The sequence below is a fragment of the Oncorhynchus tshawytscha genome, unplaced genomic scaffold (genome assembly GCF_018296145.1).
Source record: "Oncorhynchus tshawytscha isolate Ot180627B unplaced genomic scaffold, Otsh_v2.0 Un_contig_7862_pilon_pilon, whole genome shotgun sequence".
Lineage (NCBI taxonomy): Eukaryota > Metazoa > Chordata > Actinopteri > Salmoniformes > Salmonidae > Oncorhynchus > Oncorhynchus tshawytscha.
The window spans coordinates 40,675-108,451 of NW_024609104.1; the positions used below are offsets into that span (position 1 = coordinate 40,675).

The 67,777-nt window shown below is 42.4% G+C and overlaps 1 protein-coding gene across 1 annotated transcript; it reads left to right on the plus strand.

The window, feature by feature from the left end:
• Positions 1-6,784: 6,784 nt before the first annotated feature.
• LOC121844283 (testican-2-like) lies at positions 6,785-57,974 on the plus strand (the record flags this gene model as incomplete). Its single annotated transcript, XM_042314207.1, is given in 3 exon segments — positions 6,785-7,256; positions 56,020-56,028; positions 57,929-57,974. Coding segments are annotated over 3 exon segments (244 nt in total), but the record flags the coding sequence as incomplete, so codon positions are not given.
• Between the last annotated feature and the right edge of the window lie 9,803 nt (positions 57,975-67,777).

A 67,777-nucleotide genomic window follows, 5' to 3' on the forward strand; every position in this document is an offset into this window, starting at 1 on the left:
AGGTTCTCCCACTCAGGACATATGGGATTCACAACATCCACATGGGGGTAATAAGAACAATTATTTATTCCAAAGAGAGCTGCGGCTACTTCATAAACTCAGCAACAAAAAAGAAACGTCCTCTCATTGTCAACTGTGTTAATTTTCAGCAAACTGAACATGTGTAAATATTTGTATGAACATAAGATTCAACAACTGAGACATAAACTGAACAAGAGCCACAGACATGTGACTAACAGAAATGGAATAATGTGTTCCTGAACAAGGAGGGGGTCAAAATCAAAAGTAACAGTCAGTATCTGGTGTGGCAACCAGCTGCATTAAGTACTGCAGTGCATCTCCTCCTCATGGACTGCACCAGATTTGCCAGTTCTTGCTGTGAGATATTACCCCACTCTTCCACCAAGGCACTTGCAAGTTCCCTGACATTTCTGGGGAGAATGGCCCTAGCCCTCACCCTCCGATCCAACAGGTCCCAGACCTGCTCAATGGGATCTTCGCTGGCCATGGCAGAACACTGACATTCCTGCCTTGCAGGAAATCACACACAGAACGAGCAGTATGGCTGGTGGCATTGTCATGCTGGAGGGTCATGTCAGGATGAGCCTGCAGGAAGGGTACCACATTGAGATTGTCTGCAATGACAACAAGCTCAATCCGATGATGCTGTGACACACCGCCCCAGACCATGACGGACCCTCCACCTCCTAATCGATCCTACTCCAGAGTACAGGCCTCGGTGTAACGCTCATTCCTTCTACGATAAACGCGAATCCGACCATCACTCCTGGTGAGACAAAACCGCGACTCGTCAGTGAAGAACACTTTTTACCAGTCCTGTCTGGTCCAGCGACGGTGGGTTTGTGCCCATAGGCAACGTTGTTCCCGGTGATGTCTGGTGAGGACCTGCCTTACAACAGGCCTACAAGCCCTCAGTCCAGCCTCTCAGCTTATTGCGGAGAGTCTGAGCACTGATGGAGGGATTGTGCATTCCTGGTGTATCTCGGGCAGTTGTCGTTGCCATCCTGTACCTGTCCCGCAGGTGTGATGTTCGGATGTACCCATCCTGTGTAGGTGTTGTTACACGTGGTCTGCCACTGCGAGGAAGATCAGCTGTCCATCCTGTCTCCCTGTTGCGCTGTCTTAGGTGTCTCACAGTACGGACATTGCAATTTATTGCCCTGGCTACATCTGCAGTACGCATGCCTCCTTGCAGCATGCCTAAGGCACGTTCACACAGATGAGCAGGGATAGTGTCTTAACGACCGTTCCACAGGTGCATGTTCATGAATTGTTTATGTTTAACCTTTCTAGCGCAGGGGTTCCGCTAGAGGAACACCTTGACAACATTCCGCTGAAAAGGCAGCGCGAAATTCATTTTTTTTTTTTTTTTAGAAATATAAGTTGAAAAAAACACAGCCATTTTTCCAGCCAACGATAGGAGTCACAAAAAGCAGAAATATAGATCAAATGAATCACTAACCTTTGATGATCTTCATCAGATAACACTCATAGGACATGATGTTACACAATACATGTATGTTTTGTTCGATAATGTGCATATTTATATCCAAAAATCTTAGTTTACATTGGCGCCTTACGTGCAGTAATGTTTTGATTGCAAAACATCCGGTGATTTTGCAGAAATACTCATAATAAACATTGATAAAAGATGCAAGTGTTATTCACAGGATTAAAGATAGACTTCTCCTTAATGCAACCGCTGTGTCAGATTTCACTTTACATTAAAAAGCATAATCTGAGAACGGTGCTCAGAGCCCAAAACAGCCAGAGGAATATCCGCCATTTTGGAATCAACAAAGTTAGAATCAACACCATAAATATTCACTTACCTTTGATGATCTTCATCAGAAGGCACTCCCAGGAATCCCAGTTCGACAATTAATGACTGATTTGTTCCATAAAGTTCCATCATTTATGTCCAAATAGCCACTTGTTGTTCGCAATAATGTTCCAACCGGAGAATTCCTTTGTCTTCAGAGAAGCTCTGGAACGAGAGCTAACTCTGTCGGGAGCGCGCGTCATGAGACCAAGGCTCTCTGCCAGACCACTGACTCAAACAGGTCTCATGAGCCCCTCCTTTATAGTAGAATCCTCATTCAACTTTCAAAAGACAGTTGACATCTAGTGGAAGCCCTAGGAAGTGCAATCTCCTCCATATCTCAATGTGTATTCGGTAGGCCAAGCTTTGAAAAACTACAAACCTCAGATGTCCCACTTCCTGGTTGGATTTTTCTCAGGTTTTCGCCTTCCATATGAGTTCTGTTATACTCACAGACATCATTCAAGCAGTTTTAGAAACCTCAGAGTGGTTTCTATCCAATACTACTAATAATATGCATATATTAGCATCTGGGACAGAGTAGGAGGCAGTTCACTCTGGGCACGCTATTCATCCAAAAGTGAAAATGCTGCCCCCTATCCCAAAAAAAGGTTTTAAACCTTTTACAATGAAGATCTGTGAAGTTATTTGGATTTTACGAATTATCTTTGAAAGACAGAGTCCTGAAAAAGGACGTTTCTTTTTTGACTAATTTATGTTACTGCTGTCACTAGTCCACATCACTCTAATCTCTACTTCACATGTTACTGCTGTCACTAGTCCACATCACTGTAATCTCTACTTCACATGTTACTGCTGTCACTAGTCCACATCACTGTAATCTCTACTTCACATGTTACTGCTGTCACTAGTCCACATCACTGTAATCTCTACTTCACATGTTACAGCTGTCACTAGTCCACATCACTATAATCTCCTGGATGCCCACGGACATGTATCTATTCCACAAGAGATAGGCCTTCTCAGATTCCCCTTCTCCGGCAGCAGTAATAGGATACATCCCAAACACTGTAATCTCCTGGATGCCCACTGGCATGTATCTATTCCACAAGAGATAGGCCTTCTCAGATTCCCCTGCTCCGGCAGCAGTAATAGGTTACGTCCCAAACGTGCACCCTTTTCCCTTTATAGTGCTCTACTGCTACCTTTAAATAGGGTTCATATGGCTCTGGTCAAAAGTAGTGCACTATATAGAGAATAGGGCGCCATTTTGGGAGTCAGCCCCTCATAGTATGTCTGCCTAGTCCACCGTGTGACCACTACTATGGCTGTTGATGGATTAGAACAGACGACCTGTAGGCTCATACAAGACCTCTTCATTTAGAGAGAAATCTGAAATAGTCTCTCCCTTCTCCCTCTCCTCTCTCTGTATTTTATGTCTCTCTATCTCTCCCTTCTCTGTCACTCTTTCTTCTGTCTCTCCCTTCCTTCCTCTTTCTCTCCTCTGTGGATGAAGAGCATCAGATTGGAGCCTGGTCTCAACCAGACCTGTCATCCATGTCCTGGTCTGAGTCGCCCCTCTAACATGGTGAACCAGCTTTAACCCTCATCAGTACTATGTTGTCCTGGTCTGAGTCTCCCCTCTAACATGGTGAACCAGCTTTAACCCTCATCAGCACTATGTTGTCCTGGTCTGAGTCTCCCCTCTAACATGGTGAACCAGCTTTAACCCTCATCAGTACTATGTTGTCCTGGTCTGAGTCTCCCCTCTAACATGGTGAACCAGCCTCATCAGCACTATGTTGTCCTGGTCTGAGTCTCCCCTCTAACATGGTGAACCAGCTTTAACCCTCATCAGTACTATGTTGTCCTGGTCTGAGTCTCCTCTAACATGGTGAACCAGATTTAACCCTCATCAGTACTATGTTGTCCTGGTCTGAGTCTCCCCTCTAACATGGTGAACCAGCTTTAACCCTCATCAGTACTATGTTGTCCTGGTCTGAGTCTCCCCTCTAACATGGTGAACCAGCTTTAACCCTCATCAGTACTATGTTGTCCTGGTCTGAGTCTCCCCTCTAACATGGTGAACCAGATTTAACCCTCATCAGTACTATGTTGTCCTGGTCTGAGTCTCCCCTCTAACATGGTGAACCAGATTTAACCCTCATCAGTACTATGTTGTCCTGGTCTGAGTCTCCCTCTAACATGGTGAACCAGCTTTAACCCTCATCAGTACTATGTTGTCCTGGTCTGAGTCTCCCCTCTAACATGGTGAACCAGCTTTAACCCTCATCAGTACTATGTTGTCCTGGTCTGAGTCTCCCCTCTAACATGGTGAACCAGATTTAACCCTCATCAGTACTATGTTGTCCTGGTCTGAGTCTCCCCTCTAACATGGTGAACCAGCTTTAACCCTCATCAGTACTATGTTGTCCTATTTCTGAGTCTCCCCTCTAACATGGTGCTGATTTCCTCATCAGTACTATGTTGTCCTGGTCTGAGTCTCCCCTCTAACATGGTGAACCAGCTTTAACCTCATCAGTACTATGTTGTCCTGGTCTGAGTCTCCCCTCTAACATGGTGAACCAGCTTTAACCCTCATCAGTACTATGTTGTCCTGGTCTGAGTCTCCCCTCTAACATGGTGAACCAGCTTTAACCCTCATCAGTACTATGTTGTCCTGGTCTGAGTCTCCCCTCTAACATGGTGAACCAGCTTTAACCCTCATCAGTACTATGTTGTCCTGGTCTGAGTCTCCCCTCTAACATGGTGAACCAGCTTTAACCCTCATCAGTACTATGTTGTCCTGGTCTGAGTCACACACCTCTAACATGGTGAACCAGATTTAACCCTCATCAGTACTATGTTGTCCTGGTCTGAGTCTCCTCTAACATGGTGAATGTTTAACCCTCATCAGTACTATGTTTCCTAGTTACTGTTGTTTGTTCAGCATGATTATGACAGATTGCTGTGAAAATGCAATGCGCACATGCGCACGCACGCACGCACGCACGCACGGCACGCACGCAGCACGCACGCACGCCTGCACGCACGCACGCACGCACGCACGCACGCACGCTCACGCACACAACACACACACACACACACACACACACACACACACACACACACACACACACACATCACACACACACACACACACATTCACACTAGTTATCATTATGTCCAGTGTGTCACATGACTGGTGCAGTGAACACAAACACATCGATCATAAGGGTACAGGACTGCTTCTGTGACTGTGTGCACATTCAATAATTCATACATTTATATCAGTTCTGTGACTGTGTGCTGGTACTAGCTCAGCACTACATTTATATGTTCTGTGACCAAAAGGATCTCTCAATCTTCCTATCAGTTCTGTTTGACATGATTATGACATGATTGATGATCAAAATTCTACATTTATATCACGTCTTGGCAAGGGCCACATGATGTTGAGGTTCACAGCTGGCCGTCCTGGAACGGGCTGAACTTCTCAATAAGCAAAGTAAAAACGCATCTAGTTGATTCAACTAGTTATCATTATGTCCAGTGTGTCACATGACTGGTGCAGTGAAGAGCTCAATAATTCAATACATTTATATCAGTTCTGTGACTGTGTGCTGGTACGGCTCAATAATTCATACATTTATATCAGTTCTGTGACTGAGTGCTGGTCTGTGGCTCAATAATTCATACATTTATATCAGTTCTGTGACTGAGTGCTGGTACGGCTCAATAATTCATACATTTATATCAGTTCTGTGACTGAGTGCTGGTACGGCTCAATAATTCATACATTTATATCAGTTCTGTGACTGAGTGCTGGTACGGCTCAATAATTCATACATTTATATCAGTTCTGTGACTGTGTGCTGGTACGGCTCAATAATTCATACATTTATATCAGTTCTGTGACTGTGTGCTGGTACGGCTCAATAATTCATACATTTATATCAGTTCTGTGACTGTGTGCTGGTACATTCAATAATTCATACATTTATATCAGTTCTGTGACTGTGTGCTGGTACGGCTCAATAATTCATACATTTATATCAGTTCTGTGACTGAGTGCTGGTACGGCTCAATAATTCATACATTTATATCAGTTCTGTGACTGTGTGCTGGTACATTCAATAATTCATACATTTATATCAGTTCTGTGACTGTGTGCTGGTACGACTCAATAATTCATACATTTCTATCAGTTCTGTGACTGTGTGCTGGTACGACTCAATAATTCATCCATTTCTATCAGTTCTGTGTGCTGGTACGACTCAATAATTCATACATTTCTATCAGTTCTGTGTGCTGGTACGACTCAATAATTAATACATTTCTATCAGTTCTGTGATTGTGACTGTGTGCTGGTACAACTCAATAATTAATCCATTTATATCAGTTCTGTGACTGTGTGCTGGTACAACTCAATAATTCATACATTTCTATCAGTCCTGTGACTGTGTGCTGGTACGACTCAATAATTCATACATTTCTATCAGTCCTGTGACTGTGTGCTGGTACGACTCAATAATTCATCCATTTCTATCAGTTCTGTGACTGTGTGCTGGTACAACTCAATAATTCATACATTTCTATCAGTTCTGTGATTGTGACTGTGTGCTGGTACGACTCAATAATTAATCCATTTATATCAGTTCTGTGACTGTGCTGGTACGACTCAATAATTAATACATTTCTATCAGTTCTGTGACTGTGTGCTGGTACGACTCAATAATTCATCCATTTCTATCAGTTCTGTGACTGTGTGCTGGTACGACTCAATACATTTCTATCAGTTCTGTGATACTCATAATCTCTATCAGTTCTGTGACTGTGTGCTGGTACGACTCAATAATGAATCCGTTTCTATTTGGTAGACTGAAGACAAGTAGGACAATAAGAAGAGGGATAAACACTTTAAAACCCGTTTTACTTGTTAATTAAGACCAAATAACCATCTAAAGTGCAGTATTGTATGACAGTGTTGTATAATAGACTACTAAATGGAAGAGTCAAATGCATGTTAGGCTATTGCTGGCTTCACTCATTCAATTAGAAACACGGTTTAGAATAACACCATTTCACTGGCGTCTCTCTCTCTCATATTCATGCTCGCTCTGCCCTGATCGCACTGCTGTAAACTCGTCTATGAGAAACGCGTAGTCTATTCGAGTCGGGCTGCCTGGCTACATCGCATCGTTAAAACCTTGGTTTAGAGGACAGGATAAGATATAGCGGCTACTAAAACAGCAACACAAATATGGTCGGGATGAGAGATGTGGTTTGCCTCCTGCTGCCAGCCGTCGTGCTGTTCGGCACATCGATGCAGGTGGAAGTGAAAGGTGGGAAAGAGGGAGAAAAAGCAGGGAATTTCATGGAAGATAAGCAATGGCTATCAACCATTTCTCAGTACAGCCGGAAGATCAAACACTGGAATCGCTTCAGAGACGTGAGTTGGCTATTTTAAATGAATACTATTTTGTTTGGAATGAAATTGAAAATATTACGCTGTAGGCTAATGATGTGAGGTTGAACGAATAGACTAGGCCACCGGGTGTGTTGTAACCTGATGGTAACCCTAGGCAGTAACGGAGGTGATATGTTTATAACCAAACAGGTAATGTAGCTAATTGCGCGGCACAGTTGACCCGCTCTTGAATGCGCCTCACTGATAGGCAACAATAACATGCAACGGCAACATGAATACAACGCAAATTCACCTCATGAATACAATTCTAAAGGTTATAATAATACAGTTACTATAACAACGCTTCATTATGTGGAATCTGCTGCTTTATATATATATATATATATATAGTTCGTCATAAGGTGTAGGCTATACCTAACATTGAGTTCGTCTAAACCTCTGCGCCGGTTAATTTTATTTATTTGTACCTTTATTTAACTAGGCAAGTCAGTTTAGAACAAATTCTTATTTACAATGACGGCCTAGGAACAGTGGGTTAACTGCCTTGTTCAGGGGCAGAACGAGAGATTTGTGCTTTGTCAGCTCGGGGATTCGATCTAACAACCTTTCGGTTACTGGTCCCCGCCCTCCCCAGGCTACCCCGCCCTGTGTATAAGACAAGCTTTGGTTAGGCTCTAGCAGCATGTTATGAACTTGTATGTTTTAACTTGCTGGGTTGTTATTCCAGACTTAATTGATTTCTAACATAATGTCATGTCGATATAAGCCGAGTCGGTTTTACAGTAGTATAGAGCCCCACTTCATTTTTCCTAAATAATGTCTACTCCTTCATTTCTGCGCTAGTCGAAATCAATACGCAGTTATTCAATGCACAGCCCTACACAATAACGTATTAGTTGTGTAGAAAATGCCCACGGACACATTTGGACAGATTCTCGTAATAGGCTTATTCTGAAGGACAATGATACACTAGTCTATAGTTAACACAACACCGACGTCTATTGCAACGTTGATAGATGGGAGGTTGTTGATCCCGACTCAAGTCATACAGTGGGGTTGCAATACAAAGTGCTTGATATAATGCCCAGTGTCATAGTTGATCTGCCTTGTCTTTTGTAAAGTGGAAAACGATTTACTGTGTGTGTGTGTGTGTGTGTGTGTGTGTGTGTTCCCTATATTTTGCACTACTTTTAACCAGTTGTTTGTGGGTAACTTTGATTGATATTAAATCCAGACGTGGGTAACTGATTGATAATAAAACCAGGGCATTGGGCAGAGAATGTATTTGCTGGTCTATATTTATGTATCTGGTTGCCCGCTGCATATAAAATCTGCCTCTATAGTCGGAGACTGTTGAAGAAAGACAAGAGGCAACACACAGAGAAAACAAGCCCATGACTCACCCTGTGGACTCGCTGTCCGGCCCGTGACTCACCCTGTGGACTCGCTGTCCGGCCCGTGACTCACCCTGTGGACTCGCTGTCCGGCCCGTGACTCACCCTGTGGACTCGCTGTCCGGCCCGTGACTCACCCTGTGGACTCGCTGTCCGGCCCGTGACTCACCCTGTGGACTCGCTGTCCGGCCCGTGACTCACCCTGTGGACTCGCTGTCCGGCCCGTGACTCACCCTGTGGACTCGCTGTCCGGCCCGTGACTCACCCTGTGGACTCGCTGTCCGGCCCGTGACTCACCCTGTGGACTCGCTGTCCGGCCCGTGACTCACCCTGTGGACTCGCTGTCCGGCCCGTGACTCACCCTGTGGACCGGCCCTGACTCACCCGGCCCGCCCGTGACTCACCCTGTGGACTCGCTGTCCGGCCCGTGACTCACCCTGTGGACTCGCTGTCCGGCCCGTGACTCACCCTGTGGACTCGCTGTCCGGCCCGTGACTCACCCTGTGGACTCGCTGTCCGGCCCGTGACTCACCCTGTGGACTCGCTGTCCGGCCCGTGACTCACCCTGTGGACTCGCTGTCCGGCCCGTGACTCACCCTGTGGACTCGCTGTCCGGCCCGTGACTCACCCTGTGGACTCACCCTGTGGACTCGCTGTCCGGCCCGTGACTCACCCTGTGGACTCGCTGTCCGGCCCGTGACTCACCCTGTGGACTCGCTGTCCGGCCCGTGACTCACCCTGTCGCTGTCCGGCCCGTGACTCACCCTGTGGACTCGCTGTCCGGCCCGTGACTCACCCTGTGGACTCGCTGTCCGGCCCGTGACTCACCCTGTGGACTCGCTGTCCGGCCCGTGACTCACCCTGTGGACTCGCTGTCCGGCCCGTGACTCACCCTGTGGACTCGCTGTCCGGCCCGTGACTCACCCTGTGGACTCGCTGTCCGGCCCGTGACTCACCCTGTGGACTCGCTGTCCGGCCCGTGACTCACCCTGTGGACTCGCTGTCCGGCCCGTGACTCACCCTGTGGACTCGCTGTCCGGCCCGTGACTCACCCTGTGGACTCGCTGTCCGCTGTCCCCGTGACTCACCCTGTGGACTCGCTGTCCGGCCCGTGACTCACCCTGTGGACTCGCTGTCCGGCCCGTGACTCACCCTGTGGACTGCTGTCCGCCCGCCCTGTGACTCCGGCCCACTCACCCTGTGGACTCGCTGTCCGGCCCGTGACTCACCCTGTGGACTCGCTGTCCGGCCCGTGACTCACCCTGTGGACTCGCTGTCCGGCCCGTGACTCACCCTGTGGACTCGCTGTCCGGCTGTCCCCGTGACTCACCCTGTGGACTCGCTGTCCGGCCCGTGACTCACCCTGTGGACTCGCTGTCCGGCCCGTGACTCACCCTGTGGACTCGCTGTCCGGCCCGTGACTCACCCTGTGGACTCGCTGTCCGGCCCGTGACTCACCCTGTGGACTCGCTGTCCGGCCCGTGACTCACCCTGTGGACTCGCTGTCCGGCCCGTGACTCACCCTGTGGACTCGCTGTCCGGCCCGTGACTCACCCTGTGGACTCGCTGTCCGGCCCGTGACTCACCCTGTGGACTCGCTGTCCGGCCCGTGACTCACCCTGTGGACTCGCTGTCCGGCCCGTGACTCACCCTGTGGACTCGCTGTCCGGCCCGTGACTCACCCTGTGGAGTTCTGTCCGATTGACTCACCCTGTGGTTTTGTTTATATAGCCCGTGATTCATTTATTGCTGTTTATTATTTGTTCACCCTGTGGATTCGCTGTCCGGTTGGTTATATTTGGAGGAGGAGGAGAAAGGGATTGAAAGTTTTATTTATTTATTTATTGTTTTGTTTATTTATTTGTTTATTTAGTTATTTATTGTTTTGTTTATTTATTTATTTATTTATTGTTTTGTTTATTTATTTGTTTATTTAGTTCTTTATTTATTTATTTATTGTTTTGTTTATTTAGTTATTTTTATTTTTTATTTATTATTTTATGTATGTATTTTTTAAATATTAAAAAAAAAAATTGTTTGTTTATTTGTTTATTTATTTTAGAGAGACTCGATTCATTCTCTCCTGTCACGCCCCCAAACACAGCCAATCACATGACAGGAAAAAGGGGATCCACTTGTGTGGCACAGTGGCACCAGACCAGACAGTGGGCCAAAGACTGTGTGTGTCAGTCTGTCTCTCTCTGTGTTTGTGTGTCAGTCTGTCTCTCTCGCTGTGTGTGTGTCAGTCTGTCTCTCTGTGTGTGACTTTGATTGATATTTGATTGACATGATGACTCCTTGCTGTCCCCAGTCCACCTGGCCGTGCTGCTGCTCCAGTTTCAACTGTTCTGCCTTATTATTATTCGACCATGCTGGTCATTTATGAACATTTGAACATCTTGGCCATGTTCTGTTATAATCTCCACCCAGCACAGCCAGAAGAGGACTGGCCACCCCACATAGCCTGGTTCCTCTCTAGGTTTCTTCCTAGGTTTTGGCCTTTCTAGAGAGTTTTTCCTCGCCACCGTGCTTCTACACCTGCATTGCTTGCTGTTTGGGGTTTTAGGCTGGGTTTCTGTACAGCACTTTGAGATATCAGCTGATGTATGAAGGGCTATATAAATACATTTGATTTGATTTGATTTGTGTGTGTCTGTCTCTCTCGCTGTGTGTGTGTCAGTCTGTCTCTCTGTGTGTGTGTCAGTCTGTCTCTCTCTGTGTGTGTGTGTCAGTCTGTCAGTCTGTCTCTGTGTGTGTGTGTGTGTCTGTCTCTCTCTGTGTGTGTGTGTCAGTCTGTCTCTCTCTGTGTGTGTGTCAGTCTGTCTCTCTCTGTGTGTGTGTCAGTCTGTCTGTCTCTCTGTGTGTGTGTGTGTCAGTCTGTCTCTCTGTGTGTGTGTGTGTGTCAGTCTGTCTGTGTCTCTGTGTGTGTGTGTGTGTCAGTCTGTCTCTCTCTGTGTGTGTGTCAGTCTGTCTCTCTCACTGTGTGTGTGTCAGTCTGTCTCTCTCTCTGTGTGTGTGTCAGTCTGTCTCTCTCTGTGTGTGTCAGTCTGTCTCTGTGTGTGTGTGTGTGTCAGTCTGTCTCTCTGTGTGTGTGTGTGTCTGTCAGTCTCTCTGTGTGTGTGTGTGTGTCAGTCTGTCTCTCTCTGTGTGTGTGTGTGTCAGTCTGTCTCTCTCTGTGTGTGTGTGTGTCAGTCTGTCTCTGTGTGTGTGTGTGTCAGTCTGTCTCTCTGTCTGTGTGTGTCAGTCTGTCCCTCTCACTGTGTGTGTGTGTGTCAGTCTGTCTCTCTCTGTGTGTGTGTCAGTCTGTCTCTCTGTGTGTGTGTGCGTCACTGTTTGTACGGTGGAGACTGAGCTGAGGACTCCCCCTCAGTGCCAAGGACAGGAACACAACACATGGCTTCATCTCAATGCCAGGGAAGGATACTTAGGGAGTGTCCCAGATGGAACCCTATTCCCTATATACTTCCCTATCCAGGGCCTTCAGAAATTATTCACACCCCTTGACTTATTTAACAGCCTGAATTCAAAATGAATTAAATTGTTGTTGTTTTCCCTCACCCACCTACTGTATGTACACACAATATCCCATAATGACAGTGAAAACACGTTTTTAGATAAATAAATCAAAATTAAGTACATAAATATCTTATCAATCAATCATATGTATTTATAAAGCCCTTTTACATCAGCTGATATCTCAAAGTGCTGTACAGAGACCCAGCCTAAAACCCCAAACAGCAAGCAATGCAGGTGTAGAAGCACGGTGGCTAGGAAAAACTCCCTAGAAAGGCCAGAACCTAGGAAGAAACCGAGAGAGGAACCAGGCTATCATTTACATAATTATTCACAACCTAGAATCAAAACTTTACTGAAGCACCTTTGGCAGCGATTACAGCTGTGAGTCTTTCTGGGTGAGTCTCTAAGAGCTTTCCACACCTGGATTGTGCAACATTTGCCCATTATTCTTCTAGAAATTCTTCAAGCTCTGTCAAGTTGGTTGTTGATCATTGCTAGACAACCGTTTTCAGGTCTTGCCATATATTTCCAATTATATTTAAGTAAAAACTGTAACTCGGACACTGAGGAACATTCACTGTCTTCTTGGTTAGCGACTCCAGTGTAGATTTGACATTGTGTTTAATTTGTTGTCCTGATGAAAGGTGAATTTGTCTCCCAGTGTCCAGTGGAAAGCAGATTAAACCAGGTTTTCCTCTAGGATTTTGCCAGTGCTTAGCTCCTCCATTCAGTGTATTCTTTTATCCTGAAAAACACCCCAGTCCTTAACGATTACAAGCATACCCATAACATGATGCAGGCACAATTATGCTTGAAAATATGGAGAGTGGTACTAAGTAATGTGTTTTATTGGGTTTTTCCCCAAAAACAACACTTTGTATTCAGGACAAAAAAATATTGCTTTGCCACATTTGTTGCAGTATTACTTCAGTTCCTTGTTGCAAACAGGATGCAGGTTTTGGAATATTTGTATTCTGTACAGGCATCCTTTGTTTTATTCTGTCATTTAGGTTAGCATTGTGGATTAACTACAATGTTGTTTATCCATCCTCAGTTTTCTCTTATCACAACCATTAAACTCTGTAACAGTTTTAAAGACACCATTTACCTTATGGTGAAATCCCTGAGCGGTTTCCTTCCTCTCCGGCAACTGAGTTAGGAAGGACGCCAGTATCCTTGTAGTGACTGGGTGTATTGATACACCATCCAAAGTGTAAATAATAACCATCATGCTCAAAGGGATATTAAATGTCTGCTTCTTTAAAAATGTTTAGCCATCTACCAATAGGTGGCCTTCTTTGCCTTGTGTGTAGGTCAGTGATGGAAAAATCTCAATGTAATCCATTTTAAATTCAGGCTGTGACACAACAAGATGTGGGAAAAGTCAAAGGGGTGTGAATCCTTTCTGACGGCTCTGGTAAAAAGGGAATAGGGTGCCATTGGAATAGGGTGCCATTGGAATAGGGTGCCATTTGGGATAGGGTGCCATTGGAATAGGGTGCCATTGGGATAGGGTGCCATTGGAATAGGGTGCCATTGGAATAGGGTGCCATTGGAATAGGGTGCCATTGGAATAGGGTGTCATTGGAATAGTGTTCCTTTTGGGATGCAGCCTTGGTCTCAGTGGAAGGATACTTAGAATCTGTGGTTCTACAGCAGTGTCTTTAAACACAGCTGTTTCAAATAACCAACTCGTCATCAATCTTTGAACAAAAAACGCACCCAGGAGGGGCCCCAGAACCAAGTTTGTGAACCCCTGATCTACAGCATAGCAGCATTGTGATGGCAGGGCGAGACCAATTTTATCCAAAGCCGAGTTTCCAAAGCTTTCATCCATTTACTAATGAGTGGTGCCTGCATGAATTGAACTCACTCTCCTGGTGTTGCAAGCACCAACGCCACCGTGCTCCACCAACTGAGCCACAGAGGACTGCACTGAGATGCATCATCTAACTAAGAGATAATGAGCAGATTATCTCTGAACCGAAGTGAAAACATTGACGCCAACAGATGCTTGCATGGAAGATACAGAAGAATCTGTCTGTCTGTCTGTCTGTCTGTCTGTCTGTCTGTCTGTCTGTCTGTCTGTCTGTGTCTGTGTCTGTCTGTCTGTCTGTCTGTCTGTCTGTCTGTCTGTCTGTCTGTCTGTCTGTCTGTCTGTCTGTCTGTCTGTCTGTCTGTCTGTCTGTCTGTCTGTGTCTGTCTGTGTCTGTCTGTCTGTCTGTCAATCTCTCTGTCTGTCTGTGTGTCTGTCTGTCTGTCTGTGTGTTTGTCTGTGTATCTGCATTTCTGTGTCTGTCTGTCAATCTCTCTGTCTGTCTGTGTCTGTCTCTGTCTGTGTGTCTGTCTGTGTATCTGTATTTCTGTGTCTGTCTGTCTGTCTGTCTGTCTGTCTGTCTGTCTGTCTGTCTGTCTGTCTGTCTGTCTGTCTGTCTGTCTGTCTGTCTGTCTGTCTGTCTGTGTGTCTGTCTGTCTGTCTGTCTGTCTGTCTGTCTGTGTATCTGTGTATCTGTCTGTGTATCTGTGTGTGTATCTGTGTGTGTGTCTATGTGTCTACTACACAGCAGGGTCTACTAAGGACTCATTATGAGTGCTGATGACGTTACACGTCAACTTGTCATCACACTGTGACTCCGTGGAGATTTGGAATGTCAATCTTTTCAGTCGCTACCACAGCAGCTCTCATATTGAAAAATACATCACTTAAAGTCATTCTCTGTAGTCAGAATGTGCACACAGACACCATCATCTCCTCAAGTGCTGCGGCAAGAGACCGAATGCAGTGTGTGAGGATGGATGGCAACTGGATAGAGAGTTGAGCTTCCTTTTCCTATAGCCCATCATTAATGTATATCCTAGACATTCTGGAAGCTAGTCAACATCCTCTTTTAGGATCCAGGCTGTATCACATCCGGCTGTGATTGGGAGTCCCATAGGGCGGCACACAATTGGCCCAGCGTCGTCCGGGTTTGCCTGGTGTAGGCCGTTAATTGTAACCTTTTGGGACGGCAGGTAGCCTAGTGGTTAGAGCGTTGGGGCAGTAGCCTGAAAGGTTGCTAGATCGAATCCCCGAGCTGACAAGGTTCAAATCTGTCGTTCTGCCCCTGAACAAGGCAGTTATTCCTCTGTTCCTAGGCCGTCATTATAAATAAGAATTTGTTCTTAACTGACTTGCCTAGTTCAATAAAGGTTATTGTAAATAGTTAAAACACACGAGAGCTTGAAGAATTGTGTCTTTCTGCTTCCTACATTCTTCCTGCTTCCCAGACCCACTTTAGTTGGAGGTATGAGGTGCATCGCTTTCTCGGGCTTTAGCTTAGATCCCATCTTGTGCTCAGTTAGAAGCCAACCAGGGCCTGTATTCATAAAGTGATCTTTAGACTAGATCCCATCTTGTGCTCAGTTAGAAGCCAACCAGGGCCTGTATTCATAAAGTGATCTTTAGACTAGATCCCATCTTGTGCTCAGTTAGAAGCCAACCAGGGCCTGTATTCATAAAGTGATCTTTAGACTAGATCCCATCTTGTGCTCAGTTAGAAGCCAACCAGGGCCCTTATTCATAAAGTGATCTTTAGACTAGATCCCATTTTGTGCTCAGTTGGAAGCCAACCAGGGCCCTTATTCATAAAGTGATCTTTAGACTAGATCCCATCTTGTGCTCAGTTAGAAGCCAACCAGGGCCTGTATTCATAAAGTGATCTTTAGACTAGATCCCATCTTGCGCTCAGTTAGAAGCCAACCAGGGCCTGTATTCATAAAGTAATCTTTAGACTAGATCCCATCTTGTGCTCAGTTAGAAGCCAACCAGGGCCTGTATTCATAAAGTGATCTTTAGACTAGATCCCATCTTGTGCTCAGTTAGAAGCCAACCAGGGCCTGTATTCATAAAGTAATCTTAAGACTAGATCCCATCTTGTGCTCAGTTAGAAGCCAACCAGGGCCTGTATTCATAAAGTGATCTTTAGACTAGATCCCATCTTGTGCTCAGTTAGAAGCCAACCAGGGCCTGTATTCATAAAGTGATCTTTAGACTAGATCCCATCTTGTGCTCAGTTAGAAGCCAACCAGGGCCTGTATTCATAAAGTGATCTTTAGACTAGATCCCATCTTGTGCTCAGTTAGAAGCCAACCAGGGCCCGTATTCATAAAGTGATCTTTAGACTAGATCCCATCTTGTGCTCAGTTAGATCCCAGCCAACCAGGGCCCTTATTCATAAAGTGATCTTTAGCTTAGATCCCATCTTGTGCTCAGTTAGAAGCCAACCAGGGCCCTTATTCATAAATGATCTTTAGCTTAGATCCCATCTTGTGCTCAGTTCTTATTTTGATCTTTAGACTAGATCCCATCTTGTGCTCAGTTAGAAGCCAACCAGGGCCCTTATTCATAAAGTGATCTTTAGACTAGATCCCATTTTGTGCTCAGTTGGAAGCCAACCAGGGCCCTTATTCATAAAGTTAGAAGCCAACCAGGGCCTGTATTCATAAAGTAATCTTTAGACTAGATCCCATCTTGTGCTCAGTTTAGACTAGATCCCATCTTGTGCTCAGTTAGAAGCCAACCAGGGCCTGTATTCATAAAGTGATCTTTAGACTAGATCCCATCTTGTGCTCAGTTAGAAGCCAACCAGGGCCTGTATTCATAAAGTGATCTTTAGACTAGATCCCATCTTGTGCTCAGTTAGAAGCCAACCAGGGCCCATATTCATAAAGTGATCTTTAGACTAGATCCCATCTTGTGCTCAGTTAGAAGCCAACCAGGGCCCTTATTCATAAAGTGATCTTAGTACTGATCTAGGACCAGGTCCGTCCTTTCTCCATTGAATCATATTCATTATCTTGTGCTCGATCTAAAAGGCCAAACTGATCCTAGATCAGCACTCCTACTCTAAGATGCTTTATGAATATGGGGTCCAGAACTGGTCACTGAGGACAGGACCCGGCGGATTGAGGGACAATGCTCTGCTGTTCACGACCAATAGACCCTCTCACCCCTCCTTTCTTCATTCCTTCCCTCCCTCCTCACCCCCCTCTCTTCCTCTCAGCATTGGCATAGAAGGGGCTCATTATAGAGCAAAGCAGTTATCCCCAGAGCAAGCTGCACAGCCACACACACACAGAGAGCTGCTGAAGATAGCACCTGTTATACAGAGACAGATACATTTTAATGATGAGGGGGAAATGACTACATCCTTCCCCTTTAAATGGCTCCTCTGTCTGACAGTTCTCTTTGGTTTGTATAACTAGTGCAGAACCAAATGGTGTGCAAGGAAAGGATGGGTTATGGATAGAATGGGTTATGGGTAGAATGGGTTATGGATAGAATGGGTTATGGGTAGAATGGGTTATGGGTAGAATGGGTTATGGGTTATGGGTAGAATGGGTTATGGGTAGAATGGGTTATGGGTAGAATGGGTTATGGGTAGAATGGGTTATGGGTTACTTGGCACCTGCAGTGGCATCATTTAGTTACGTAACTGGTAAATTTAGAGAAGAGAGGGGGGTATAGAGAGGGGGGAGAGAGAGGGAAAGAGAGGGGGAAAGAGAGGGAGAGTAATGAGAGGGGAGAGTAATGGAATAGAGAGAGGGGGAGGGGGAAAGAGAGGTGAGAGAGCTAGAGAGAGAGAGGGAGAGTAATGGGAAAGAGAAGAGAGGGAGAGAGAGGTGGGGAAGAGAAGGAGAGTAACGGGAGAGAGAGAGAGAGAGGGGGAGAGAAAGAGAGGTGAGAGTGGGAGGGAGAGAGAGCTGGAGATAGGGGGAGCAAGGGAGAGAGTGGGGGAAGATAGAGAGGAGAGAGAGACCACAACAAATAAATGAGCTGAGATTATGATTCACTAGCTAAGTCCCAGGGTCCGGTTATGATTCACTATCTAATGCCCAGGGTCTAGTTATGATTCACTAGCTAAGTCCCAGGGTCTGGTTATGATTCACTAGCTAAGTCCCAGGGTCCGGTTATGATTCACTAGCTAAGTCCCAGGGTCCGGTTATGATTCACTATCTAATGCCCAGGGTCTAGTTATGATTCACTAGCTAAGTCCCAGGGTCTGGTTATGATTCACTAGCTAAGTCCCAGGGTCCGGTTATGATTCACTAGCTAAGTCCCAGGGTCTGGTTAAGATTCACTAGCTAAGTCCCAGGGTCCGGTTATGATTCACTATCTAATGCCCAGGGTCTAGTTATGATTCACTAGCTAAGTCCCAGGGTCCGGTTATGATTCACTAGCTAAGTCCCAGGGTCTGGTTATGATTCACTCTGGTTAAGATTCACTAAGCTAAGTCCCAGGGTCCGGTTATGATTCACTATCTAATGCCCAGGGTCTAGTTATGATTCACTAGCTAAGTCCCAGGGTCTGGTTAAGATTCACTAGCTAAGTCCCAGGGTCTGGTTATGATTCACTAGCTAAGTCCCAGGGTCCGGTTATGATTCTCTAGCTAAGTCCCAGGGTCTGGTTATGATTCACTAGCTAAGTCCCAGGGTCTGGTTATGATTCACTAGCTAAGTCCCAGGGTCTGGTTATGATTCACTAGCTAAGTCCCAGGGTCTGGTTAAGATTCACTAGCTAAATCCCCGGTTATGATTCACTATCTAATGCCCAGGGTCTAGTTATGATTCACTAGCTAAGTCCCAGGGTCTGGTTATGATTCACTAGCTAAGTCCCAGGGTCTGGTTATGATTCTCTAGATAAGTCCCAGGGTCTGGTTATGATTCTCTAGATAAGTCCCAGGGTCGGTTATGATTCACTATCTAAGTCCCAGGGTCTGGTTATGATTCACTAGCTAAGTCCCAGGGTCTGGTTATGATTCACTAGCTAAGTCCCAGGTTGGGTTATCAAACAACCATCTGTAGCGTTCAGACAAGTCTACACTAATGAGATCTACCTGGCAAAGCTGCTGTCTGTTCTGTTGTGCCTCATGGTGTTGTTCATATCTGTATGTTCTGTTGTGCCTCATGGTGTTGTTCATATCTGTCTGTTCTGTTGTGCCTCATGGTGTTGTTCATATCTGTCTGTTCTGTTGTGCCTCATGGTGTTGTTCTGGCTGCTGTCTGTTCTGTTGTGCTGCGTGGTGTTGTTCTTATCTGTCTGTTCTGTTGTGCCTCATGGTGTTGTTCATATCTGACTGTTCTGTTGTGCTCGTGGTGTTGTTCTGGCTGCTGTCTGTTCTGTTGTGCCTCATGGTGTTCTGGCTCCTGTCTGTTCTGTTGTGCCTCATGGTGTTGTTCTGGCTGCTGTCTGTTCTGTTGTGCCTCATGGTGTTGTTCTTGCTGCTGTCTGTTCTGTTGTGCCTCATGGTGTTGTTCATATCTGACTGTTCTGTTGTGCTGCGTGGTGTTGTTCTGGCTGCTGTCTGTTCTGTTGTGCCTCATGGTGTTGTTCTGGCTGCTGTCTGTTCTGTTGTGCCTCATGGTGTTGTTCTGGCTGCTGTCTGTTCTGTTGTGCCTCATGGTGTTGTTCATATCTGTCTGTTCTGTTGTGCCTCATGGTGTTGTTCTGGCTGCTGTCTGTTCTGTTGTGCCTCATGGTGTTGTTCTGGCTGCTGTCTGTTCTGTTGTGCCTGGGTGGTGTTGTTCATATCTGTCTGTTCTGTTGTGCCTCATGGTGTTGTTCTGGCTGCTGTCTGTTCTGTTGTGCCTCATGGTGTTGTTCTGGCTGCTGTCTGTTCTGTTGTGCCTCATGGTGTTGTTCTATCTGTCTGTTCTGTTGTGCCTCATGGTGTTGTTCTGGCTGCTGTCTGTTCTGTTGTGCCTCATGGTGTTGTTCATATCTGTCTGTTCTGTTGTGCTGCGTGGTGTTGTTCTGGCTGCTGTCTGTTCTGTTGTGCCTCATGGTGTTGTTCTGGCTGCTGTCTGTTCTGTTGTGCCTCATGGTGTTGTTCTGGCTGCTGTCTGTTCTGTTGTGCTGCGTGGTGTTGTTCTTATCTGTCTGTTCTGTTGTGCCTCATGGTGTTGTTCTGGCTGCTGTCTGTTCTGTTGTGCCTCATGGTGTTGTTCTGGCTGCTGTCTGTTCTGTTGTGCCTCATGGTGTTGTTCTTATCTGTCTGTCTGTTCTGTTCTTGTGCTGTTCTGTTGTGCCTCATGGTGTTGTTCTGGCTGCTGTCTGTTCTGTTGTGCCTCATGGTGTTGTTCTTGCTGCTGTCTGTTCTGTTGTGCCTCATGGTGTTGTTCTGCTGCTGTCTGTTCTGTTGTGCCTCATGGTGTTGTTCATATCTGACTGTTCTGTTGTGTGTTGTTCTGGCTGCTGTCTGTTCTGTTGTGCCTCATGGTGTTGTTCTGGCTGCTGTCTGTTCTGTTGTGCCTCATGGTGTTGTTCTGGCTGCTGTCTGTTCTGTTGTGCCTCATGGTGTTGTTCATATCTGTCTGTTCTGTTGTGCCTCATGGTGTTGTTCTGGCTGCTGTCTGTTCTGTTGTGCCTCATGGTGTTGTTCTGGCTGCTGTCTGTTCTGTTGTGCCTCATGGTGTTGTTCTTATCTGTCTGTTCTGTTGTGCCTCGTGGTGTTGTTCTGGCTGCTGTCTGTTCTGTTGTGCCTCATGGTGTTGTTCTGGCTGCTGTCTGTTCTGTTGTGCCTCATGGTGTTGTTCTGGCTGCTGTCTGTTCTGTTGTGCCTCATGGTGTTGTTCTGGCTGCTGTCTGTTCTGTTGTGCCTCATGGTGTTGTTCTTGCTGCTGTCTGTTCTGTTGTGCCTCATGGTGTTGTTCATATCTGACTGTTCTGTTGTGCTGCGTGGTGTTGTTCTGGCTGCTGTCTGTTCTGTTGTGCCTCATGGTGTTGTTCTGGCTGCTGTCTGTTCTGTTGTGCCTCATGGTGTTGTTCTTGCTGCTGTCTGTTCTGTTGTGCCTCATGGTGTTGTTCTGGCTGCTGTCTGTTCGGTTGTGCCTCATGGTGTTGTTCTTGCTGCTGTCTGTTCGGTTGTGCCTCATGGTGTTGTTCTTGCTGCTGTCTGTTCTGTTGTGCCTCATGGTGTTGTTCTTGCTGCTTCAGAGTACAGACACCAGATAGGGAGAACTATGCATCCATGGGCTTTGTTATAAACCAGTAGAAACCCTTAGTAAAGGTAGTGGTGATGGTGATGAGTGGTGATGGTATACTTTACATAAGAGAGAGAGAGAGAGTGAGAGTGAAAGTGAGAGAGAGAGAGAGGGAGAAAGAGAGAGAGAGAGAGGGAGAGAGGCAGTTTTATGGTGCTGTTCTGCTGCTACTGTGGAAAGCAAAGCTATCCTGCTAAATTGGTATTTATGCCTGCTGAGAGAGTAGAGAGCTAGAGGGGGGGACTGAGATTTAACTCTTTAACTCTCAAAACTGGAAGGACACCTTATTATAACTGTAGACATGTTCCTCAGCCCACCTTATTATAACTATAGACATGCTCCTCAGCCCACCTTATTATAACTATAGACATGCTCCTCAGCCACCTTATTATAACTATAGACATGTTCCTCAGCCCACCTTATTATAACTATAGACATGCTCCTCAGCCCACCTTATTATAACTATAGACATGCTCCTCAGCCCACCTTATTATAACTATAGACATGCTCCTCAGCCCACCTTATTATAACTATAGACATGCTCCTCAGCCCACCTTATTATAACTATAGACATGCTCCTCAGCCCACCTTATTATAACTATAGACATGCTCCTCAGCCTACCTTATTATAACTATAGACATGCTCCTCAGCCCACCTTATTATAACTATAGACATGCTCCTCAGCCCACCTTATTATAACTATAGACATGCTCCTCAGCCTACCTTATTATAACTATAGACATGCTCCTCAGCCCACCTTATTATAACTATAGACATGCTCCTCAGCCCACCTTATTATAACTATAGACATGCTCCTCAGCCTACCTTATTATAACTATAGACATGCTCCTCAGCCCACCTTATTATAACTATAGACATGCTCCTCAGCCTACCTTATTATAACTATAGACATGCTCCTCAGCCCACCTTATTATAACTATAGACATGCTCCTCAGCCCACCTTATTATAACTATAGACATGCTCCTCAGCCCACCTTATTATAACTATAGACATGCTCCTCAGCCCACCTTATTATAACTAGACATGCTCCTCAGCCCACCTTATTATAACTATACATGCTCCTCAGCCCACCTTATTATAACTATAGACATGCTCCTCAGCCCACCTTATTATAACTATAGACATGCTCCTCAGCCTACCTTATTATAACTATAGACATGCTCCTCAGCCCAGAGGTTTATTATTTTACAAATGTTCCAACTATTTATATGTTTAGTATGTTCAATATGTTGAGTAGAGGAGGCTGTGTGAGAGGCTCCTGTATGGGGATAATGTGGACTGACTGACTGACTGACTGTGTGCCTGGCTAAGCCTGATTAAGCCTGGCTGACTGACTGACTGACTGACTGACTGCCTGACTGATTGACTGATTGCCTGCCTGCCTGCCTGCCTGCCTGCCTGCCTGACTGCCCGCCTGCCTGACTGACTGCCTGCCTGCCTGGATGAATTCAGCTTTCAGAATATATTTTTGGAGACTGGGCTATTTTCTTGCGAGTGGAGTCTTAAATGTCCAGCTGAATAATTAGTCTTTCCAAAGTCTTCATTCAGCCCCATCTCTAATGCATTATTTATCATGACATCTGCCTGGAAGTTGGCTCTTCTCTGCTGCCCTGTTGAAGCTCTCCTGTCTTTCAGGAGACATGATAATAGACCATGATGCATCTCTCCTGTCTTTCAGGAGACATGATAATAGACCATGATGCCCTATATAGTACCCTATTCCCTATATAGTACCCTATTCCCTATATATAGTACCCTATTCCCTATATAGTACCCTATTCCCTATATATAGTACCCTATTCCCTATATATAGCACCCTATTCCCTATATAGAACCCTATTCCCTATATAGTACCCTATTCCTTATATAGAACCCTATTCCCTATATAGTACCATATTCCCTATATAGTACCCTATTCCTTATATAGAACCCTATTCCCTATATAGTACCATATTCCCTATATAGTACCCTATTCCTTATATATAGCACCCTATTCCCTATATACTACCCTATTCCCTATATAGAACCCTATTCTCTATATAGCACCCTATTCCCTATATAGCACCCTATTCCCTATATAGAACCCTATTCCCTATATAGTACCCTATTCCTTATATAGAACCCTATTCCCTATATAGTACCATATTCCCTATATATAGTACCATATTCCCTATATAGTACCCTATTCCTTATATATAGCACCCTATTCCCTATATACTACCCTATTCCCTATATAGAACCCTATGCCCTATGTACTACCCTATTCCCTATATAGTACCCTATTCCTTATATAGAACCCTATTCCCTATATAGTACCCTATTCCCTATATATAGTACCATATTCCCTATATAGTACCCTATTCCTTATATATAGCACCCTATTCCCTATATACTACCCTATTCCCTATATAGAACCCTATTCCCTATATAGCACCCTATTCCCTATATAGCACCCTATTCCCTATATAGCACCCTATTCCCTATATAGTACCCTATTCCCTATATAGTACCCTATTCCTCATATATAGCACCCTATTCCCAATATAGTAGCCTATTCCCTATATAGTACCCTATTCCCTATGTACTACCCTATTCCCTATATACTACCCTATTCCTTATATAGAACCCTATTCCCTATATAGTACCCTATTTCCTATATATAGTACCCTATTCCCTATATATAGTACCATATTCCCTATTTAGTACCCTATTCCTTATATATAGCACCCTATTCCCTATATAGAACCCTATTCCCTATATAGCACCCCATTCCCTATATAGCACCCTATTCCCTATATAGCACCCTATTCCCTATATAGTACCCTATTCCCTATATAGCACCCTATTCCCTATATAGCACCCTATTCCCTATATAATACCCTATTCCTTATATATAGCACCCTATTCCCTATATAGTAGCCTATTCCCTATATAGTACCCTATTCCCTATATAGTACCCTATTCCCTATATAGTAGCCTATTCCCTATATAGCACCCTATTCCCTATATAATACCCTATTCCTTATATATAGCACCCTATTCCTTATATATAGCACCCTATTCCCTATATAGTACCCTATTCCCTATATAGTACCCTATTCCCTATATAGCACCCTATTCCTTATATATAGCACCCTATTCCCTATATAGTAGCCTATTCCCTATATAGCACCCTATTCCCTATATAGTACCCTATTCCCTATATAGTACCCCATTCCTATATAGTACCCTATTCCCTATATAGCACCCTATTCCTATAAAGTACCCTATTCCTATATAGCACCATATTCCTGATATAGCACCCTATTCCCTATATAGCACCCTATTCCCTATATAGTACCCTATTCCTTATATTGTACCCTATTCCCTATATAGTACCCAATTCCCTATATAGTACCATATTCCCTATATAGTACCATATTCCCTATATAGTACCTTATTCCCTATATATATAGCACCCTATTCCCTATATAGCACCCTATTCCCTATATAGCACCCTATTCCCTATATAGTACCCTATTCCTTATATAGTACCCTATTCCCTATATATAGTACCCTATTCCCTATATATAGTACCCTATTCCCTATATATAGTACCCTATTCCCTATATATAGTACCCTATTCCCTATATAGCACCCTATTCCCTATATAGTACCCTATTCCTTATATAGTACCCTATTCCCTATATATAGCACCCTATTCCCTATATAGTACCCTATTCCCTATATAGTACCCTATTCCCTATATAGTACCCTATTCCCTATATAGTACCCTATTCCTTATATAGTACCCTATTCCCTATATAGTACCCAATTCCCTATATAGTACCCTATTCCCTATATAGTACCCTATTCCCTATATAGCACCCTTTTCCCTATATACAGTGCCTTGCAAAAGTATTCGGCCCCCTTGAACTTTGCGACCTTTTGCCACATTTCAGGCTTCAAACATAAAGATATAAAACTGTATTTTTTTGTGAAGAATCAACAACAAGTGGGACACAATCATGAAGTGGAACGACATTTATTGGATATTTCAAACTTTTTTAACAAAACAAAAACTGGAAAATTGGGCGTGCAAAATTATTCAGCCCCTTTACTTTCAGTGCAGCAAACTCTCTCCAGAAGTTCAGTGAGGATCTCTGAATGATCCAATGTTGACCTAAATGACTAATGATGATAAATACAATCCACCTGTGTGTAATCAAGTCTCCGTATAAATGCACCTGAACTGTGATAGTCTCAGAGGTCCGTTAAAAGCGCAGAGAGCATCATGAAGAACAAGGAACACACCAGGCAGGTCCGAGATACTGTTGTGAAGAAGTTTAAAGCCGGATTTGGATACAAAAAGATTTCCCAAGCTTTAAACATCCCAAGGAGCACTGTGCAAGTGATAATATTGAAATGGAAGGAGTATCAGACCACTGCAAATCTACCAAGACCTGGCCGTCCCTCTAAACTTTCAGCTCATACAAGGAGAAGACTGATCAGAGATGCAGCCAAGAAGCCCATGATCACTCTGGATGAACTGCAGAGATCTACAGCTGAGGTGGGAGACTCTGTCCATAGGACAACAATCAGTCGTATATTGCACAAATCTGGCCTTTATGGAAGAGTGGCAAGAAGAAAGCCTTTTCTTAAAGATATCCATAAAAAGTGTTGTTTAAAGTTTGCCACAAGCCACCTGGGAGACACACCAAACATGTGGAAGAAGGTGCTCTGGTCAGATGAAACCAAAATTGAACTTTTTGGCAACAATGCTAAACGTTATGTTTGGCGTAAAAGCAACACAGCTCATCACCCTGAACACACCATCCCCACTGTCAAACATGGTGGTGGCAGCATCATGGTTTGGGCCTGCTTTTCTTCAGCAGGGACAGGGAAGATGGTTAAAATTGATGGGAAGATGGATGGAGCCAAATACAGGACCATTCTGGAAGAAAACCTGATGGAGTCTGCAAAAGACCTGAGACTGGGACGGAGATTTGTCTTCCAACAAGACAATGATCCAAAACATAAAGCAAATTCTACAATGGAATGGTTCAAAAATAAACATATCCAGGTGTTAGAATGGCCAAGTCAAAGTCCAGACCTGAATCCAATCGAGAATCTGTGGAAAGAACTGAAAACTGCTGTTCACAAATGCTCTCCATCCAACCTCACTGAGCTCGAGCTGTTTTGCAAGGAGGAATGGGAAAAAATTTCAGTCTCTCGATGTGCAAAACTGATAGAGACATACCCCAAGCGACTTACAGCTGTAATCGCAGCAAAAGGTGGCGCTACAAAGTATTAACTTAAGGGGGCTGAATAATTTTGCACGCCCAATTTTTCAGTTTTTGATTTGTTAAAAAAAAGTTTGAAATATCCAATAAATGTCGTTCCACTTCATGATTGTGTCCCACTTGTTGTTGATTCTTCACAAAAAATACAGTTTTATATCTTTATGTTTGAAGCCTGAAATGTGGCAAAAGGTCGCAAAGTTCAAGGGGCCGAATACTTTCGCAAGGCACTGTAGTACCCTATTCCCTATATAGTACCCTATTCTCTATATAGTACCCTATTCCTTATATAGTACCCTATTCCATATATAGCACCCTATTCCCTATATAGTACCCTATTCCCTATGGGCCCTGGTCAAAAGTAGTGCACCATCTAGTGAATATACTATTTGGGACATAGACTATGTGTTGAGTGGTGGGACGCCCAGGACAGGATCAATACTGCTCTTCTCTAATGAACAAAGTGACCTGGAAATGCACTGATTATGACTTTTTAATGGGAATTGATGGACTTAGTACAGGATATAGATTCACTAAAGATCTTCCTCTCTCAGAGACAAAGAGCATTACACTAGCAGGACAAGGGGAAATTAGACTGGACTGTTCTTCTCTGGAAAATAGAACAATATGTTGTTACTAGTGGAATGTACAGTGTTACTACACAGTTAGAAGATCCATTTGACTCTTATTTTATTAAACAAAGAAATGTTGACTTTGAGTCAGGTGATTATCAGGCTACATCATATGGATTGACCCTTATATCTGTCTATCTAATTATCTTCTGTCTATGTAATTATCTCTGTCTATCTAATTATCTTCTGTCTATCTAATTATCTGTGTATGTAATTATTATGTCTATGTAATTATCTGTCTATGTAATTATCTGTTTATGTAATTATCTTCTGTCTATGTAATTATCTTCTGTCTATGTCTATGTAATTATCTGTCTATGTAATTATATGTCAATGTAATTATCTGTCTATCACATTAATTATATCTGTCTATGTAATTATCTGTCTATGTAATTATCTTCTGTCTATGTAATTATCTGTCTATGTAATTATCTGTCTAATTATCTTCTGTCTGTAATTATCTGTCTATGTAATTATCTTCTGTCTATGTAATTATCTGTCTATGTAATTATCTGTCTGTAATTATCTGTCTATCTAATTAATGTAATTATCTCTAATTATCTGTCTATGTAATTATCTGTCTATGTAATTGTCTGTCTATGTCTAATTATCTTCTGTGTGTGTTCTGTCTATGTAATTATCTGTGCGTGTGTAATTATCTGTGTTTGTCTATCTAATTATCATGTATGTAATTATCTTCCTGTGTAAATCTGGGTTTGTCTGTCTATGTAATTATCTGTCTATGTAATTATCTGTCTGTAATTGTGTGTGAATGTGCTGTGTAATTATCCTGTACAGTGTGTGTTTGTGTACCTGTGTCTGTGCTCCTGTTGTGTTTCATCATCCAGCCACAGACTCAGGAGGGTTTGCTGTCAAACGCTACGTTGCGTGTCCGTGCCTTACCTGTCCTGTGTGTATGTGTGTGTGTGTGTGTGTGTGTGTGTGTGTGTGTTTGTGTACCTGTGTCTGTGTGTTTTTCTGTACCTATGTGTGTGTGTGTGTGTGTGTTTGTGTACCTGTGTCTGTGGTGTGTGTTTTTCTGTACCTATGTCTGTATGTCTGTGTGTGTGTGTGTGTGTTTGTGTACCTGTGTCTGTGTGTGTGTGTTTTTCTGTACTTATGTCTGTATGTATGTGTGTGTGTGTGTGTGTGTGTGTGTGTGTGTTTCTGTACCTATGTATGTATGTGTGTGTGTGTGTGTGTGTTTCTGTGTGTGTGTGTGTGTGTGTGTGTGTGGGTGTTTAGCTGAAACAACTGAAACAGCTAAAAGACTGAATGACATTTGACAGTGTGTGTCCTCAGGACTCCATTGTATCGTCGTAGTGAATTATTTATGGCTCAGCTGCTCTGAACACCTGGCCATGGTTAATGTAGGTCGCACCCTTCCCTTATAGACTCTGTGTCTGCATCCCAAATGGCTCCCTATTCCCTATGTAGTGTCCTACTTTTGACCAGGACCCATACAGCTTTCTGCACTACATAGGGCCAACAGAAACCCACTACTCCAGTACTCCCAACAGCATACGTTTTTGTTGTAGCTCCGAACAAAAGACCACCTAATTCAACTTGCCAATGAATAGTTGAAATGTTGAATCGGGTTTGCTTGTCCGGTCCCGCAAGAAGAAAAAAAAAGGTTTGGGACACAGGGTAGACCGTACCAGTCAAACGTTTGGACACACCTGCTCATTCAAGGGTTTATTCTTTATTCATACTATTTTCTACATTGTAGAATCATAGTGAAGACATCAACACTATTAAATAACATGTGTGTGGCTACTTCAAACAATAAAATATATTGATTTGTTTAAACACTTTTTTGGTTACTACATGATTCCATATGTGCTATTTCATAGTTTTTGATGGTCTTTAGGACACTGGGGGTTCTGCTGGCCTTTAGGACACTGGAGGGGTTTCTGCTGGCCTTTAGGACACTGGGGGGGTTTCTGCTGGCCTTTAGGACACTGGGGGTTTCTGCTGGCCTTTAGGACACTGAGGGAGGGGGGGTTCTGCTGGCCTTTAGGACACTGGGGGGTTCTGCTGGCCTTTAGGACACTGGGGGTTTCTGCTGGCCTTTAGGACACTGGGGGGTTTCTGCTGGCCTTTAGGACACTGGGGGTTCTGCTGGGGGGGGGTTCTGCTGGCCTTTAGGACACTGGGGGGTTCTGCTGGCCTTTAGGACACTGGGGGTTTCTGCTGGCCTTTAGGACACTGGGGGGTTCTGCTGGCCTTTAGGACACTGAGGGGAGGGGGTTCTGCTGGCCTTTAGGACACTGGGAGTGTTCTGCTGGCCTTTAGGACACTGGGGGTTCTGCTGGCCTTTCAGGACACTGGGGGGTTTCTGCTGGCCTTTAGGACACTGGGGGTTCTGCTGGCCTTTAGGACACTGAGGGGAGGGGGTTCTGCTGGCCTTTAGGACACTGGGGGTTCTGCTGGCCTTTAGGACACTGGGGGTTTCTGCTGGCCTTTAGGACACTGGGGGGGTTCTGTTCTGCTGGCCTTTAGGACACTGAGGGGAGGGGGTTCTGCTGGCCTTTAGGACACTGTGAGTGTCTGCTGGCCTTTAGGACACTGGGGTTCTGCTGGCCTTTAGGACACTGGGGGGTTCTGCTGGCCTTTAGGACACTGAGGGGAGGGGGGTTCTGCTGGCCTTTAGGACACTGGGGGGGCCTTTAGGACACTGGGGGTTCTGCTGGCCTTTAGGACACTGGGAGTGTCTGCTGGCCTTTAGGACACTGGGGGTTCTGCTGGCCTTTAGGACACTGTGAGGGTTCTGCTGGCCTTTAGGACACTGGGGTTCTGCTGGCCTTTAGGACACTGGGGGTTCTGCTGGCCTTTAGGACACTGGGGGTTCTGCTGGCCTTTAGGACACTGAGGGGAGGGGGGTTCTGCTGGCCTTTAGGACACTGTGGGTGTCTGCTGGCCTTTAGGACACTGGGGTTCCTGCTGGCCTTTAGGACACTGAGGGTTCTGCTGGCCTTTAGGACACTGAGGGTTCTGCTGGCCTTTAGGACACTGAGGGTTCTGCTGGCCTTTAGGACACTGAGGGTTCTGCTGGCCTTTAGGACAGACATGTATTCTCTGTGGAAACAGCAGCAGTAAAGGGACACATGGGAACTTGTAGAAGTAACTTTGTTGCCCAGAGAAATGTGAAATGGTAACACCCCCCCCTCTCCTTGTTTTGACCCTGTTCTAATGTCACTACAAGGTTTGACAATCATTCTTATCATGTACTAGTATCCAGACTACTCTTAGTACCCTCTCAATACCCTGGCATCTGGATCCCTACTGTGAGTTATGGAGGTGTGTGTGTGTGTGTGCTTGTTGGTATACGTGTGTGTGTGTTCAGGCTCTGCCTGGCCTCAGTATTTACTGTTGGTCAACAGTAGTGCACTATATAGGGAATACAGTGCCATTTGAGATGCTTAACGAGATGACAAGGACATGATGTGTTGACCCTGCGTGTCCAACAGCTGTGTTTATAGTGTGTGTGTGTGTGTGTGTGTGTGTGTTTTGTGTGTGCGTGTGTGTTCGTAGGACAAACTCGTTAATTTGCAGATTGGGCAGTGTAATGTATCTGCAGTACGCAGTCATATTGAACTGACCTTAATCAAGCAGATCGTACAGCAGCAACGGGCCAGCCAGCTAAATCACATGTAGCTTTTCCCCTCGGCTGAACGAGCAGCAGCACAGTCCCAATGAGGCCTGATGTACTTCTGCCTCATAGCGTTACACAGAGGTAGTGTCCCAAATGGAACCCTATTCCCTATGGGGACCCTGGTCAAAAGTAGTGCACTATGTAGGGAATAGGGTGCCGTTTGGGAAGGGCCCCAGAGTGTGGTCTGTTGTATTGTTTTGATATCCACCAGCTACTGTGGAAGATTTACATTATCCAGTGGTGTAAAGTACTACTTAAGTCGTTTTTTTAGGGTATCTGTACTTTACTATTCATATTTTTTACTACTTTTACTTCACTAAATTCCTAAAGGAAATTCTGTACTTTCTACTCTATACATTTTCCCCTGACACCCAAAAGTACTCGTTACATTTTGAACGCTTAACAGGACAGGAAAATGGTCCAATTCACAAACTTAAAGAGAACTGGTCGTCCCTACTGCCTCTGATCTGGAGGACTCACTAAACAGAGAACATCCCTGGTCGTCCCTACTGCCTCTGATCTGGAGGACTCACTAAACAGAGAACATCCCTGGTCGTCCCTACTGCCTCTGATCTGGAGGACTCACTAAACAGAGAACATCCTGATCTGGAGGACTCACTAAACAGAGAACATCCCTGGTCGTCCCTACTGCCTCTGATCTGGAGGACTCACTAAACAGAGAACATCCCTGGTCGTCCCTACTGCCTCTGATCTGGAGGACTCACTAAACAGAGAACATCCCTGGTCGTCCCTACTGCCTCTGATCTGGAGGACTCACTAAACAGAGAACATCCCTCGTCCCTACTGCCTCTGATCTGGAGGACTCACTAAACAGAGAACATCCCTGGCCTCTGCCTCTGATCTGGAGGACTCACTAAACAGAGAACATCCCTGGTCGTCCCTACTGCCTCTGATCTGGAGGACTCACTAAACAGAGAACATCCCTGGTCATCCCTACTGCCTCTGATCTGGAGGACTCACTAAACAGAGAACATCCCTGGTCGTCCCTACTGCCTCTGATCTGGAGGACTCACTAAACAGAGAACATCCCTACTGCCTCTGATCTGGAGGACTCACTAAACAGAGAACATCCCTGGTCATCCCTACTGCCTCTGATCTGGAGGACTCACTAAACAGAGAACATCCCTGGTCGTCCCTACTGCCTCTGATCTGGAGGACTCACTAAACAGAGAACATCCCTGGAGAACAGGACTCACTAAACAGAGAACATCCCTGGTCGTCCCTACTGCCTCTGATCTGGAGGACTCACTAAACAGAGAACATCCCTGGTCGTCCCTACTGCATCTGATCTGGAGGACTCACTAAACAGAGAACATCCCTGGTTGTCCCTACTGCCTCTGATCTGGAGGACTCACTAAACAGAGAACATCCCTGGTCATCCCTACTGCCTCTGATCTGGAGGACTCACTAAACAGAGAACATCCCTGGTCGTCCCTACTGCATCTGATCTGGAGGACTCACTAAACAGAGAACATCCCTGGTTGTCCCTACTGCATCTGATCTGGTGGACTCACTAAACAGAGAACATCCCTGGTCGTCCCTACTGCCTCTGATCTGGTGGACTCACTAAACAGAGAACATCCCTGGTCGTCCCTACTGCCTCTGATCTGGTGGACTCACTAAACAGAGAACATCCCTGGTCGTCCCTACTGCCTCTGATCTGGAGGACTCACTAAACAGAGAACATCCCTGGTCGTCCCTACTGCCTCTGATCTGGAGGACTCACTAAACAGAGAACATCCCTGGTTGTCCCTACTGCCTCTGATCTGGAGGACTCACTAAACAGAGAACATCCCTGGTCGTCCCTACTGTCTCTGATCTGGAGGACTCACTAAACAGAGAACATCCCTGGTCGTCCCTACTGCCTCTGATCTGGAGGACTCACTAAACAGAGAACATCCCTGGTTGTCCCTACTGCCTCTGATCTGGAGGACTCACTAAACAGAGAACATCCCTGGTCGTCCCTACTGCATCTGATCTGGTGGACTCACTAAACAGAGAACATCCCTAGTCATCACTACAGCCTCTGATCTGGTGGACTCACTAAACAGAGAACATCCCTGGTTGTCCCTACTGCCTCTGATCTGGAGGACTCACTAAACAGAGAACATCCCTGGTCACATCTACTGCCTCTGATCTGGAGGACTCACTAAACAGAGAACATCCCTGGTCGTCCCTACTGCCTCTGATCTGGTGGACTCACTAAACAGAGAACATCCCTGGTTGTCCCTACTGCCTCTGATCTGGAGGACTCACTAAACAGAGAACATCCCTGGTCGTCCCTACTGCCTCTGATCTGGAGGACTCACTAAACAGAGAACATCCCTGGTCACATCTACTGCCTCTGATCTGGAGGACTCACTAAACAGAGAACATCCCTGGTCATCCCTACAGCCTCTGATCTGGAGGACTCACTAAACAGAGAACATCCCTGGTTGTCCCTACTGCCTCTGATCTGGAGGACTCACTAAACAGAGAACATCCCTGGTCGTCCCTACTGCCTCTGATCTGGAGGACTCACTAAACAGAGAACATCCCTGGTCATCCCTACTGCCTCTGATCTGGAGGACTCACTAAACAGAGAACATCCCTGGTCATCCCTACTGCCTCTGATCTGGAGGACTCACTAAACAGAGAACATCCCTGGTCATCCCTACTGCCTCTGATCTGGTAGACTCACTAAACACAAATGCTTTGTTTTTAAATGATGTTTGAGTGTGCCCCTGGCTATCCGTAAATGTAAATAACAAGAATATCGTGCCGTCTGGTTTGCTTAATATAAGGAATTTGAATGGATTTATACATTTACTTTTGAAACTTAAGTATATTTAAAACTAAATATTTTTAGGCTTTTATTCAAGTAGTATTTTACTGGGTGACTTTCACTTTTACTTGAGTCATTTTCTATTAAGGTGCCTATACTTTTACTCAAGTAGGACAATTGGGGACTTTTTCCACTTATCAGAGTCCAGCACAATGTCATTGGTTCTCATTCCCCACACAGACAGACAGACAGATAATTAGCCAGGGAGTGTATTTACCTTGGCATCCCTGTGATTTAGTGTCCTGTAAGGAACCCTGTGACCACACACACACACACACACACACACACACACACACACACACACACACACACACACACACACACACACACACACACACACACACACACACACACACTCTGTGATGGTTATCATCATTGTTTGCTCTCAGCCATTCCATGATAATTTTGATTGATTTCCATTTATAAACTATCTGTCCCCATATGACCTAGCCAGTAAGCCTAATTAATATTGACCCCAAATGTTCATAAAAATGAGAAAACACCCTCAAATGTGATCAGAATGAGAAAACAGACTCCCGGGTGGTGCAGTGGTCTAAGGCACTGCATCGCATTGCCAGCTGTGCCACTAGAGATCCTAGTTTGAGTCCAGGCTCTGTCACAGCCAGTGTCGTCCGGGTTAGGGAAGGGTTTGACCGGCAGGGAGGTTCTTGTCCCATCGCGCATTAGTGACTCCTGTGGCGGGCATGGTGCTATGCACGCTGACACGTCGCCAGGTGTACAAGTGTTTCCTTCACCACATTGGTGCGGCTGGCTTCCCGGGTTACGTGGGCATTGTGTCAAGAAGCAGTGCGGCTTGGCTGGGTTGTATATCGGAAGACGCACGGCTCTCGACCTTCACCTCTCCCGAGTCCGTAGGGGAGTTGCAGCGATGGGACAAGACTGTAACTACCAATTGGAAACCGCGAAAAAGGGTAATTTAAAAGAATGAGCCAAACATTCTACAAATCAGTAGATCTGTTTCAATCCCAGCTGAATTCATTTGGGGATTTAGATGACATTATAAATCAGATGAAGAGACTATGACTATATCTGTAATGCTTTCAACAGGTCTGTAGGGCTCTGGTTCTAAAGTAGTGCACTTTATAGGGAATATGGTGTTGTTGGGATGCAGACCATGTTGTGGTCATTCATTTGAAATGTCACACAGAAGAACACAGTAGCATCACCCACCCATGTTGCATCATGATTTAGAACTGAAGAAAAACACAGAATAAGCACTTCAGAGCCATTTCTTTCACTGGTAATACACCTGTTACCATCCCTACAGTGAATCGTGCTGGTGGATGCATCATGCTGTGGGGGTGTTTTTCAGCGGCAGGTACTGAGAGACTAGTCAGGATCGAGGCAAAGATGAACAGAGCAAAGTACAGAGAGATACTCGATGAACACCTGCTCAAGAGCACTCAGGACCTCAGACTGGGGCGAGGGTTCGCCTTCCAACAGGACAATGACCCTAAGCACACAGCCAAGACAACACAGGAGTGGCTTCGGGACAAGTGTCTGAATGTCCTTGAGGGGCCGGGCCAGAGCCCAGACTTGAACCCGATCAAACATCTCTGGAGAGACCTGAAAATATCTGTGCACCGACGCTCCCCATCCAACCTGACAGAGCTTGACAGGATCTGCAGAGAAGAATGGGAGAAACTCCCTAAATTTTAGAATAAGGTTGTAACGTAACAAAATGTGGAAAAAGTGTATGTGTGTATTTCTCACCTCCATTAGCTAAACAATGCCATTGAATGGAGAGAAGAGTGGAGAGGAAGAGAGGAGGCTAGTTTTCTACTGGAATCCTTTCCTCAGAATTCTTTACTCAGAATCTTTTCCTCAGAATCCTTTCCTCAGAATCTTTTCCTCAGAATCTTTTCCTCAGAATCCTTTCCTCAGAATCCTTTCCTCAGAATCTTTTCCTCAGAATCCTTTCCTCAGAATCCTTTCCTCAGAATCTTTTCCTCAGAATCCTTTCCTCAGAATCTTTTCCTCAGAATCTTTTCCTCAGAATCCTTTCCTCAGAATCTTTTCCTCAGAATCCTTTCCTCAGAATCCTTTCCTCAGAATCTTTTCCTCAGAATCTTTTCCTCAGAATCTTTTCCTCAGAATCTTTTCCTCAGAATCCTTTCCTCAGAATTCTTCTCCAATTACAGGATGTCTCAGAGCATGCAGAGCCTCGCTCCATCCTGCTGCACCTACAGTACTGTTCTTTATGTGTGTGTGTGTGTGTGTGTGGTCTTTTGATGTGCCAACGCTGCTCCATGATTAGAGGTCCCTAGTTGGAAGACTCTGAGCATTAGAGCATGTGGGAGGAAACGCAACACGTTTTTGTGATGCAACTTCCTGAAATGAGGTCATGTTCAACCAATGGCAGAAAACCAAATGTTGTTTGTCAGGATGTCTTCTTGAGGGTTTTTGTGTGTGTGTGTGTCTGTCCTCATGGTCATGGCTGAATGAATGAAACAGGGAACGTCTCCACTGCCACATCCCAGGAATCGCATTGAGAGAGAAAAAGAAAAAAGGCTAAATATTTCAGCTGTGAAAATCTGTTTCATGTCCAGACCTGGACAGAATGATACACTTTTAGTTCCCTTCTTCATGTCCAGGTGAGAAACCGCTATGCTTCACTATTGTGCATTCTACAGGCCTGGACAGAATGATACACTTTTAGTTCCCTTCTTCATGTCTAGGTGAGAAACCGCTATGCTTCACTATTGTGCATTCTACAGGCCTGGACAGATCGATATAGTTCCCTTTTGAAACACTCTTAATGTATTTCCATGTGGATAACGGCTGTGGGCTTACAACTCACCTTTGTCTCATTTCTACTGATTCCCTGGACAGAATGATACACTCCATTTAGTTCCCTTCTTCATGTCCAGGTGAGAAACTCCATCACTGTGAAAACCACTGCTGTTTACAATGCACTGGAGAGAAGCTAACTCCATCACTGTGAAAACCACTGCTGTTTTCATGTCCAGGTGAGAAACTCCATCACTGTGAAAACCACTGCTGTTTACAATGCACTGGAGGAGAATAACTACACAGTTCCCTTCTTCATGTCCAGGTGAGAAAAACCACTGCTGTTTACAATGCACTGGACAGAGATGATATCACTTTTAAACCCTGCTCTTCATCACCAGGTGAGAAACCGCTATGCTTCACTATTGTGCATTCTACAGGCCTGGACAGAATGATATCACTTTTAAAACCCTTCTTCATGCACAGGTGAGAAACCGCTATGCTTCACATTGTGAGAGCTAACTCCATCACTGTGAAAACAATGCACTACAGGCCTGCACTCGGAGAGAGATAACTCCATCACTTTTAAAACCACTGCTCTTCAATGTCCAGGTGAGAAACCCATCACTGTGAAAACCACTGCTGTTTACAATGCACTCAGGAGGAGAGCTAACTCCATCACTTGAAAACCACTGCTGTTTCAATGTCCAGGTGAAAACCGAAAACCATGCTTACACTGCATTGAGCATTCTATCAGGAAAACCACTGCTGTTTACAATGAGGAGATAATAGTTCCCTTTTGACAACACTCGGAGAGGAGAGCTAACTCCATCATTGAAAACCACTGCTGTTTACAATGCACTGGAGAGAGAGCTAACTCCCTTGTTTCACTGTGAAAACCACTGCTGATTTACAATGCACTGAGAGGAGAGAGTGAAAACCACTGCTGTTGAGGAGAGCTAACTCCATCACTGTGAAAACCACTGCTGTTTACAATGCACTCGGAGAGGAGAGCTAACTCCATCACTGTGAAAACCACTGCTGTTTACAATGCACTCAGAGAGGAGAGCTAACTCCATCACTGTGAAAACCACTGCTGTTTACAATGCACTCAGAGAGGAGAGCTAACTCCATCACTGTGAAAACCACTGCTGTTTACAATGCACTCGGAGAGGAGAGCTAACTCCATCACTGTGAAAACCACTGCTGTTTACAATGCACTCAGAGAGGAGAGCTAACTCCATCACTGTGAAAACCACTGCTGTTTACAATGCACTCGGAGAGGAGAGCTAACTCCATCACTGTGAAAACCACTGCTGTTTACAATGCACTCAGAGAGGAGAGCTAACTCCATCACTGTGAAAACCACTGCTGTTTACAATGCACTCAGAGAGGAGAGCTAACTCCATCACTGTGAAAACCACTGCTGTTTACAATGCACTCGGAGAGGAGAGCTAACTCCATCACTGTGAAAACCACTGCTGTTTACAATGCACTCAGAGAGGAGAGCTAACTCCATCACTGTGAAAACCACTGCTGTTTACAATGCACTCGGAGAGGAGAGCTAACTCCATCACTGTGAAAACCACTGCTGTTTACAATGCACTCAGAGAGGAGAGCTAACTCCATCACTGTGAAAACCACTGCTGTTTACAATGCACTCAGAGAGGAGAGCTAACTCCATCACTGTGAAAACCACTGCTGTTTACAATGCACTCAGAGAGGAGAGCTAACTCCATCACTGTGAAAACCACTGCTGTTTACAATGCACTCAGAGAGGAGAGCTAACTCCATCACTGTGAAAACCACTGCTGTTTACAATGCACTCAGAGAGGAGAGCTAACTCCATCACTGTGAAAACCACTGCTGTTTACAATGCACTCAGAGAGGAGAGCTAACTCCATCACTGTGAAAACCACTGCTGTTTACAATGCACTCAGAGAGGAGAGCTAACTCCATCACTGTGAAAACCACTGCTGTTTACAATGCACTCAGAGAGGAGAGCTAACTCCATCACTGTGAAAACCACTGCTGTTTACAATGCACTCGGAGAGGAGAGCCAACTCCATCACTGTGAAAACCACTGCTGTTTACAATGCACTCAGAGAGGAGAGCTAACTCCATCACTGTGAAAACCACTGCTGTTTACAATGCACTCAGAGAGGAGAGCTAACTCCATCACTGTGAAAACCACTGCTGTTTACAATGCACTCAGAGAGGAGAGCCAACTCCATCACTGTGAAAACCACTGCTGTTTACAATGCACTCAGAGAGGAGAGCTAACTCCATCACTGTGAAAACCACTGCTGTTTACAATGCACTCGGAGAGGAGAGCTAACTCCATCACTGTGAAAACCACTGCTGTTTACAATGCACTCAGAGAGGAGAGCTAACTCCATCACTGCGAAAACCACTGCTGTTTACAATGCACTCAGAGAGGAGAGACATCACTGTGAAAACCACTGCTGTTTACAATACACTCAGAGAGGAGAGCTAACTCCATCACTGTGAAAACCACTGCTGTTTACAATGCACTCGGAGAGGAGAGCTAACTCCATCACTGTGAAAACCACTGCTGTTTACAATGCACTCGGAGAGGAGAGCTAACTCCATCACTGTGAAAACCACTGCTGTTTACAATGCACTCAGAGAGAGGAGAGCTAACTCCATCACTGTGAAAACCACTGCTGTTTACAATGCACTCGGAGAGGAGAGCTAACTCCATCACTGTGAAAACCACTGCTGTTTACAATGCACTCGGAGAGGAGAGCCAACTCCATCACTGTGAAAACCACTGCTGTTTACAATGCACTCAGAGAGGAGAGCCAACTCCATCACTGTGAAAACCACTGCTGTTTACAATGCACTCAGAGAGGAGAGCTAACTCCATCACTGTGAAAACCACTGCTGTTTACAATGCACTCAGAGAGGAGAGCTAACTCCATCACTGTGAAAACCACTGCTGTTTACAATGCACTCAGAGAGGAGAGCTAACTCCATCACTGTGAAAACCACTGCTGTTTACAATGCACTCAGAGAGGAGAGCTAACTCCATCACTGCGAAAACCACTGCTGTTTACAATGCACTCAGAGAGGAGAGCTAACTCCATCACTGTGAAAACCACTGCTGTTTACAATGCACTCGGAGAGGAGAGCTAACTCCATCACTGTGAAAACCACTGCTGTTTACAATGCACTCAGAGAGGAGAGCTAACTCCATCACTGTGAAAACCACTGCTGTTTACAATGCACTCAGAGAGGAGAGCTAACTCCATCACTGTGAAAACCACTGCTGTTTACAATGCACTCAGAGAGGAGAGCTAACTCCATCACTGTGAAAACCACTGCTGTTTACAATGCACTCAGAGAGGAGAGCTAACTCCATCACTGTGAAAACCACTGCTGTTTACAATGCACTCAGAGAGGAGAGCTAACTCCATCACTGTGAAAACCACTGCTGTTTACAATGCACTCAGAGAGGAGAGCTAACTCCATCACTGTGAAAACCACTGCTGTTTACAATGCACTCAGAGAGGAGAGCTAACTCCATCACTGTGAAAACCACTGCTGTTTACAATGCACTCAGAGAGGAGAGCTAACTCCATCACTGTGAAAACCACTGCTGTTTACAATGCACTCAGAGAGGAGAGCTAACTCCATCACTGTGAAAACCACTGCTGTTTACAATGCACTCAGAGAGGAGAGCTAACTCCATCACTGTGAAAACCACTGCTGTTTACAATGCACTCAGAGAGGAGAGCTAACTCCATCACTGTGAAAACCACTGCTGTTTACAATGCACTCAGAGAGGAGAGCTAACTCCATCACTGTGAAAACCACTGCTGTTTACAATGCACTCAGAGAGGAGAGCTAACTCCATCACTGTGAAAACCACTGCTGTTTACAATGCACTCAGAGAGGAGAGCTAACTCCATCACTGTGAAAACCACTGCTGTTTACAATGCACTCAGAGAGGAGAGCTAACTCCATCACTGTGAAAACCACTGCTGTTTACAATGCACTCGGAGAGGAGAGCTAACTCCATCACTGTGAAAACCACTGCTGTTTACAATGCACTCAGAGAGGAGAGACTCAGTGTTACTCCATCCCTGTCAGACCCTCCCTGTCAGAGAAAACATCACTGTTACCCTCCCTGCTGTTTACAATGCACTCAGAGAGAGACATCAGCTAACTCCATCACAGAGAAAACCACTGCTGTTTACAATGCACTCAGAGAGGAGAGCTAACCCATCACTGTCAGAGAAAACCATCACTGTTTACAATGCCCTGACAGAGAGGAGAGCTAACTCCATCACTGTGAAAACACTGCTGTTTACCTGCACTCAGAGAGGAGAGACATCACTGTTACCCTCCCTGTCAGAGAGGAGAGACATCAGTGTTACAATGCCCTGTCAGAGAGGAGAGACATCACTGTGAAAACCCTCCCTGTCAGAGAGGAGAGACATCACTGTTACCCTCCCTGTCAGAGAGGAGAGACATCACTGTTACCCTCCCTGTCAGAGAGGAGAGACATCACTGTTACCCTCCCTGTCAGAGAGGAGAGACATCACTGTTACCCTCCCTGTCAGAGAGGAGAGACATCACTGTTACCCTCCCTGTCAGAGAGGAGAGACATCACTGTTACCCTCCCTGTCAGAGAGGAGAGACATCACTGTTACCCTCCCTGTCAGAGAGGAGAGACATCACTGTTACCCTCCCTGTCAGAGAGCAGAGACATCACTGTTACCCTCCCTGTCAGAGAGCAGAGACATCAGTGTTACCCTCCCTGACAGAGAGCAGAGACATCACTGTTACCCTCCCTGACAGAGAGCAGAGACATCAGTGTTACCCTCCCTGACAGAGAGCAGAGACATCAGTGTTACCCTCCCTGACAAAGTAACATGAATTTCCCCCTGCCAAGCATTTTGGCAAGTGGTGCATTTCAGAGTGTTGCATGCTAATAAGTCTCTGACAGGGCCTGCACCAGCTAATAAGTCTCAGTGACTGGGCACTGTAACCAGGCTAATAAGTCTCAGTGAGAGGGCACTGTAACCATCTAATAAGTCTCAGTGACAGGGCACTGTAACCCTGTCTCAGTGACTGGGCACTGTAACCAGGCTAATAAGTCACAGTGACAGGGCACTGTAACCCTAAGTCTCAGTGACTGGGAGTAACATAATAAGTCTCAGTGACAGGGCACTGTAACAGGCTAATTACCTCCCTGTCAGGGCAGGAGAGGCATCACTCAGTTACAGGGCACTCCCTAATCAGAGTCTCAGTGACATCACTGTTACCAGGCTCCCTGTCTCAGTGACTGGGCAGACATCAGGCTAATAAGTCTCCTGACAAGGCCTGTAACCAGAGTCTCAGTGACATCACTGTTACCCTCCCTAATAAGTCTCAGTGACATCACTGTAACCAGGCTCCCTAAGTCTCAGTGAGGCACTGTAACCAGGCTAATAAGTCTCAGTGACTGGGCACTGTAACCAGGCTAATAAGTCATCAGTGACCCTCCCTGTCAGAGGAATAAGTCTCAGTGACTGGTCACTGTAACCAGGCTAATAAGTCTCAGTGACTCACTGTCAGCTAATAAGTCTCAGTGACATCACTGTTACCCTCCCTGTCTCAGAGAGGGCAGACATCAGGCTGTTAAGTCTCAGTGACAGGGCACTGTAACCAGGCTAATAAGTCTCAGTGACTGGGCACTGTAACCAGGCTACCCTCCCTCTCAGAGAGGGCAGACATCACTGTTAGTCTCCCTGACAGGAGCAGAACAGGCTAATAAGTCTCAGTGACAGGGCACTGTAACCAGGCTAATACCCTCCAGTGACAGGGCACTGTAACCAGGCTAATAAGACATCAGTGACCACTCCCAGTCTAGATAAGTCTCAGTGACAGGGCACTGTTACCAGGCCCTGTCAGAGAGGGCACTGACCACTAATAAGTCTCAGTGACTGGGCACTGTAACCTCCCTAATCAGAAGTCTCAGTGACATCACTGTAACCAGGCTAATAAGTCTCAGTGACAGGGCACTGTAACATCAATAAGTCTAGTGACTCCCTGTAACCAGATAAGTCTCAGTGACATCACTGTTACCCTAATAAGTCCCTGACAGGGCACTGACATCACTGTAATAAGTCTCCTGGGCACTGACCAGATAAGTCTCAGTGACATCACTGTTACCCTCCCTGACAGGGCACTGTAGACATCACTGTTACCCTCAGTGACAGGTCACTGTAACCAGGCTAATAAGTCTCAGTGACTGGGCACTGACCAGGCTAATAATTTCCCAGTGACAGGGCACTTAACCAGGCTAATAAGTCTCAGTGACTGGGCACTGTAACCAGGCTAATAAGTCTCAGTGACTGGGCACTGTAACCAGGCTAATAAATCTCAGTGACTGGGCACTGTAACCAGGCTAATAAGTCTCAGTGACTGGGCACTGTAACCAGGCTAATAAGTCTCAGTGACTGGGCACTGTAACCAGACTAATAAGTCTCAGTGACTGGGCACTGTAACCATGCTAATAAGTCTCAGTGACAGGGCACTGTAACCAGGCTAATAAGTCTCAGTGACTGGGCACTGTAACCAGGCTAATAAGTCTCAGTGACTGGGCACTGTAACCAGGCTAATAAGTCTCAGTGACTGGGCACTGTAACCAGGCTAATAAGTCTCAGTGACTGGGCACTGTAACCAGGCTAATAAGTCTCAGTGACAGGGCACTGTAACCAGGCTAATAAGTCTCAGTGACTGGGCACTGTAACCAGGCTAATAAGTCTCAGTGACTGGGCACTGTAACCAGGCTAATAAGTCTCAGTGACTGGGCACTGTAACCATGCTAATAAGTCTCAGTGACAGGGCACTGTAACCAGGCTAATAAGTCTCAGTGACTGGGCACTGTAACCAGGCTAATAAGTCTCAGTGACTGGGCACTGTAACCAGGCTAATAAATCTCAGTGACTGGGCACTGTAACCATGCTAATAAGTCTCAGTGACAGGGCACTGTAACCAGGCTAATAAGTCTCAGTAACTGGGCACTGTAACCAGGCTAATAAGTCTCAGTGACTGGGCACTGTAACCAGGCTAATAAGTCTCAGTGACTGGGCACTGTAACCAGGCTAATAAGTCTCAGTGACAGGGCACTGTAACCAGGCTAATAAGTCTCAGTGACTGGGCACTGTAACCAGGCTAATAAGTCTCAGTGACTGGGCACTGTAACCAGGCTAATAAGTCTCAGTGACTGGGCACTGTAACCAGGCTAATAAGTCTCAGTGACAGGGCACTGTAACCAGGCTAATAAGTCTCAGTGACTGGGCACTGTGACCAGGCTAATAAGTCTCAGTGACTGGGCACTGTAACCAGGCTAATAAGTCTCAGTGACTGGGCACAGGGCTAATAAGTCTCAGTGACTGGGACCAGGCTAATAAGTCTCAGTGACTGGGCACTGTGACCAGGCTAATAAGTCTCAGTGTAACCAGGCTAATAAGTCTCAGTGAGGGCTAATAAGTCTCTGACAGTAACCATGCTAATAAGTCTCAGTGACTGGGCACTGTAACCAGGCTAATAAGTCTCAGTGACTGGGGTAACCATGCTAATAAGTCTCAGTGACTGGGCTAACCAGTCTCAGTGACAGGGCACTGTGACCAGGCTAATAAGTCTCAGTGACCAGGTTAATAAGTCTCAGTGTCAGGGCACTGTGACCAGGCTAATACGTCTCAGTGACAGGGCACTGTGACCAGGCTAATAAGTCTCAGTGACAGGGCACTGTGACCAGGCTAATAAGTCTCAGTGACCAGGCTAATAAGTCTCAGTGACAGGGTTAATAAGTCTCAGTGACAGGGCTAATCAGTCTCAGTGACAGGGCACTGTGACCAGGTTAATCAGTCTCAGTGACAGGGCTAATAAGTCTCAGAGACAGGGTTAATAAGTCTCAGTGACAGGGCTAATCAGTCTCAGTGACAGGGCTAATAAGTCTCAGTGACAGGGCTAATCAGTCTCAGTGACAGGGTACTGTGACCAGGCTAATAAGTCTCAGTGACCAGGCTAATAAGTCTCAGTGACCAGGCTAATAAGTCTCAGTGACAGGGTTGATAAGTCTCAGTGACCAGGTTAATCAGTCTCAGTGACCAGGTTAATAAGTCTCAGTGTCAGGGCACTGTGACCAGGCTAATACGTCTCAGTGACAGGGTACTGTGACCAGGTTAACATGTCTCTGTGACCAGGTTAACATGTCTCTGTGACCAGGCTAATAAGTCTCAGTGACCAGGCTAATAAGTCTCAGTGACCAGGTTAACATCTCAGTGACCAGGTTAACATGTCTCAGTGACCAGGTTAACATGTCTCTGTGACCAGGCTAATAAGTCTCAGTGACCAGGCTAATAAGTCTCAGTGACCAGGTTAACATGTCTCAGTGACCAGGTTAATCAGTCTCAGTGACCAGGCTAATAAGTCTCAGTGACCAGGTTAATAAGTCTCAGTGACCAGGTTAACATGTCTCAGTGACAGGGTTAATCAGTCTCAGTGGCCAGGTTAACATGTCTCAGTGACAGGGCTGTCTGGAGGCACCCCGTCTAGAGGAGTTATGGTGGGGTGTTTGTGCTAAGTGTTGCTGGAACATACCCATTTCAGACAGAACACCCATTTCAGACAGAACACCCATTTCAGACAGAACACCCATTTCAGACAGAATACCCATTTTAGACAGAATACCCATTTCAGACAGAACACCCATTTCAGACAGAACACCAATTTCAGACAGAGCACCCATTTCAGACATAAGATGTGGTATGTTACCTGTAAAAAAATGACCAAAAAATGTTTGGCAATGTTTATATGAGCGACTTTCAAACAACCCCTTATTTAGCACTTTGTTGCAGGTGAAATGAGCCTCTGACTAGATGGCATTGTCTTTGTGTCCCAAAGTCAAACTCCATTTGGGAGAAAACCTATGTGACCTATGGAGTAAGGGGGAGGGGGTGGCAGTGGGTATTTAAATCCTAAACGTACCCCCTCACCAGGCCTGTGCTGTCAGGTGAGATAGACGTGAATTCAGAGCAGCTCAGTCAGGCAGGCTTGTGGCCAGACATTTCCAGGCTAATACCAGCAAGCTGAGTGTTCCTGGAGGAGCAGAACACAGCATCTGGCCAGTCAGAATCCATTACTGCTGTTTTACACCAGCTATATTACAGGGCTGTGGACCAACGGCAGGAGAGGTGCTATCCATGATATGAATCACATAACTCAAGGGACCTCTGCACCGTAGCGTGAATATCATACCACTGGTCACTGCTCCCCACAATCTCTCTCTCTCTCTCTCTCTCTCTCTGTCTCTCTGTCTCTCTGTCTCTCTGTCTCTCTGTCTCTCTGTCTCTCTCTCTCTATCTCTCACCCCTTGCCCAAGCCTCTCTCTCTTTCTCAGCCTCTCTCTCTCTCAATTCAAATTCAATATACTTTAGTGGCACGAAGGACAACGTCAGTGTTGCCGAAGTGAAGAGATACACATCACCCCCCCCCACTCTACAGACAGCTATATTGGTCCGTTAATACAAGACTCGTAAAAGGCCCACTACTTTAGTGAAGAAAATAAATCTGATTTTTCAGGGGGTGCAGCAGCATCCTCAGCACCTCTACTTCCCACGGCTAGGATTCTATGAAAATTCCTCTCTGAAATAGTTTGCTACTTAAATATCACAGCTGTTTTTTTAACTTAATGCAGTAGCTATGTTCCAAAGCGTCATCTTAAATGAGATGTTTAATATTTTAGCTAGCTGAAGCCTCGCTGAAATGTCCATATAATGCAGTTCCATTATTAAGCTGTTCTGCTGTGTTGCTGTGCTGCAGTGCTGCTGTGTTGCTGTGCTGCTGTGCTGCTGTGTTGCTGTGCTGCTGTGTTGCTGTGTTGCTGTGTTGCAGTGCTGCTGTGTTGCTGTGCTGCTGTGTTGCTGTGTTGCAGTGCTGCTGTGTTGCTGTTCTGCTGTGTTGCTGTGTTGCTGTGTTGCTGTGCTGCACTGCTGCTGCTGTGTTGCTGTGCTGCTGTGTTGCTGTGCTGCTGTGTTGCTGTGCTGCTGTGCTGCTGTACTGCTGTGTTGCTGTGTTGCTGTGTTGCAGTGCTGCTGTGTTGCTGTGCTGCTGTGTTGCTGTGCTGCTGTGCTGCTGTGCTGCTGTGTTGCTGTGCTGCTGTGTTGCTGTGTTGCTGTGCTGCTGTGCTGCTGTGTTGCTGTGCTGCTGTGCTGCTGTGCTGATGCTGATGTGCTGCTGTGTTGCTGTGCTGCTGTGTTGCTGTGCTGCTGTGCTGCTGTGCTGATGTGTTGCTGTGCTGCTGTGTTGATGTGTTGCTGTGCTGCTGTGCTGTGCTGATGTGTTGCTGTGCTGCTGTGCTGTGCTGCTGTGTTGCTGTGCTGCTGTGTTGCTGTGCTGCTGTGCTGCTGTGCTGATGTGTTACTGTGCTGCTGTGTTGCTGTGCTGCTGTGTTGCTGTGCTGCTGTTGAAAGGTTGCTGCTGTGTTGCTGTGTTGCTGTGCTCACTTGCTCTGCTTCTACACTGAAAACCAGGAGAATAGAGAGGCCATTTTAAGACACGATGACAGACAGGATAACAAACAGGATCACAGACAGGATCACAGACAGGACAACAGGATAACAGACATGATAACGAACAGGATAGCAGACAGGCTAACAGGATAACAGACAGGATAACAGGATTACAGACAGGATAGCAGATAGGATCACAGACAGGCTAACAGGATAACAGACATGATAACGAACAGGATAGCAGACAGGCTAACAGGATAACAGACATGATAACAAACAGGCTAACAGAATAACAGACATGATAACAAACAGGATAACAGGATAACAGACATGATAACAAACAGGCTAACAGGATAACATACACGATAACGAACAGGATAACAGGATCACAGACAGGATAGCAGACAAGATCACAGACAGGCTACCAGGATAACAGCCATGATCACAGACAAGCTAACATGATAACAGGATAACATGAGGGATGCTGGCCCATGTTGACTCCAATGCTTCCCACAGTTGTGTCAAGTTGGCTGGATGTCCTTTGGGTGGTGGACCATTTTTGATACACACAGGAAACTGCTGAGCATGAAAAACCCAGCAGTGTTGCAGTTCTTGACTCAAACCGTTGCGCCTGACTCAAACCGTTGCACCTGACTCAAACCGTTGCACCTGACTCAAACCGTTGCACCTGACTCAAACCGTTGCACCTGACTCAAACCGTTGTGCCTGACTCAAACCGTTGTGCCTGACTCAAACCGTTGCGCCTGACTCAAACCGTTGTGCCTGACTCAAACCGTTGTGCCTGACTCAAACCGTTGTGCCTGACTCAAACCGTTGTGCCTGACTCAAACCGTTGCGCCTGACTCAAACCGTTGCGCCTGACTCAAACCGTTGCACCTGGCGTCTACGACCACTTCCTGTTCAAAGGCAATTTAATATGTTTTGTCTTGCCCAGTCACACATACATAATCCATGTCTCAAGGCTTAAAGATCATTATTTTACCTATCTCCTATAATAGATATAGGACCAGGTGATATAGACTATAATAGATATGGGACCAGGTGATATAGACTATAATAGATATAGAACCAGGTGATATAGACTTTAATACCAGGTGATATAGACTATAATAGATATGGGACCAGATGATATAGACTATAATACCAGGTGATATAGACTATAATAGATATAGAACCAGGTGATATAGACTATAATAGATATAGAACCAGGTGATATAGCCTATAATACCAGGTGATATAGACTATAATAGATATAGAACCAGGTGATATAGACTATAATAGATATAGACCCAGGGGATATAGACTTTAATACCAGGTGATATAGACTATAATATATATGGGACCAGGTGATATAGACTATAATAGATATAGAACCAGGTGATATAGATTTAGAACCAGGTGATATAGACTATAATAGATATGGGACCAGGTGATATAGACTATAATACCAGGTGATATAGACTATAATAGATATAGAACCAGGTGATATAGACTATAATAGATATAGAACCAGGTGATATAGCCTATAATACCAGGTGATATAGACTATAATAGATATAGGACCAGGTGATATAGACTATAATAGATAGAGATCCAGGTGATATAGACTATAATAGATATGGGACCAGGTGATATAGACTATAATACCAGGTGATATAGACTATAATAGATATGGGATCAGGTGATATAGACTTTAATACCAGGTGATATAGACTATAATAGATATTGATCCAGGTGATATAGACTATAATAGATATGGGACCAGGTGATATAGACTATAATACCAGGTGATATAGACTATAATAGATATGGGACCAGGTGATATAGACTTTAATACCATGTGATATAGTCTATAATAGATATTGATCCAGGTGATATAGACTATAATAGATATAGGACCAGGTGATATAGACTATAATAGATATAGGACCAGGTGATATAGACTATAATAGATATAGGACCAGGTGATATAGACTTTAATACCAGGTGATATAGACTATAATAGATATGGGACTTGGTGATATAGACTATAATAGATATAGGACCAGGTGATATAGACTTTAATACCAGGTGATATAGACTATAATAGATATGGGACTTGGTGATATAGACTATAATAGATATGGGACTTGGTGATATAGACTATAATAGATATAGAACCAGGTGATATAGACTATAATAGATATGGGACCAGGTGATATAGACTATAATAGATTTAGAACCAGGTGATACAGACTATAATAGATATGGGACCAGATGATATAGACTATAATACCAGGTGATATAGACTATAATAGATATAGAACCAGGTGATATAGACTATAATATATATAGAACCAGGTGATATAGCCTATAATACCAGGTGATATAGACTATAATAGATATAGAACCAGGTGATATAGACTATAATAGATATAGACCCAGGGGATATAGACTTTAATACCAGGTGATATAGACTATAATATATATGGGACCAGGTGATATAGACTATAATAGATATAGAACCAGGTGATATAGATTTAGAACCAGGTGATATAGACTATAATAGATATGGGACCAGGTGATATAGACTATAATACCAGGTGATATAGACTATAATAGATATAGAACCAGGTGATATAGACTATAATAGATATAGAACCAGGTGATATAGCCTATAATACCAGGTGATATAGACTATAATAGATATAGGACCAGGTGATATAGACTATAATAGATAGAGATCCAGGTGATATATACTATAATAGATATGGGACCAGGTGATATAGACTATAATACCAGGTGATATAGACTATAATAGATATGGGACTTGGTGATATAAACTATAATAGATATAGGACCAGGTGATATAGACTTTAATACCAGGTGATATAGACTATAATAGATATGGGACTTGGTGATATAGACTATAATAGATATGGGACTTGGTGATATAGACTATAATAGATATAGAACCAGGTGATATAGACTATAATAGATATGGGACCAGGTGATATAGACTATAATAGATTTAGAACCAGGTGATACAGACTATAATAGATATGGGACTTGGTGATATAGACTATAATAGATATAGAACCAGGTGATATAGACTATAATAGATATGGGACCAGGTGATATATACTATAATAGATATAGAACCAGGTGATATAGACTATAATACCAGGTGATATAGACTATAATACCAGGTGATATAGACTATAATAGATATGGGACCAGGTGATATAGACTATAATAGATATGGGACCAGGTGATATAGACTATAATAGATATGGGACCAGGTGATATATACTATAATAGATATGGGACCAGGTGATATATACTATAATAGATATGGGACCAGGTGATATAGACTATAATAGATATGGGACCAGGTGATATAGACTATAATAGATATGGGACCAGGTGATATAGTCTATAATACCAGGTGATAATAGACTATAATACCAGGTGATATAGACTATAATACCAGATGATATAGACTATAATAGATATGGGACCAGGTGATATAGACTATAATACCAGGTGATATAGACTTTAATACCAGGTGATATAGACTATAATAAATATGGGACCAGGTGATATAGACTATAATACCAGGTGATATAGACTTTAATACCGGGTGATATAGACTATAATAAATATGGGACCAGGTGATATAGACTATAATACCAGGTGATATAGACTATAATAGATATGGGACCAGGTGATATAGACTATAATACCAGGTGATATAGACTTTATTACCAGGTGATATAGATTTAGAACCAGGTGATATAGACTATAATAGATATGGGACCAGGTGATATAGACTATAATACCAGGTGATATAGACTATAATAGATATGGGACCAGGTGATATAGACTATAATACCAGGTGATATAGACTATAATAGATATAGAACCAGGTGATATAGACTATAATACCAGGTGATATAGACTATAATAGATATAGAACCAGGTGATATATACTATAATAGATATAGAACCAGGTGATATAGACTATAATAGATATAGGACCAGGTGATATAGACTATAATAGATATAGAACCAGGTGATATAGACTATAATAGATATAGAACCAGGTGATATAGACTATAATACCAGGTGATATAGGCTATAATAGATATGGGACCAGGTGATATAGACTATAATAGATATAGAACCAGGTGATATAGACTTTAATACCAGGTGATATAGACTATAATAGATATGGGACCAGATGATATAGACTATAATACCAGGTGATATAGACTATAATAGATATAGAACCAGGTGATATAGACTATAATAGATATAGAACCAGGTGATATAGCCTATAATACCAGGTGATATAGACTATAATAGATATAGAACCAGGTGATATAGACTATAATAGATATAGACCCAGGGGATATAGACTTTAATACCAGGTGATATAGACTATAATATATATGGGACCAGGTGATATAGACTATAATAGATATAGAACCAGGTGATATAGATTTAGAACCAGGTGATATAGACTATAATAGATATGGGACCAGGTGATATAGACTATAATACCAGGTGATATAGACTATAATAGATATAGAACCAGGTGATATAGACTATAATAGATATAGAACCAGGTGATATAGCCTATAATACCATGTGATATAGACTATAATAGATATAGGACCAGGTGATATAGACTATAATAGATAGAGATCCAGGTGATATAGACTATAATAGATATGGGACCAGGTGATATAGACTATAATACCAGGTGATATAGACTATAATAGATATGGGACCAGGTGATATAGACTTTAATACCAGGTGATATAGACTATAATAGATATTGATCCAGGTGATATAGACTATAATAGATATGGGACCAGGTGATATAGACTATAATACCAGGTGATATAGACTATAATAGATATGGGACCAGGTGATATAGACTTTAATACCATGTGATATAGTCTATAATAGATATTGATCCAGGTGATATAGACTATAATAGATATAGGACCAGGTGATATAGACTATAATAGATATAGGACCAGGTGATATAGACTTTAATACCAGGTGATATAGACTATAATAGATATGGGACTTGGTGATATAGACTATAATAGATATAGAACCAGGTGATATAGACTTTAATACCAGGTGATATAGACTATAATAGATATGGGACTTGGTGATATAGACTATAATAGATATGGGACTTGGTGATATAGACTATAATAGATATAGAACCAGGTGATATAGACTATAATAGATATGGGACCAGGTGATATAGACTATAATAGATTTAGAACCAGGTGATACAGACTATAATACCAGGTGATATAGACTATAATAGATATGGGACCAGGTGATATAGACTTTAATACCATGTGATATAGTCTATAATAGATATTGATCCAGGTGATATAGAATATAATAGATATAGGACCAGGTGATATAGACTATAATAGATATAGGACCAGGTGATATAGACTTTAATACCAGGTGATATAGACTATAATAGATATGGGACTTGGTGATATAGACTATAATAGATATAGGACCAGGTGATATAGACTTTAATACCAGGTGATATAGACTATAATAGATATGGGACTTGGTGATATAGACTATAATAGATATGGGACTTGGTGATATAGACTATAATAGATATAGAACCAGGTGATATAGACTATAATAGATATGGGACCAGGTGATATATACTATAATAGATATAGAACCAGGTGATATAGACTATAATACCAGGTGATATAGACTATAATACCAGGTGATATAGACTATAATAGATATGGGACCAGGTAATATAGACTATAATAGATATAGGGACCAGGTGATATAGACTATAATAGATATGGGACCAGGTGATATATACTATAATAGATATGGGACCAGGTGATATATACTATAATAGATATGGGACCAGGTGATATAGACTATAATAGATATGGGACCAGGTGATATAGACTATAATAGATATGGGACCAGGTGATATAGTCTATAATACCAGGTGATAATAGACTATAATACCAGGTGATATAGACTATAATACCAGATGATATAGACTATAATAGATATGGGACCAGGTGATATAGACTATAATACCAGGTGATATAGACTTTAATACCAGGTGATATAGACTATAATAAATATGGGACCAGGTGATATAGACTATAATACCAGGTGATATAGACTATAATAGATATGGGACCAGGTGATATAGACTATAATACCAGGTGATATAGACTTTAATACCAGGTGATATAGACTATAATAAATATGGGACCAGGTGATATAGACTATAATACCAGGTGATATAGACTATAATAGATATGGGACCAGGTGATATAGACTATAATACCAGGTGATATAGACTTTAATACCAGGTGATATAGACTATAATAGATATGGGACCAGGTGATATAGACTATAATACCAGGTGATATAGACTATAATAGATATGGGACCAGGTGATATAGACTATAATAGATATGGGACTTGGTCAATTTACTGACAACACAAAACATGTTACTAACCTTAGAGAAACGGCCTGGTCTGAAATGGTGAAGTCCTACGACTCTGCTCTGCTCTGCTCTGTGATGTAACCTGATGTCAGACTTTATAGCCTTCCTCCCGTTGCCTCTCCTGTGGGGCAGCGTACCAAATGGAACCCTGTTCCCTATATGGACCAGGGCCTATATAGGGCTCTGGTTAAAAGTAGTGCACTGTGTAGGGAATAGAGCACCATTTTGGGATGCAGCCTGCCTCTCTGTCTCTCCCTGTGTGGGCTGTAAACGTCCCATAGTGATATATTGTACATAGGTTCTCAGTACTGCTAACTAGACAGAGAACGATGTTTATTTACTAGCTTGAGTTACGGGAGGAAGGCAAGGGGCTGGGCTGTATCTCTGCTGAAGACAGGGGGGCGGGTCAGTGAATGATAGAACAAATATGGTAGGGCTGTGGTGTGTGTGTGTGTGTGTGTGTGTGTGTGTGTGTGTGTATTGTTGTGTAAATGACCTTGGACTGATCCCAGAACAGTGAAATGGAGTAAAAGAAAGGACTTCCTGTATTTTACACCAAATACCAACTGTCTATCCAGTCAGTTCTGTGCTTCGGTGTCCCAAATTCTACCCTATTCCCTGTGTAGTGCACCACATATACTTTTAATCAGGGCCGTGTCGGCCCGCTTGGGACACCAACTCAGTCCATACTCAGTGTGTTTTGTTCCTACTTAACGGTGAAGGAAATCCAAATCACTTCGTCGGCCGCTTTGGTGCCCTGCGGTCCATTGACTTTGATGACTCCAGACAGTTTTCTAGTTTTCAAGGACTTTGTCTTGGTTGATCGCACTACTTCACAGACTGTAGACATGACAGGTGGACAGACAGACTGTAGACATGACAGGTGGACAGACAGACTGTAGACATGACAGGTGGACAGACAGACTGTAGACATGACAGGTGGACAGACAGACTGTAGACATGACAGGTGGACAGACTGTAGACATGACAGGTGGACAGACAGACCGTAGACATGACAGGTGGACAGACAGACTGTAGACATGACAGGTGGACAGACAGACTGTAGACATGACAGGTGACAGACAGACTGTAGACATGACAGGTGGACAGACAGACCGTAGACATGACAGGTGACAGACAGACCTGTAGACATGACAGGTGGACAGACAGACTGTAGACATGACAGGTGGACAGACAGACCGTAGACATGACAGGTGGACAGACAGACTGTAGACATGACAGGTGGACAGACTGTAGACATGACAGGTGGACAGACTGTAGACATGACAGGTGGACAGACAGACTGTAGACATGGCAGGTGGACAGACAGACTGTAGACATGACAGGTGGACAGACAGACCGTAGACATGACAGGTGGACAGACTGCAGACATGACAGGTGGACAGACTGTAGACATGACAGGTGGACAGACAGACTGTAGACATGACAGGTGGACAGACAGACCGTAGACATGACAGGTGGACAGACAGACCGTAGACATGACAGGTGGACAGACAGACTGTAGACATGACAGGTGGACAGACTGTAGACATGACAGGTGGACAGACAGACTGTATGACATGACAGGTGGACAGACAGACAGACTGTAGACATGACAGGTGGACAGACAGACTGTAGACATGACAGGTGGACAGACAGACAGACTGTAGACATGACAGGTGGACAGACAGACTGTAGACATGACAGGTGACAGGTGGACAGACAGACTGTAGACATGACAGGTGGACAGACTGTAGACATGACAGGTGGACAGACAGACATGTAGACACTGCCTAGACATGCAGGTGGACAGACAGACTGTAGACATGACAGGTGGACAGACAGACTGTAGACATGACAGGTGGACAGACAGACTGTAGACATGACAGGTGGACAGACAGACTGTAGACATGACAGGTGGACAGACAGACCGTAGACATGACAGGTGGACAGACAGACTGTAGACATGACAGGTGGACAGACAGACCGGAGACATGACAGGTGGACAGACAGACTGTAGACATGACAGGTGGACAGACTGTAGACATGACAGGTGGACAGACTGTAGACATGACAGGTGGACAGACAGTGTCGGCAGCCGCGCTGGTAAACAGGGTGTGAATGATCTGTGCTAGGTGGTGATTGGGCAGCTACAGGGAGTGAATGATCCGTGCTAGGTGGTGATTGGGCCCCCTGCCAACTGATAGAAGTCGAACCTGATCATCCTTTCCTTAATAGGCCACAATCCTCATACTGCGTGTATATGTGTGCGCGTGGGTGCGTGCGTGTGTGTGTGCGTGTGTGTGTCAGTGTGTGGGAGGGTTAATAGGGCCCTATAATCCCCTCCAAATGTCTTCTGTAAGGAGGCAGATTCCCCCAGGATAAGAAGCAGGCAGACTAAGGCCTGTATTTTCAATCAGTGTGCATTAGGAGTTGACAGTTTAACTGCTGCTGCTGTTGCTGATTCAAGCTCTGAATGGGGAAAACCTCAATGGAAATGTTTTTGTGAAGAAGTCATTTTCTTTACTCTAACAATGACCTTCTGCTTTTCTCTCTCTCTTTCTTTCTCTCCTCTCCCACGTCACCGTTCATCACTACAGGAAGTTGAGGTTAGTAAACACCTTCTAGATCCGGTTTGTCTGTTCGGTCTTTTCATGTTGATGTTTCTCTTTAAACCGGAGGAGGAGGATTGGGAATCTGTCCAATTCTCTCTCTTTGGACTGCAGATGTTACCTGCCCTTTTCAATCAAGAGTAGTCAATGTCTCTGCTTGATAGGAACAAGCTAGCTAATTCTATATAGCCATTGATTCATGAAGAGTATCACTTATTATGTCTCATGGTCTTAGTTCAACTGCCTAGCCGTATTATAACACCTGACATTAAACTGCCTAGCTGCATTATAACACCAGACATTAAACTGCCTAGCTGCATTATAACACCTGACATTAAACTGCCTAGCTGCATTATAACACCTGACATTAAACTGCCTAGCTGCATTATAACACCAGACATTAAACTGCCTAGCTGCATTATAACACCAGACATTAAACTGCCTAGCTGCATTATAACACCAGACATTAAACTGCCTAGTTGCATTATAACACCAGACATTAAACTGCCTAGCTGCATTATAACACCAGACATTAAACTGCCTAGCTGCATTATAACACCTGACATTAAACTGCCTAGCTGCATTATAACACCTGACATTAAACTGCCTAGCTGCATTATAACACCTGACATTAAACTATTACACTTCAACAGCCCAGACATATAGATTTATGCATGTGTCCCAATTGGCACCGTGTTCCCTATAAACTGGCCCTGGTGAAAATGTAGTGCACTATAAAGGGAACAGGGTTCCATTTGAGACGTATCCCTTTAATGGATCTCGTCTGTCTCCACACTTCCTCTGAATATACGAAATGCCTTTGGCTTAAGTTGTTCAGCTTGACTTGAGAGCTCTGTGTTATACTGCTGGGATCCCAGTGTAGGATAAGGCCAAGCCAGTCGTAACAAACATAATCCTGTGGGTCCTCATACACACACACACACACACACATGCACACGGGTCATTAGAAATGGATACTATGGGAGATTTAGCATTTTTATCATAATTCTAACCCTCAAACACAACCAGAGACCAGTCTAACACCCCCCAGAGACCAGTCTAACACCCCCAGAGACTAGTCTAACACCCCCAGGGACCAGTCAAACACCCCAGATACCAGTCTAACACCCCCAGAGACCAGTCTAACACCCCCAGAGACCAGTCTAACACCCCCAGAGACCAGTCTAACACCCCCCACTGGTCTAACACCCCCAGAGACCAGTCTAACACCCCCAGAGACCAGTCTAACACCCCCAGAGACCAGTCAAACACCCCCAGAGACCAGTCTAACACCCCCCAGAGACCAGTCTAACACCCCCAGAGACCAGTCTAACACCCCCAGAGACCAGTCTAACACCCCCAGAGACCAGTCTAACACCCCCAGAGACCAGTCTAACACCCCCCCCAGAGACCAGTCTAACACCCCCCAGAGACCAGTCTAACACCCCCCCAGAGACCAGTCTAACACCCCCTCAGAGACCAGTCTAACACCCCCAGAGACCAGTCAAACACCACCAGAGACCAGTCAAACACCCCCAGAGACCAGTCAAACACCCCCAGAGACCAGTCAAACACCCCCAGAGACCAGTCTAAAAGATAGTTTCTGTGTTTCCCAAATGGCATCCTGTTCCCAACATAGTGCACTACTATTATATGGCACTATATAGGGAAGTAGTGAGCAATAATAAAGAATAGGGTCCCTTTTGGTACACACTCATTCTGAGAGTGTACATTCCCTGTGTGACAGGGAGGAAGCTAAAATCACCACTTACAGAGAGTGAGACCGTCTGTGATCTTCTGTTCTGTCCTTGGATATGATGTTGTTGTTGTTGTTGTTGTTTACACTACGCTCTGCAACTCTGCAGTGACACTACTCCGATTCTCACATTCTCTCTAGGACGACTACATCAGGAATGTGGAGGAAACCCCAGGCTCGGATGAAAGTAAGTTAAAGGAAATGATGTCATATGACCTTCTCTGTCTTCATGTTATCAAAAAAACGTTTTTAAAAAAAAATTAAAAGTAATGTACACTACAGATGTTGTAAAAATGGGTTCCTGGATTGAGTGTGTGGAAAAGAACCATGGAGTCGCCATTTTGTTACGCAACAAACGGAAGAAAACTGACTAAATAAAACAAGGGAGGGAGTACCTAGACTGTTCCAATAAGAAACATTTTTGCTACGCTGTGCCCTAATGAACATGGCCCTGATCTGATGGAGCGTTGCTAGGGATTTCTGGTGAGGAGATGTGGAGACTGAGGGTCCGTTCCAAATGGCATCCTCTTCTCTATATCAGGGTTCCCCATCTGGTGGCACGCAGGATTTATCATTTGTACCTCTTCCTCTCCTCAAGTTTTCTGAGCAAAAAAAAACAACGTTTTTATAAAATCCATTTTTGGTTGTTGTTGCTGTTGCTGTTGTTGTTGTTGTTGGTGTTGTTGTTGTTGTTGGTGTTGTTGTTGTTGGTGTTGTTGGTGTTGTTGCTGTTGTTGGTGTTGTTGTTGTTGTTGTTGCTGTTGTTGTTGTTGCTGTTGTTGTTGTTGTTCTTGCTGTTGTTGTTGTTGTTGTTGTTGGATTTTCATTGTTGGGCGTAAAAAAACATATGTAAAAACACTAGGAAATCAGCTCCAAGTGATTTTATTTGAGGAAATATCTTCCCAATTGTTCCTACGCGTAAATAGCGAGACATATACCGATGTAATCAAGGTTTTCTGTTTTTGTCAAAAATACAAAATCTGCTTGTGCTACTTGCGGTCAATGTGCAGTGTGCAAATGATTTGTAATTATGTTCCGGCTCCCTGACCATCCACTCAAGACAAAATCGTCCCTTGGCTGAATGTACTGTAGTTGGGGATCCCTGTTCTATATAGTACACTACCTGTGGGAGCCCGATGGGAGCCCTATGGGCCCTAGTCAAAAGTAGTGCACTACATAGGGAATAGGGTCCCATTTGGCTCTCACTACATAGGCAATAGGTTCCCATTTGGGATGCAGAATGTTGATGATACATGAGGGGACTGGCTCTTCTTAGCGTGGAGAGGATGGAGAGCTGGTGTGATAATTGTTTCTGCTTCAGCTGAGGCTCAGCTCAGTGAATTCCCATAGGACTACCACTACTGAACATCCTGGGTTCTGCTGCTCTGCAGCTGCTGGCTCAGACAAACACCAATCGGCTCACTTCAATACAGGACATCAACTGCAATGAACAGAAAGCTATAGATATTATTGTATAGATATCCCTATTAGCTATAGGAAATGAACACTGAACAGAAAGCTATAGATATTATTGAATAGATATCCCTATTAGCTATAGGAAATGAACAATGAACAGAAAGCTATAGATATTATTGTATAGATATCGCTATTAGCTATAGGAAATGAACAATGAACAGAAAGCTATAGATATTATTGTATAGATATCCCTATTAGCTATAGGAAATGAACAATGAACAGAAAGCTATAGATATTATTGTATAGATATCCCTATTAGCTATAGGAAATGAACAATGAACAGAAAGCTATAGATATTATTGTATAGATATCCCTATTAGCTATAGGAAATGAACAGAAAGCTATAGATATTATTGTATAGATATCCCTATTAGCTATAGGAAATGAACAATGAACAGAAAGCTATAGATATTATTGTATAGATATCCCTATTAGCTATAGGAAATGAACATATAGTTATAGATATTATTGTATAGATATCCCTATTAGCTATAGGAAATGAACAGAAAGCTATAGATATTATTGTATAGATATCCCTATTAGCTATAGGAAATGAACAGAAAGCTATAGATATTATTGTATAGATATCCCTATTAGCTATAGGAAATGAACAGAAAGCTATAGATATTATTGTATAGATATCCCTATTAGCTATAGGAAATGAACAGAAAGCTATTGATATTATTGTATAGATATCCCTATTAGCTATAGGAAATGAACAGAAAGCTATAGATATTATTGTATAGATATCCCTATTAGCTATAGGAAATGAACAATGAACAGAAAGCTATAGATATTATTGTATAGATATCCCTATTAGCTATAGGAAATGAACAATGAACAGAAAGCTATAGATATTATTGTATAGATATCCCTATTAGCTATAGGAAATGAACAATGAACAGAAAGCTATTGATATTATTGTATAGATATCCCTATTAGCTATAGGAAATGAACAATGAACAGAAAGCTATAGATATTATTGTATAGATATCCCTATTAGCTATAGGAAATGAACAATGAACAGAAAGCTATAGATATTATTGTATAGATATCCCTATTAGCTATAGGAAATGAACAATGAACAGAAAGCTATAGATATTATTGTATAGATATCCCTATTAGCTATAGGAAATGAACAGAAAGCTATAGATATTATTGTATAGATATCCCTATTAGCTATAGGAAATGAACAATGAACAGAAAGCTATAGATATTATTGTATAGATATCCCTATTAGCTATAGGAAATGAACAATGAACAGAAAGCTATAGATATTATTGTATAGATATCCCTATTAGCTATAGGAAATGAACAATGAACAGAAAGCTATAGATATTATTGTATAGATATCCCTATTAGCTATAGGAAATGAACAATGAACAGAAAGCTATAGATATTATTGTATAGATATCCCTATTAGCTATAGGAAATGAACAATGAACAGAAAGCTATAGATATTATTGTATAGATATCCCTATTAGCTATAGGAAATGAACAATGAACAGAAAGCTATAGATATTATTGTATAGATATCCCTATTAGCTATAGGAAATGAACAATGAACAGAAAGCTATAGATATTATTGTATAGATATCCCTATTAGCTATAGGAAATGAACAATGAACAGAAAGCTATAGATATTATTGTATAGATATCCCTATTAGCTATAGGAAATGAACAATGAACAGAAAGCTATAGATATTATTGTATAGATATCCCTATTAGCTATAGGAAATGAACAATGAACAGAAAGCTATAGATATTATTGTATAGATATCCCCATTCAAATCAAATCAAATGTATTTATATAGCCCTTCGTACATCAGCTGATATCTCAAAGTGCTGTACAGAAACCCAGCCTATAGATATTATTGTATAGATATCCCTATTAGCTATAGGAAATGAACAATGAACAGAAAGCTATAGATATTATTGTATAGATATCCCTATTAGCTATAGGAAATGAACAATGAACAGAAAGCTATAGATATTATTGTATAGATATCCCTATTAGCTATAGGAAATGAACAATGAACAGAAAGCTATAGATATTATTGTATAGATATCCCTATTAGCTATAGGAAATGAACAATGAACAGAAAGCTATAGATATTATTGTATAGATATCCCTATTAGCTATAGGAAATGAACAATGAACAGAAAGCTATAGATATTATTGTATAGATATCCCTATTAGCTATAGGAAATGAACAATGAACAGAAAGCTATAGATATTATTGTATAGATATCCCTATTAGCTATAGGAAATGAACAATGAACAGAAAGCTATAGATATTATTGTATAGATATCCCTATCAAATCAAAGTATTTATATAGGAAATGATACAATGAACAGAAAGCTATAGATATTATTGTATAGATATCCCTATTAGCTATAGGAAATGAACAATGAACAGAAAGCTATAGATATTATTGTATAGATATCCCTATTAGCTATAGGAAATGAACAATGAACAGAAAGCTATAGATATTATTGTATAGATATCCCCTCAAATTAGCTATAGGAAATGAACAATGAACAGAAAGCTATAGATATTATTGTATAGATATCCCTATTAGCTATAGGAAATGAACAATGAACAGAAAGCTATAGATATTATTGTATAGATATCCCTATTAGCTATAGGAAATGAACAATGAACAGAAAGCTATAGATATTATTGTATAGATATCCCTATTAGCTATAGGAAATGAACAATGAACAGAAAGCTATAGATATTATTGTATAGATATCCCTATTAGCTATAGGAAATGAACAATGAACAGAAAGCTATAGATATTATTGTATAGATATCCCTATTAGCTATAGGAAATGAACAATGAACAGAAAGCTATAGATATTATTGTATAGATATCCCTATTAGCTATAGGAAATGAACAATGAACAGAAAGCTATAGATATTATTGTATAGATATCCCTATTAGCTATAGGAAATGAACAATGAACAGAAAGCTATAGATATTATTGTATAGATATCCCTATTAGCTATAGGAAATGAACAATGAACAGAAAGCTATAGATATTATTGTATAGATATCCCTATTAGCTATAGGAAATGAACAATGAACAGAAAGCTATAGATATTATTGTATAGATATCCCTATTAGCTATAGGAAATGAACAATGAACAGAAAGCTATAGATATTATTGTATAGATATCCCTATTAGCTATAGGAAATGAACAATGAACAGAAAGCTATAGATATTATTGTATAGATATCCCTATTAGCTATAGGAAATGAACAATGAACAGAAAGCTATAGATATTATTGTATAGATATCCCTATTAGCTATAGGAAATGAACAATGAACAGAAAGCTATAGATATTATTGTATAGATATCCCTATTAGCTATAGGAAATGAACAATGAACAGAAAGCTATAGATATTATTGTATAGATATCCCTATTAGCTATAGGAAATGAACAATGAACAGAAAGCTATAGATATTATTGTATAGATATCCCTATTAGCTATAGGAAATGAACAATGAACAGAAAGCTATAGATATTATTGTATAGATATCCCTATTAGCTATAGGAAATGAACAATGAACAGAAAGCTATAGATATTATTGTATAGATATCCCTATTAGCTATAGGAAATGAACAATGAACAGAAAGCTATAGATATTATTGTATAGATATCCCTATTAGCTATAGGAAATGAACAATGAACAGAAAGCTATAGATATTATTGTATAGATATCCCTATTAGCTATAGGAAATGAACAATGAACAGAAAGCTATAGATATTATTGTATAGATATCCCTATTAGCTATAGGAAATGAACAATGAACAGAAAGCTATAGATATTATTGTATAGATATCCCTATTAGCTATAGGAAATGAACAATGAACAGAAAGCTATAGATATTATTGTATAGATATCCCTATTAGCTATAGGAAATGAACAATGAACAGAAAGCTATAGATATTATTGTATAGATATCCCTATTAGCTATAGGAAATGAACAATGAACAGAAAGCTATAGATATTATTGTATAGATATCCCTATTAGCTATAGGAAATGAACAGAAAGCTATAGATATTATTGTATAGATATCCCTATTAGCTATAGGAAATGAACAATGAACAGAAAGCTATAGATATTATTGTATAGATATCCCTATTAGCTATAGGAAATGAACAATGAACAGAAAGCTATAGATATTATTGTATAGATATCCCTATTAGCTATAGGAAATGAACAATGAACAGAAAGCTATAGATATTATTGTATAGATATCCCTATTAGCTATAGGAAATGAACAATGAACAGAAAGCTATAGATATTATTGTATAGATATCCCTATTAGCTATAGGAAATGAACAATGAACAGAAAGCTATAGATATTATTGTATAGATATCCCTATTAGCTATAGGAAATGAACAATGAACAGAAAGCTATAGATATTATTGTATAGATATCCCTATTAGCTATAGGTAAATGAACAATGAACAGAAAGCTATAGATATTATTGTATAGATATCCCTATTAGCTATAGGAAATGAACAATGAACAGAAAGCTATAGATATTATTGTATAGATATCCCTATTAGCTATAGGAAATGAACAATGAACAGAAAGCTATAGATATTATTGTATAGATATCCCATTATCAAATCAAAGCTATAGGAAATGATACAAATGAACAGAAAGCTATAGATATTATTGTATAGATATCCCTATTAGCTATAGGAAATGAACAATGAACAGAAAGCTATAGATATTATTGTATAGATATCCCTATTAGCTATAGGAAATGAACAATGAACAGAAAGCTATAGATATTATTGTATAGATATCCCTATTAGCTATAGGAAATGAACAATGAACAGAAAGCTATAGATATTATTGTATAGATATCCCTATTAGCTATAGGAAATTAACAATGAACAGAAAGCTATAGATATTATTGTATAGATATCCCTATTAGCTATAGGAAATGAACAATGAACAGACAGCTATAGATATTATTGTATAGATATCCCTATTAGCTATAGGAAATGAACAATGAACAGAAAGCTATAGATATTATTGTATAGATATCCCTATTAGCTATAGGAAATGAACAATGAACAGAAAGCTATAGATATTATTGTATAGATATCCCTATTAGCTATAGGAAATGAACAATGAACAGAAAGCTATAGATATTATTGTATAGATATCCCTATTAGCTATAGGAAATGAACAATGAACAGAAAGCTATAGATATTATTGTATAGATATCCCTATTAGCTATAGGAAATGAACAATGAACAGAAAGCTATAGATATTATTGTATAGATATCCCTATTAGCTATAGGAAATGAACAATGAACAGAAAGCTATAGATATTATTGTATAGATATCCCTATTAGCTATAGGAAATGAACAATGAACAGAAAGCTATAGATATTATTGTATAGATATCCCTATTAGCTATAGGAAATGAACAATGAACAGAAAGCTATAGATATTATTGTATAGATATCCCTATTAGCTATAGGAAATGAACAATGAACAGAAAGCTATAGATATTATTGTATAGATATCCCTATTAGCTATAGGAAATGAACAATGAACAGAAAGCTATAGATATTATTGTATAGATATCCCTATTAGCTATAGGAAATGAACAATGAACAGAAAGCTATAGATATTATTGTATAGATATCCCTATTAGCTATAGGAAATGAACAATGAACAGAAAGCTATAGATATTATTGTATAGATATCCCTATTAGCTATAGGAAATGAACAAGAAAAGCTATAGATATTATTGTATAGATATCCCTATTAGCTATAGGAAATGAACAATGAACAGAAAGCTATAGATATTATTGTATAGATATCCCTATTAGCTATAGGAAATGAACAATGAACAGAAAGCTATAGATATTATTGTATAGATATCCCTATTAGCTATAGAAATGAACAATGAACAGAAAGCTATAGATATTATTGTATAGATATCCCTATTAGCTATAGGAAATGAACAATGAACAGAAAGCTATAGATATTATTGTATAGATATCCCTATTAGCTATAGGAAATGAACAATGAACAGAAAGCTATAGATATTATTGTATAGATATCCCTATTAGCTATAGGAAATGAACAATGAACAGAAAGCTATAGATATTATTGTATAGATATCCCTATTAGCTATAGGAAATGAACAATGAACAGAAAGCTATAGATATTATTGTATAGATATCCCTATTAGCTATAGGAAATGAACAATGAACAGAAAGCTATAGATATTAAATAGATATCCCTATTAGCTATAGAAATGAAATGAACAGAAAGCTATAGATATTATTGTATAGATATCCCTATTAGCTATAGGAAATGAACAATGAACAGAAAGCTATAGATATTATTGTATAGATATCCCTATTAGCTATAGGAAATGAACAATGAACAGAAAGCTATAGATATTATTGTATAGATATCCCTATTAGCTATAGGAAATGAACAATGAACAGAAAGCTATAGATATTATTGTATAGATATCCCTATTAGCTATAGGAAATGAACAATGAACAGAAAGCTATAGATATTATTGTATAGATATCCCTATTAGCTATAGGAAATGAACAATGAACAGAAAGCTATAGATATTATTGTATAGATATCCCTATTAGCTATAGGAAATGAACAATGAACAGAAAGCTATAGATATTATTGTATAGATATCCCTATTAGCTATAGGAAATGAACAATGAACAGAAAGCTATAGATATTATTGTATAGATATCCCTATTAGCTATAGGAAATGAACAATGAACAGAAAGCTATAGATATTATTGTATAGATATCCCTATTAGCTATAGGAAATGAACAATGAACAGAAAAGCTATAGATATTATTGTATAGATATCCCTATTAGCTATAGGAAATGAACAATGAACAGAAAGCTATAGATATTATTGTATAGATATCCCTATTAGCTATAGGAAATGAACAATGAACAGAAAGCTATAGATATTATTGTATAGATATCCCTATTAGCTATAGGAAATGAACAATGAACAGAAAGCTATAGATATTATTGTATAGATATCCCTATTAGCTATAGGAAATGAACAATGAACAGAAAGCTATAGATATTATTGTATAGATATCCCTATTAGCTATAGGAAATGAACAATGAACAGAAAGCTATAGATATTATTGTATAGATATCCCTATTAGCTATAGGAAATGAACAATGAACAGAAAGCTATAGATATTATTGTATAGATATCCCTATTAGCTATAGGAAATGAACAATGAACAGAAAGCTATAGATATTATTGTATAGATATCCCTATTAGCTATAGGAAATGAACAATGAACAGAAAGCTATAGATATTATTGTATAGATATCCCTATTAGCTATAGGAAATGAACAATGAACAGAAAGCTATAGATATTATTGTATAGATATCCCTATTAGCTATAGGAAATGAACAATGAACAGAAAGCTATAGATATTATTGTATAGATATCCCTATTAGCTATAGGAAATGAACAATGAACAGAAAGCTATTGATATTATTGTATAGATATCCCTATTAGCTATAGGAAATGAACAATGAACAGAAAGCTATAGATATTATTGTATAGATATCCCTATTAGCTATAGGAAATGAACAATGAACAGAAAGCTATAGATATTATTGTATAGATATCCCTATTAGCTATAGGAAATGAACAATGAACAGAAAGCTATAGATATTATTGTATAGATATCCCTATTAGCTATAGGAAATGAACAATGAACAGAAAGCTATAGATATTATTGTATAGATATCCCTATTAGCTATAGGAAATGAACAATGAACAGAAAGCTATAGATATTATTGTATAGATATCCCTATTAGCTATAGGAAATGAACAATGAACAGAAAGCTATAGATATTATTGTATAGATATCCCTATTAGCTATAGGAAATGAACAATGAACAGAAAGCTATAGATATTATTGTATAGATATCCCTATTAGCTATAGGAAATGAACAATGAACAGAAAGCTATAGATATTATTGTATAGATATCCCTATTAGCTATAGGAAATGAACAATGAACAGAAAGCTATAGATATTATTGTATAGATATCCCTATTAGCTATAGAAATGAACAATGAACAGAAAGCTATAGATATTATTGTATAGATATCCCTATTAGCTATAGGAAATGAACAATGAACAGAAAGCTATAGATATTATTGTATAGATATCCCTATTAGCTATAGGAAATGAACAATGAACAGAAAGCTATAGATATTATTGTATAGATATCCCTATTAGCTATAGGAAATGAACAATGAACAGAAAGCTATAGATATTATTGTATAGATATCCCTATTAGCTATAGGAAATGAACAATGAACAGAAAGCTATAGATATTATTGTATAGATATCCCTATTAGCTATAGGAAATGAACAATGAACAGAAAGCTATAGATATTATTGTATAGATATCCCTATTAGCTATAGGAAATGAACAATGAA